The sequence below is a fragment of the Dendropsophus ebraccatus genome, chromosome 5 (genome assembly GCF_027789765.1).
Source record: "Dendropsophus ebraccatus isolate aDenEbr1 chromosome 5, aDenEbr1.pat, whole genome shotgun sequence".
NCBI classification, from domain to species: domain Eukaryota; kingdom Metazoa; phylum Chordata; class Amphibia; order Anura; family Hylidae; genus Dendropsophus; species Dendropsophus ebraccatus.
In genome coordinates, this window is record NC_091458.1 from 148,896,018 (window position 1) to 148,956,965 (window position 60,948).

At 43.8% G+C, this 60,948-nt stretch overlaps 2 protein-coding genes across 2 annotated transcripts; both read left to right on the plus strand.

Moving 5' to 3' along the window:
• Positions 1-19,685: 19,685 nt before the first annotated feature.
• SMPDL3B (sphingomyelin phosphodiesterase acid like 3B) lies at positions 19,686-47,934 on the plus strand. Its single transcript, XM_069971583.1, has 8 exons — positions 19,686-19,830; positions 21,915-22,128; positions 31,557-31,654; positions 33,104-33,247; positions 33,336-33,508; positions 36,392-36,572; positions 43,498-43,631; positions 46,171-47,934. The coding sequence occupies exons 1-8, from the start codon at positions 19,770-19,772 to the stop codon at positions 46,522-46,524; spliced, it is 1,359 nt and encodes a 452-aa protein (XP_069827684.1). The 5' UTR covers positions 19,686-19,769; the 3' UTR covers positions 46,525-47,934.
• A 1,993-nt stretch (positions 47,935-49,927) lies between these two features.
• XKR8 (XK related 8) lies at positions 49,928-60,602 on the plus strand. Its single transcript, XM_069971585.1, has 3 exons — positions 49,928-50,773; positions 54,195-54,388; positions 58,529-60,602. Exons 1-3 carry the CDS (start codon positions 50,139-50,141, stop codon positions 59,206-59,208), a joined length of 1,509 nt encoding a protein of 502 aa, XP_069827686.1. The 5' UTR covers positions 49,928-50,138; the 3' UTR covers positions 59,209-60,602.
• The last annotated feature ends 346 nt before the right edge of the window (positions 60,603-60,948 follow it).

Below are 60,948 nucleotides of genomic sequence, written 5' to 3' on the forward strand. Positions count from 1 at the left end.
TAATAAAGTTCATACTTGCTCATGCTTTCCAGTTGACCTGTAGCCTCTCTTCTATGATCTCTGCTCCCCACAGCCGTCGCTGGCTCTTCTGGCCCGCTCAGCCATGTACTGACCAAGTCCGGGGCCCGGTGATTGGCTGAGCGCCCTGTCACTGAACAGACCAGGCCAAAAGTGGCTGCAGTGAGCCAAGAACGTGATGAAAAGGCTACAGGACACCAAAGCTAAAATTTTGAACCTGGGCCCACGAGCCTTTTAGCTATGCCCTTGGTGATATTATATCCTGAAATTAGAACATGCATGTAATGGTGACTTCCTCATATTAAATTGTCGCAAAATCCAACACCAGTGGTGGGTATACCCCAACTACAAAATGTCCACATCTCAACTTGTCATGTGTCCTTGAGCATCACAACTTGTTCACAAGTCACCTTTTGTCTGCTGGGGCAAAGCGTCCCACTCTTCTTAACACCTTCATCACCGAGCCCATTGATGCATGGATGTCCGCGTCAAATTAATGCAATCTTCCTCTCTGCCTTCTAAGAGCCATAGCCCTTTTATTTTTCCACCTACAGGGCTGGTTGAGGTGTTATTTTTTTGAGCCATGATCTCTAGTTTTTATGAATATATTGGTGTAAGAGAAGTCTTGATCGCTTTTTATAGGTTTTTTTTTATATAATTTTAAAACAGCAATTTTGGTTGGTGTTTTTTTTTTTTTTGTTTGTTTTTATTTTCCCCGTGTTTATGATGTTCACTGTGCGGGAATAATGTAATGTTTTAATAGATCGGACAACTCTGTACGCTACAATATATGCTACAATATATGCTATCTATTTTTTAATTTATCTTTATAATGTGCAAGGAGGTATATTAAACTTTTATGGGTGTTATAGTTTTTATAGTTATAATTAAGGTTTTTTTTAATACTTTTAAAAAAACTTTTTATTACACTTTTTTTTTTTTTAACAGTATAATGTGCAATCATTAGATTGCATGTACTGATCTATGCTATGCCATAGCATCGCGTAGATCGGTGTTATCTGCGATCATTGCCTAGAGCCTGCCTGAGAGCAGACTCTTATGCATAGATCGCCCATCCGACACAACGGTGGTAAGTGGTAACACCGCCCGTCGGTATAACCGATCAGGTCCCGCTATAGATTGAGGCGGTTAAGGGGTTAATGACAGGCAGCTGCGGTATTGCAGCTGCCTGTCATTATGCCGGGCTGCCGGGACACTCTGCAGGACTGCTCTCACTGCAGCGGTCCTGCACACATCAAACCCCTCAGTCAGGAACATATATGAACATTCCTACTGCACGGGGTATTACAGTAGGAACGTATATATACGTATTGTGAAGGTATATAACGTATTGTTAAAGGTTCTGGGGTACTGAGTTACTGGCCTCTACACAGCAATTCAGCTAATCCCATAGATTTTATTATGGGATTCAGGTCTGGAGACAGTTAGGCAACGGCTGCACTAAGAGACCTCGATGATCTTGCAGCATTGTCCTCCAATGCCTCCATGAAGAGGAAACTAGACTGGTGTTGTTCATGTAGAGGCACAATTATTGTGCAGTATGAGCTTGTCACTGTACTATTCACTGTACACCACCCCTACTCAATGTACCTGCCCTGTACACTGTAACGCCACCACCAAAGGCTACAGTGGCTGAAGCAAAAATTAAGTTAATTTGTTTTCCCTGAGACCCATTGGCATCACAACAGATGGGGTTAACTCGCCCCTGCGAGCCCATGGGACGAAGGAATATTTAATGAACATAATTAGCCTAAGCTTTTAATCCCCTCCTACGGAAGTATAAGTAGGCCCCGCCTCCCCAGAATCATCAGTCTAATGACAAGAACACCAAAAAACAAAGGGAGGGAGCCTTGTGATGCCAATGGGTCTCAGGGAAAACAAATTAACTTAATAATTTTTGCTTCCCTATCGTCCCATTGGCATCACAACAGATGGGGAACTAGCAAGATATCCCCAGGGTGGGTTACTCCAGAGCAGCGGCACTGAGCACAGATCTGGCGAAGGCTGTTCTGGCTTCAAATTTTGTATTCAACCTATAATGCTTGACAAATGTTGATAGAGCCGACCAGGAGGCGGCCTGGCAGATGCTTTCCAAGGGTACGGATGATCTCTCAGCCCAGCTGGAAGCAACCGCTCTTGTGGAATGCGCTCTTGTGAACTCTGGAGGAGTTTGGTCTGCCGACAAATAGCATAATCCAATTGCATCGCAAATCCAGCGAGATATGGAGGGCTTTGAGGCTTTCTTCCCCTTGTTTCTACCAGCAAATTTTCATCCTTACGGAAATCTGCAACTCTAGACAGATAAATTCTAATTGCTCTAGAGACATCCAATAGAGATAGATCCACCTCATCTTGAGAATGACTTGTGGGAGAAAAAACTGGAAGGACCACTGGTTCATTCAGGTTCACAAATGATGGTACCTTAGGTAGAAATCCTGGTAAAAATCTGAGGGTTACCTTGTCTTCTGCGAAAGTAATGTAAGGAGGGACTGAGCCAAGGGCTTGAAGCTCCCCTACTCGTTTGGCTGAAGTTACGGCCAACAGCAGAGTAACATTGAAAGAGAGAAATTTCAAGTCTACCTCCTCCAATGGTTCAAATGGCGGAAGACAAAGGCGCCTCAACACAAATGAGAGGTCCCATGAATCCACTTGTCTGGTTATTCTTGGCCTTAATCTTGTAATTGCTTTCACGAAGTTCTTTACTTCCGGAAACTGAAATAGTCTAGAATTTAAGTGAGCTGATAAAGATGCGATTTGGACTTTGATGGAGCTCGGCGTCAAGCCTCTGTCAAATCCTTGCTGAGAAACCCCACAGGTGTGCAGTAGAAGGCTTCAGAGTATCAATCTGCCTTGCAGAACCCCATGATTGGAAAATGTTCCATATACGATCATAGGATTTGTTAGTAGCAGTACTTCTAGCGTGAGATAGTGTACGTAATACACTAGCAGAAAATTGTTCTGATCCTAATAAGGTCCCCTCAGCCTCCATGCTGTGAGACTGAGACTGGCTAGGTCCTGGCAAAGGTGATGTCCCTGCGAAATTAGGTCTGGATTCAAAGGAAGTTTCCAGAATTCCCCCCTGCTCATATTCATGAGGAGGGTGAACCAGGCTCTCTTCGGCCAGAAAGGTGTGATGATGATCACCGATGCCTGGTCCAACCTGATCTTCATGAGAACCCTCGGAATCATGGAGATTGGGGGAAAGATGTATGCTAGTCTGAAATTCCATTGAATTGACATTGCATCCACGATTGACGGTCTGTCTGCTGTGTACAGGGAACAAAAATTCCTCAGTTTGGCATTCTCTGCTGATGCCATAAGATCTATCTGAGGAAGTCCCCATCTCCGGGTTAACTGAATGAATACTGTTCTCGACAGAGACCATTCTCCCGGAACCGTCAATCCTCGACTCAGCCGATCTGCCAGAGTGTTGTGAATGCCCCTGATGTGCATGGCAGTTAATTTGGACACTCTGGGTTCTGCCCATCTGAAGATACATTCCACTTTTCTGAGAAGTAGAGATGATCTGGTACCTCCCTGCTTGTTGATGTAAGCTACACAAGCAGTGTTGTCCGTCCTGACTCTTACCGCTTTCTGGGATAGTATTGGTGAAAAATGTAGAAGAGCTAGATAGATAGCTCTGAGCTCCCGAACGTTCGACGGGAGCGTCGACTCCTGCACGTTCCATGTTCCCGAGATCGTCCTCTCCTCCAAATGAGCACCCCAACCTGTGCCTGAGGCGTCGGTTGTGATCGTAATCCATTGAGGATCGATTATAGAGACTCCATGTCTGACCTGTCTCCACCAGGTTAGAGACTGCCTTGTTTCCGTGGACAGTACATGAAGGGCATCCAGATCTTCCAAACTGCGATTCCACGTCTTTAGAACCTCTTGCTGCAGGTATCTCATATGCCATAGGGCCCATGGTACCGCATCTGCAGCTGAGGAGAGAAGGCCCAGAAATCTCATGAGTGTCCGAAGAGACACCTGGCGAGGTGGAATGAGAAATTGGGCCCCTCTCTGTATGCGAATCACCCTTGGCGTTGACAAGAATATCTTCATCTGGATGGAGTCTATGACGAATCCCAGGAAAGTTTTCGTTGTGGACGGAACGAGATCTGATTTTTCCTGGTTCATTAGCCATCCCAATTGATGAAGAATGTCCAGGACATAATTCAATTGAGACATCAGAAGAGTCTGAGTCTGGGCCATAATCAACCAGTCGTCTAGGTAGGGAACAATCTTTATTCCCTGTAACCTGAAGAGTACCATGACGGCTGAGATTATTTTTGTAAATACAAAGGGGGCTGAAGTTATTCCAAAGGGAAGGACCTTGAATTGAAGGTGCCTTACCACCCCCTGTAACTGAGTAGCTATGCGTAGATACCTTCTGTGAGCTGGCAGGATAGGGACATGAAGATACGCATCTTGAAGATCTATAGTTACCATAAAGTCCCCCTCCCGAAGGAGGGTTTTTACAGACTTTATGTTCTCCATGCGAAATTTTTTCTTTGTCATAAACTGGTTTAGATATCTTAGATCTAATATAAGCCTCCACTTTCCGGATGGCTTCGGAACTAGAAAAATTGGAGAATAGACTCCTAGCCTGATCTCCGACCGAGGTACTTCTTCCAGAGCTTCTATGGTCATTAGATGCAGGATTTCTTCTTCCAGTACAGGATGTTTTACCTGACCTAGGTACCGAGATATCAGAAACCTGGGGGGAGGAAGAGGAGATAAAGGAAGCACGTAACCCGAGCGGATAATGCTTACAATCCAGGCGTCTTTTATTAACTTTTCCCAATTTTGGAGAAAGTAAAACAGGCGACCCCCCACAGGTATACCTCTGGCGTCAAAAATCAGGCTTTTTGGCTGAATCCTTGTTCTGCTTTCCTCCTCCTCTCTTGTTGTAGTATCTTCCCTTGTTTCTGACCTGGTATCTGCCTTTTCCTCTCTGAGGGGATCTTCCCCTACGAAAGGAATTCTGGGGTCTATACGATCCACTACTGGAGGTCAATGGAAGGGATTTTCCCTTCTTATCTGACATTTCTTCCATTAACTTGTCAAGTTCTGAACCGAAGAGCCTACCAGGTTGATACTCCAAATTACATAGTTGAAATTTGGAGTTGGAGTCACCCACCCAAGGTTTCAACCAAAGGGCTCGGCGACCCGCTGTAGATAAAGCCATAGTCTTTGAGGCAAGCCTAGTCCCTTGTGATGCAGCATCACAGAGAAAATCAATTGCCATATTCACCTTTTTAAAAGAACGTAGGACCTTGTCCCTGTTCACACCGGATTCTAGGTCCTCCTGGACCTTGGCCAGCCATCTCCTAAGGCTTCTGGACACCTCGAAGGAGGAAATAGCAACTGCCCCTTGGGCTGCTGCAGCAGTGTATGACCTTTTAAAAGCCACCTCCACCCTTCTGTCCATAGGATCTTTAAGATTAGATCCATCCTCAGCAGGTAAAACTGTATTCTTAGACAGTTTAGCTATGGCTGTATCAACCTTAGGAGGTTCGTACCAATCCTTAGTTTGATCCTCCTTGAGGACGTATAAAGTTTTAAATTTTTTGCTTAGAACCGGAGCTTTTTCCGGTTTCTTCCATTCAGCTTTTATCATGGACATAGATGTTTCCCCTACAGAGAAAGCCCTAGGCTTTTTTGCAGGAGAAGCACCCTCTGATTCTTCAGGGTGAATTTCTGCCTGGACGGCCCTACGCAATTTGTAGATGCTGTCCATGGGGAAATAGCTTATAAACGAATCTTTCTCGTCTTCAGATGGAGAAGATGATTCCGAAGAGGAGGAGGACTTGACCTCATCAATAACCGTAAATGCTGACCCCTAAGGCAGAAAAAAATGCTTAGCTCAAAGAGCAATTATAACCCAGCCCAATATTACTCATAATACTCACAGGCTGGGAAACAGAAGGAGAAATACTACGCTTGGATTTCTTTTTCTGACAAGAATGTTGAGAATCTCTATTAGCGAAGGCTTTTTCAACATAATCCTTTACCCAGACTACTACGTCCTGAACATCAGGCTCCTCAGTATTAGGTTTTGGGCGACATGAAGCACAACGAACTGCAACATATGAAATCTATATAAGCACATTATATAGAAAAAAAGAACCTTATCTTGCTAGTAGGTTCCGGCGTACGGTATTCATAGCCATCGGGTAAAGGTGTTTCGCATTCAGCGCAAGTGAAATGCTTGCGTTTAGTTAGTCTTTTCCCAGACGGACTGGTCTCCATAGCTGACATCTATATAAATATATGTGTATAAGTCTCACTTATAATCATATAAGCACAATGTAGGCATAATCACAAGCAGCAACAGGCCTAGCCTGTAATCATAAAGTGTAATACACCAAAAATCCACTAGATGGCAGCAGAGTACAGTATAGTGACACACTTACAATGTAGTTGAAGAGCCTGGCAAACTGTACACGAGCGTTGGCAAACTGTGAGCCTCAGAGCAGCAGCGAACAGTAGACAATCCTTAACTCCAAAGGAGATCCACATACCTGATCCGGACGCCAGAAATACCCGAACGCGGTCCGAGTCGCCGGCAGGTGACGTCATCACGCGGCGCCGATAGCGCAATGACGCTAGAGCGTGATGACGCGAATCCCGAAGTCGTCCGGCCCGGCGACACGCAAGGCCCAAGCCCCGCACGTCGCCAAACAGAGACTCCGGCGCCGGAATCCACCCGGCGCCGCTATAATAATGCACAGACAGGAGCGAGATGCTCCTATAACCTAAATAAGAAAGAATAAGAAGATAAGGTAGGAGGGGGCAAGGTCCCCTAGGGCTTATAGAGCGAAGTAAAAAAAGACTGATGATTCTGGGGAGGCGGGGCCTACTTATACTTCCGTAGGAGGGGATTAAAAGCTTAGGCTAATTATGTTCATTAAATATTCCTTCGTCCCATGGGCTCGCAGGGGCGAGTTAACCCCATCTGTTGTGATGCCAATGGGACGATAGGGAAGCATAGAGTTCTCCTACACTGGACTAATGTTGTTCACTGATAAGTTAATTCACACTGGGCAAAAATGATGGCCACCAATGATGTTGGAGACTTTTTTTATGGTGGGTTCATACTGAGGAATTTGTGCGGATAATGTCTGCAGAATTCCACTGTCTGTCCACGCACATGGCCGCGCGCCTTTCCGCCGGCTCCATAGACACCATTCTACGGGCCGGCGTATTCCGCTATCCGCCGAAAGAAGTGACATGTCACTACTTTCGGCGGATATCGCAATACGCCGGCCCATAGAATGGTGTCTATGGAGCAGGCAGAAAGGCGCGAGGCCAGCCGACAGAATTCCGCAGAGTTTATCCGCGAGAATTCGGTAGTGTGAACCCACCCTTAATGTGCAAAGGCAGTAAAAAATAAAGTGCCAAGGTTATAGAAAAAAAAAAGGGCAGGGCACAACATACGAAGCAATGAAATGCATACTTGTTCACCATCTGATGCACATTAAAGTAGAAGACACCTGTGATTGTGGGGTCAAAATGTTCACTACATCCCCAAATAAGTTCCTTGAGAGGTGTAGTTTCCAAAATGGGGTCACTTGGAGGTCAATGGTTGTGCATATGTGACATGGTGTCCTAAATCCAGCATAATATGCTTATTCCCTGCTGGATGCCCTAAAGCCAGTTTATGGTTACATATGAGGTACAGCTGTGCTCAGGAGAAATTACACAACAAATCCTAAATTATATAGATTTATAAATCTGTATAATTTACTGGTGCATATACCCTTCTGAGTAATGAGTCATTTTGAGCTAAATATTCATATTGGAGAAAATGTAAATTTTCATTTGTACAGTATAATGGTGAAAGCTTCCCTCGCACATCTGTGAGCTCTAAATACTCATGGATGACTTTTCTTTTAGAAGTGGGGTCACTTCTAGGGGCTTCTATTTTATTTATACCATGAGTGCATTGCAAATGGTGCCCTTAAACCATTTGTGCAAAATCCACATTAAGGCTGGGTTCACACTACGTATATTTCAGTCAGTATTGTGGTCCTCATATTGCAACCAAAACCAGGAGTGGATGGAAAACACAGCCTCTGTCCACACAATGTTGAAATTGAGTGGATGGCCGTCATATAACGGTAAATAACGTCCATTATTTTAATATAACAGCCGTTGTTTTAAAGTATTTGCCATTAAATGGCGGCCATCCACTCCATTTCATCATTGTGTGAACAGAGCCTTTCTGTGTTTTCAATCCCCTCCTGGTTTTGGTTGCAATATGAGGACCACAATACTGACTGAAGTATATACGTAGTGTGAACCCAGCCTAAAGGGAATCTTTTGCTAGGTTTATGCCGCTTTAAATGAGGGCAGCAGAAACTAGTGACAGAAATGCTGAACAGATCGTTGTATTAGAGTGCGTTTACACAGACAGATTTTGGAAGCCAAAGCCAGGAATGGTTTTGAAAAGAGGAGAAATCCCAGATTTTTGCCAGACCCCTCCCCTCTAGCTTCTGACCCCTATTCCGCCACAATTATTTTTATGATCATTTTGCTAGACATAATTTTTTTAGATATGATGCTACTGATTTGAGTTGGATTGGCTATGCCCGATTGTATTTAATATTCCATTTACCCAATTAAGCAACTATTTATTTTCATATATATTTATTCTTACCTAATTTATTTATTTTTATTAATCCTTACTATGATATTGTATAATTATTTAAGTCCATATGCATTGGGCATAATGTACTAATCTCTATGTAACTAATGTAACTATCTCATGCATTTTTTTTCATATCATCTGCATTAGTACACTATCATGCGTTCAGTATCATGTTCAAGTACAGGAATATGCGTTTACCATTCATGCATCCCTTTCAACCTACCTTTCATATCACTGCCTATCTAGAGTCACATATTAATGTGCATCCCCTCCCCTTACTATACTATATACTATTTATGCTTAATTTTATATTTATTCAACTAATCTGCTTACTACATATTACAGTTCATGAATTACCTCCTAATTTAATTGAATGGTATCAATAAATTCATCAGTTTATCTTTCACACCCTGAGCTGCACAATAGCGATTACCTCCTGTTCCTCTGTATACGCTGTATTTTCCATGCTTCATTTTCTTACGTTGTTTCTTTTGACAACTCGTCCTGCTACACACATTGGGGGAGATTTATCAAAAATGGTGTAAGATAGAATTGGCTCAGTTGCCCCTAGCAACCAATCAGATTCCACCTTTCATTTTCCAAAGAGTCTGTTTGATAAATCTCCCCCATTGTCTCCAGATTAGTTCAGAGACACTGGGAGCAGATTAGAGATGAGCAAACCTTGAGCATGCTGGAGTCAATCCGAACCCGAACTTTTGGCATTTGATTAGCGGTGGCTGCTGAAGTTGGATAAAGCCCTAAGGCTATGTGGAAATCATGGATATAGTCATTGGCTGTATCCATGTTTTCCAGACAACCTGAGAGCTTTATCCAAGTTCAGCAGCCACTGCTAATCAAATACCGAACGTTCGGGTTCGGATTGACTCGAACCCGAACCCGGTTCGCTCATCTCTAGAGCAGATACATCTGCCGCCAGGCTTCTATCACTACAAACACGGAAACCACTACAAAACACGGAAACCAAGAAACAGAAGACACCAAGCACAATATCAATCAACAAATCAAGGATGGACGTCAAATCAAGCACCCCAATATCACAGACCACAAGATGCAACACTAGCACAAATAGGAAACGCTGCACCAATGCCATTATCTGGTGCACCTTCCTTATCATCCTCACATGTCAGCACCATGACCAACAATGCACCAATACCCACACCTGGGCACATACAACAACAACATCCAAGTTTTACCCCACCCACTATGCAAGTCCTAATCACAAATCATTTTTTAGGGCCAGCTCAACTCAGGGACCGCAGTCAATGGGCGTACAAGAACCCCCGGTACTAATCAATGACAAACCACAAATCATGAACTTATCTTCAACCACATTATCAGACGTGGAGATTAAAGTATTAGAAAAAGGTCTATCATTCACACCCCCCCCCCACCCCCATTTGACAAATTCACGTGGATTAAAGATATTCACATTTTCGCCCAGAAGTTAGCGCTCCATAAGTTTTACAAAAATAGACAAGCCAATCCATCGAATCTATCTGCCAGAGAGAGAGAGGCGATAGAAACGCTATTTGATCTTCAAGTAGAGAACGAAACAGGCATACGCGAATTCTCGGCACCAGCCACCATCTCTGTTTTATATCTTGGTTTAAAATGATATCCAAAAAATGGAAACAAAAATATCCAAAAGCAATATGAACCTCACGTGTCAAGAAAATCTAGCATTAAAGAACTTAACCAAAAACCAAACAATTGAAATAAAACCCTCAGATAAAGGAGGGAACCTAGTGATCATGGAAAAAGATGAATATAAACAAATGTGCCTCCGGTTGCTACAAGATAACGAAACGTATGAAGTACTACGATCGGATCCTTCAAAACAATTTTTAATCGAACTTAAAAATTTACTCACGGAAGCAAAAACGCGAAAACTGATCTCAGACTTCGAATATAATGCCATGTACAATCCTGTTCCAACGCTAGCCACCTTCTACGCCCTTCCAAAAATCCACAAACAGAGGGTGCCTATACCTGGACGCCCGATAGTATCCGGCAATAACTGCTTGACTGAAGGAATAAGTAAATATGCGGATGAAGTTCTGGCACCATTTGTGGAAACACTGCCATCATACTTGAAAGATACAACAGCTACTGTGAAGAAATTACAGGAAACATCTGTCACCCCAGAGGTTATGTTGGCGAGCTTAGACGTGGAAGCTTTGTACACAAGTATCAAGCATGAACATGGCGTCAATGCCGTCGGCTACTTCCTCTCAAGTAGAGGCAATACCTTCAAACCTCACAATGAAATTATACTAAAACTGCGTCACTTTTTGTTATCACACAATTATTTCATCTTCGATAAAAAGTTTTATCTCCAGACAACCGGTACTGCAATGGGTACAAGCTGCGCCCCCACCTACGCCAACTTATATCTAGGCTGGTGGGAGGTGACCCTCGTCTTCAATGATAATCAACAACGATATACGGATCACATACTTTTTTGTGGGCGTTACATCGATGATGTCCTACTTTTGTGGGACGGAGATGTAGCGCTCTTCAACGAATTTGTCCAGACTCTAAATTCTAATACAATTGGCCTCACTCTGAGTGAAATTCACCCTGACAAAATAAATTTTCTCGACCTTACTATTTCAATTGAAACTAATGGAGACCTCTCAACTAGCATTTACCGAAAATCCACTGCCACAAACAGTTTCCTGCAATGGCAAAGCTTCCATCCCACTCCTCTCAAAAAAGGTATTCCAGTCGGGCAGTATCTTAGGGCGTGGAGAAACTGTTCCACGGAAGAAGCGTTCCTCAAAGAATGCAATACACTGTATCATAGATTTATCAACAAGGGCTATCCCAAAAAATTATTCGATGTATTGGAACCTTTGACTGTACGCATCATAAAATCAAACAGATCATACAACAGTACTGGCCAGTGCTACAAGCAGACCCTGATCTAAAGGAAGTACTCTCAAATACTCCGAGTATTACATATAGAAGAGGGAGAAACCTAAAAGGTCATTTAGTTCACAGCCATTTCTCCAATACGCCCGATGTAAACCCAACTACAACATGGTTCAGATCAGACGTGAAAGGATCATACCCCTGCGGTGCCTGCAGTTATTGTAAATATCTACAAAAAATGAAAACGTTTACCAACCCGACTGACCAAAAGACCTATACAATCAGACAATTCATAAACTGTCAGACCAAAGGCATAGTTTATGCAGCCAAATGTCCTTGCGGGTTAATATACGTAGGGAAAACAATCCAACAATTCAGGAACAGAATTGGGTCACATCTCAGTAATATTAGAACAAAGACGGAAACGAGCGTAGCCCGCCACATGAATGAATGCCACAATGGGGACCCTAAGGGTCTGACATTCTGGGGCATCAAAGCAATACGACTTGGACCACAAAAAGGAGATTTAGATATTAAACTTCTTCAAGCTGAAGCAAAATGGATATACCGGTTGCAGACACTATCCACGCAAGGGTTAAACGAAGGTTTCACCTTTACTCCCTTTTTATAATAACTAAAGTGCACGAACGTTTATATACATGGTTATTTTAGATCCAAGATCCTGAATTTTTATCATTTTCTAACATTAGACCTATCATAGGTCTAATAGATTGTAGGACCCATAGACTTAGAATAAACCCCTTATGCCCACTAATCCAGATAACAACAATCTATATATATAAAAAAATACATCTGGCACATAAAAACTACAACGTAGATATAATCATAAGGATGATATAATAGGAATACTAAGATATAAACAAAATGCGCTAAATTATAACTAGTAGAAAAATTTATCAAGTCCTCATACAAGTATACCAATAGCATACCTATGAGTATGATATGAATCTTAACCAGAGCGCATAAAAACAAGTTCTGCCAGAATCCAGGTCTGAGTACCAAAAAGGTTGAAATAGTTCTAAGTCCTAGCGCAAGCGTATACAGCAACAACAAGATCCGTGAGAATCTAAGTCTGAACGCAGGCGCATTAACTCGACAACCAATAAAAAGGCTAAGAGTTTCTAAGTCCCAGCGCACGTGCGATGTAAATAACAAGCTCTACTAGAATCTAAGTCCTAACGCATGCGCAGTGTGTAAACGGCCAATGAGGCAGGGATTGACAATTTACCCGCGAAATTTGAATCTGAAGCCATCCCCTCAATCTAATTTGACTGACAAGGGAGGAATAGTCAACCTCCCAAACTTCTCTGATTGGACAGGATCTTTTGATCACTGGTGACGAGTGCTTGGCATCTATAAAACACCTGCCGAAGCCCCGCCCACCAACGCCAAAAACTTTGAGAAAGTCGGAGAATGGCGACGAAACTAGTTAGGAAGATGGCAATGGCAATTTTTAACTAGACATATGCTGGAAAGATATCGAGTTTGTAGCCAAGTGTAATCTGATCGATACATTAGGCAGTAGTGTGAGCACCATACAGGGATGTGATATATGAGACAAAACGCAATAGACTAATGCAAAATAGTCCGCTGTTGTGAGCGGTGATTGTACGCAGTCAGCTCAGTCTCTCATTCCGTCAGCCGGTGCAACCCTAGAGTGCATACTGTATCGATACTGTACAGCAACCTGGAATCACTGTCAGTTGTAATTGACTCAGACAGTGACTGCTGCAAGCAACATTCACAGGCTAATACGGCAGTCGATGCAGCCCTTAGCCTTTGCAAGCATACGTATCGTACAGTTATTCACCATTAATCGTGTGTTGTTACCCACTGAGAAGACGATACTATGTCACACCAGGCTTGAGATTTAATGGGTGTTTCAGCTCTCCGGCCACCTCTCCTGTAGCTCCTCCTATTTTGTACATCGCAATGGCGGCATGGGGATCTCACAGTTTGACATCCTCTGACAGCGGCCATCGCTCAGAGGTTTGAGCTCCCCCTCTGCTTTTAACCCCTTCCCGCAAATGGACGTGCTGGCACGTCCAAATCTGCAGGCCGTTTTGGCAGATGGACGCGCTGGCACGTCACAGGGTTGACACGGGCGCAGGAGCTGCACCCGTGTCATCCGTGGGGGGGCCCGGCTGTCAGTGATAGCCGGGCGATCGCAGCACCTACAGTGCTGCAAGAAGGGAGAATTCTCCCTTCGTCCCCCGTCGGGGCTGTGTGGTGAGATCGCACAGCACAGATGGAGCTGTGACATCAGGGGGCTTCCCCAGCTATGGAAGCTGATCAGGCTGAGCCTAAGGCCTTATTCACACGTTCCGTAATTTACGGATCCGTATTTCCTTATCCGAGTTAGTGCACATTGAAGTCTATTGGGCTATTCACACGATCAGTAGCAGAAATGGATGAAAATCAATCCGTAAAAAAAAAAGGACATGTCCTAGTGCGGACCGGGTGCGGACCCAGATTTTTTCACGGATGCTCTCATTGACATCAATTGTCTACGGATTGTTTGCGGATTGCAACATGTTTGGCATCCGTATTTCCGTAGAAAAATATGGATAACTCATGCTCCTATTGTGCACAGCAGTATATAGAAGTGCTGGGATCTATAGTTCTCCGGATCTCCGGGCGGACAGCTGACGGAATTCCGCGGACATTTTCCGCGAGAATTCCTCAGTCTGAACCTGCGGCTGCATCAGACCCCCTCCTGCGGCGGCATCAGACCCCCTCTGCGGCATCATCAGACCTCCTCTGCGGCGGCATCAGACCCCCTCCTGCGGCATCATCAGACCTCCTCTGCGGCGGCATCTGACCCCCTCCTGCATCATCAGACCCCCTCTGCGGCATCAGACCCCCTCCTGCGGCTGCATCAGACCCCCTCCTGCGGCTGCATCAAACCCCCTCCTGCGGCTGCATCAGACCCCCTCCTGCGGCTGCATCAGACCCCCTCCTGCGGCTGCATCAGACCCCCTCCTGCGGCGGCATCAGACCCCCTCTGCGGCATCATCAGCCCCCTCCTGCGGTAAGGATGCGATCTCCTATGCGATCCTCCTGTGCCGTTCTGCCTTCAGTGCTCTTAATTGATTCATTGATACTTTCCTAACCACATAGTAAACACCAATTTATTGAGCTAATTGGTAATGATGATTGGCAGCTGGGCTACAAAGGTACAAGTACCAATTACCTCAATAAATTGGGGTGTTGATTGTAAACACCCCAATTTATTGAGGTAATTGGTACTTGTACCTTTGTAGCCTAGCTGCCAATCATCATTACCAATTAGCTCAATAAATTGGTGTTTACTATGTGGTTAGGAAAGTATCAATGAATCAATTAAGAGCACTGAAGGCAGAACGGCACAGGAGGATCGCATAGGAGATCGCATCCTTACCGCAGGAGGGGGCTGATGATGCCGCAGAGGGGGTCTGATGCCGCCGCAGGAGGGGGTCTGATGCCGCCGCAGGAGGGAGTCTGATGCAGCCGCAGGAGGGGGTCTGATGCAGCCGCAGAGGGGGTCTGCAGAGGGGGTCTGCCATTCATTCACTGCTCAGTTGAAGTCTGGTCCAGCAACGGATGGAATACGGATGGAATACGGATGTCCAATCCGCAATTTCTCACGGGTTGTTTCAGGACCAGAAAAAAATACTGAACGTGTGCATAAGGCCTAAGGCTGAATCTGATCAGCTTTGCCTATTACAGGCATATTGTATTGCAATGCAGATCAGCACTGCAATGAAATATCTATGTAATCAGGCAATTGTACAGTAAAGTCCCCATGGTGGGAAAATGAAATAAAAAAAAAAAAACCATAAAAAATAAATAGATTAAAAATCACATATAATCCCCATAGCCCCCAATACAATAATAAATGTTGAAAAAATAAAAAAATAAAAGATATACACACATTTAGTATCGCCGCCTGCGTAATGACACTGGCAATAAATTTATTACATAATTAGACCTGTACGGTGACTGCAGAAAATTTAAAATGATAAAAATGCTAGTTTTGTCATTTTTTCATGAAAAAAATTGCATTTTTCACAAAAAAAAATTTGCGTATCGGCCAAAATTTACCACTAACCGAAAGTACAATATGTCACAAAAAAAAAAAATCTCAGAATCAGAAAGAAAAGTTATAGCGTCATGTAGCTATAACCGCATAAAGTGAGACAGGTCCTGAAAGCCAAAATCTGTCCAGTCCTGAAGGGGTTATATTTACCTACATAGGGTGGGTTCATACTGAGGAATTCTTGCGGATAATATCCACGGAATTCCACTGTCTGTCCACGCGCACGGTCACGCGCCTTTCCGCCGGCTCTATAGACACCATTCTATGGCCCGTTGTATTAAGTGACATGTCACTTCTTTCGGCGGATGGCGGAAAGGTGCGCAACCGTGCGCGCAGACAGCGGAATGCCGCAGATATTATCCGCGAGAATTCCTCAGTATGAACCCACCCATACATTGATTCTTTTACTGCACAGAAGTACAATCTTGCTTCTCTTATATCGCATAATACTCAATGCTTTTAATAAATACAGTATGTTTATTGTATATACTGATTACACAAATTATGTTTACCTTTGCGGTTCCATGGCCGTATTAACAGCTGCTGCTGCCCTAGGCACTAAACCTGAAGGCGCCCCATCTTCACTCCCCATCACATTGATATCTGATCAGTCTTAGGCTGCGTTCACACATTTACTATACGTCACCACATGCAGCAGATACCAGACACTCATGCGGTAACCAATAGGTGTATGGTCAACAATCCCAGTAACGGCACATGACAGAAATGGGAGAGTGGTTTCCGCCACATGCATACAAGAACTGTCCAGAGCAGGAGAGATTTTCTATGAGCATTTGCTACTGCTCTGTACACCACTTTCTGCAGGATGTTCAGCAGATGAGAAGTACTGGAATATGAGTTATTTACAAATCTGTATAACTTTCTCACACTAGTTGATCCTAAATAACCTTTTTTTTAGGGAGTACCCCTTTAAATCTGCTTTGGGGCTGTATTCCCTAAGCCCAGTCTACATCAGTGCTTCTCAAACTTTTTCTATTGGAGCCTCACCCAACAGACCAAGGCAACGCCTGGGCCTTACCAGACTGACCAAGAGGGTGCCTGGGCCTCACCCGGCTGACCAAGAGGGGGATGCCTGGGCCTCACCCGGCTGACCAAAAGGGGGATGCCTGGGCCTCACTATCTGTGGTGAAAGTCCATTTAAAGGGGTTATCCAGTACTACAAAAACATGGCTTCCCTTACGTCCCATTGGCATCACAACATATGGGGTAAATTCGCCCCTGCGAGCCCCTGGGACGAAGGAATATTTAATGAAAAAAATAACAATTAAATTTTAATCCCTTCCTCCATGAGGTATAAATAGGCTCCACCTCCCCCTAGACCTTAGTCTTTTTTTACTTCGTTGCTGTTAGCCCTAGGGGACTTTATCCCTCCTCCGTTTTTATGCTTGTTAACCTGTTGCATTCAGGTTTTCTCTCCAGGTAATGATTGCTGGGATGCCGCTGGAGCCGGTGTCCAGGTAGTATCATGATATTTGCTTCTGCAGGTCTTAGCTTTTAAGTTTTTCTTACCTAGTGCGTCTTGGAACGCACTCTGCGTGTCACCCGAGCCGCTGGCTTTTCTTCCAGTCACGTTCAACTGTGGAACGCATCGGCGCTGCGTGCGTCTCAGCACTGCGGCGTCGGCGTGATGTCACTTCCGAGGGCCGGCAGCGGCGAGCGCGCTCTCTGCACGCCGGATTAGCTGTGTGTCCAAGGCAGAAGGTAAGCTGTTGCTACCTCTAGGTCTGGCTGTCTTCCTCTGGAAGGATTTTCTGTGGCTCATTTGGGTCTAATAGAAATCATTTGTGCAAAGTGCTGTGATCTCTCTTCTATATACTTAAAAGTAAGTGTTGCTGCCACCTAGTGTCTCTTTCCGATATCACTCTAGCCAGGCCAGTGGTTTATATGTATTGTAATCCATTGGTTATTTGCAGATGTCTGAAATGGAGACCAGTCCTGCTGCTGGCAAAAGACCTTCTAAGGAAGCACTTCATGTGCCGAGTGTGAGACTCCTCTACCTGACGGCTATGGATACCGTAGGAGGATCATTTTTTCCAGATAAGATTCATCCTTTCTTTCATAAAAATATTTATGAGTGCCTATGTGTTTCAGTACGCTGTCCTTCATGCAGACCTAAACCTATGAGGAGCCTGATGTTCAGGATGTAGTTGTATGGGTCAAGGACTATGCAGGAGTATTGATGGACGTAAACCTTCTACTCCACAGTCATTGGAGTTTTTACAGGAAGGCTTCTATAAAGGATTAAAACCTACTTCCATCAAGGTGCAGATAGCAGCCCTCTCTGCACACCTAAACTCACCTTTTTTTCAGATCTTGGAGGTAAAGAATTTTGTTAAGGCTAGACTAGGCCTAACCTGGTAAAGCAGGTAGACCCATGAGACTTATCCTTTGTGTTGAGACGCCTGTGTCTTCCTCCCTTTAAGCCTTGGGAGGAAGTAGACTTCAAGTTAACATTGAAAGTTTCTCTTTTACTAGCCATTACCTCTGCTAAGAGAGTTGGAGATCTTCAAGCCCTTGGCTCCGCACCTCCATACGTGATTTTTTTCCAAGACAAGGTTATCCTTAGGTTCCTTCCAGGATTCCTGCCTATGGTGGCTTCATTTGCCAACATCAACCAGCCTATAGTATTGCCTGTATTTTCTCCTACTGGATCATCTGAAGAAGACTTGGATCTTTCTTTATTGGACGTATCCAGAGCTATCAAGATCTATCTACATAGAGTAGGTGAACAAGGGGAGGAAGGCTTCAAAACCTTCAATATCCAGATAAATCTGTGACTCCCATTGCCTTATGTTACTCCTCTGCAGATCTGGATCCACCAGAATTTACCAGGGCTCACTCTACTAGAGCTGTGGCCTCCACTTGGGCAGAGCGTGCCGCTGTGCCACTTGAGGACATATGCCAGGCAGCTACCTTGTCGCCTTTGACTACCTTTGTGAGATATTTCAGGCTGGATACTTCTTTCTTATCAAGAACAACCTTTGCAAGATCTGTTCTTAATGCGGACGTAGTAAATAACCCGCCCATTGGGGATAATGCTTGCTAATTCCCCATATGTTGTGATGCCAATGGGACGTAAGGGAAGCTAAAATTATTATGTTAATTTGTTTTCCCTGAGACCCATTGGCATCACAAGACTCCCTCCCTGTGTTTTATGTTTCTTTATAATTAGACTGAGGTCTAGGGGGAGGTGGAGCCTATTTATACCTCAAGGAGGAGGGGATTAAAATTTAATTGTTATTTTTTCATTAAATATTCCTTCGTCCCAGGGGATCGCAGGGGCGAATTTACCCCATATGTTGTGATGCCAATTGGTCTCAGGGAAAACAAATTAACATAATAATTTTAGCTTTTTTTCAGAGACAACACGACTCCTGTCTCCAGTTCAGGTGTGGTTTGCAATTAAGGTCCATTCACTTCAATGGAACTGAGCAGCAAAACCCTGCCCAAGCTGGAGACAAGAGTGGGGCTGTCTCTGGAAGAAAGTGGCCATGTTTTTGTAGTGCTGGATAACCCCTTTAAAAGCTGAAAATAATGCTAGGGCTACCTTTCACCCATTTACCAAGCCCTAGATACTAATAAAGCAAGTACAAAACAAATGAATATTGTTGCTAAAATGGAGATTTCTGCAAACAGCAAAAGGACTGTGCAGACCATAGTTACTTTGTAAAAACTGGCTCCTGAGCTGGGCCTCACCAACAACTGGGGGGCCCCTCACTTGTGAGGCCCGCCTCACAGTTTGGGAATCACTGGTCTACATTGTGCTCCGCTTCAGCCCTCTCACTAGTCTGTTTTTCCAAATTCACTTAACTCGCAATGTAAAAAGAAGAAGTTGATCCACACTGGAGCTGCTATCTGGTACACGGTTTACAGACAATTAAGCTGTAAATCTATAACATAGCTTGGCATGCTTACAACCCTGTGGTACAAACCGTTTAGGTTGTAAATAATAGAATATTTCTTAGGAAATGTTGAACACTTCCTGAAAAGGACAGTAAGGTCAGAGAGAGCAGTCAGCGGAGGTTCAGAATCAAGTCTTCACAAACACCGTCCTCTTCTGCCATGAGATCTGTCATCTTTCAGCTTCTTGCAGCCTATGCTGTTTACTCCTCATCAGAAAGAGGTAAGCAGTATTATTGGTATACGGTAACAATATAAAGGAATAAACTAGGTGTATTTCATCCTTTGTCCAGGATTTCTTTTTAAAAAAGCTACTTTCTTCAGTTTGTGATTGGAAATTCAGCTAAGGTTGCCTTTACACAGAGAGGTTTATCTGACAGATTTCTTAAGCCAAAGCCAGGAACAGACTATAAACAGAGAACTGGTCAAAAAGGAAAGACTGAGATTTCTCCTCTTTTCAAACCTATTCCTGGCTTTGGCTTTAAAAATCTGTCAGATAAATCTCTGTTAAAAGGCACCCTCACATATCTGACAGGTTTTTGTTTATATCTCTGTCAGATATCTGTGAGTGTAAAAGGACCCTTAGTCCTATTGAAGTGAATGGAGTTCAGTTGTTATACCACCTACAAGATGAGGACAAGTGTGATGCTGTTTTTGGAAGAAAGCAGATGATGTTGGCAGAATAAGACCCCCTGGTCCATCTATGCAGCCCTTTTTGTATTTAACTTAGGATAGATATATGTTTATGCCAGGCAGGTTTACATTCTGTTATTGTAGATTTACACTCACCGGCCACTTTATTAAGTACACCATGCTAGTAACGGGTGGTCTTCTGCTGCTGTAGCCCATCTGCCTCAAAGTTGGAGGTACTGTGCATTCAGAGATGCTCTTCTGCCTACCTTGGTTGTAACGGTTGGCTATTTGAGTCACTGTTGCCTTTCTATCAGCTCGAACCAGTCTGCCCATTCTCCTCTGACCTCTGGCATCAACAAGGCATTTCCGCCCACAGAACTGCCGCTCACTGGATGTTTTTTCTATTTCGGACCATTCTCTGTAAACCCTAGAGATGGTTGTGCGTGAAAATCCCAGTAGATCAGCAGTTTCTGAAATACTCAGACCAGCCCTTCTGGCACCAACAACCATGCCACGTTCAAAGGCACTCAAATCACCTTTCTTCCCCATACTGATGCTCGGTGTGAACTGCAGGAGATTGTCTTGACCATGTCTACATGCCTAAATTCACTGAGTTGCCGCCATGGGATTGGCTGATTAGAAATTAATTGGTGCAGTTGGACAGGTGTACCTAATAAAGTGGCCGGTGAGTGTACATACTGCATCTGCTGGAAGTTTGTTCCAAGCATCTACTACTCATTCAGTAAAGTAATATTTTCTTGTGTTGTTTTTGACCTTTTCCCCAGCTAACCTCTCGCTGTGTTCCCTTATTCTTTTTTTATTAAAAACAATTCCCTCTTGAACCCTATTAAAGGCCCTATTACACAAAACGATTATCGTCTGTATTCGGCCGATAATCGTCTTGTGTAATAGAAGACAGCGATCAGCCGACATGAATGATGTCGACTGATCGTTGTCTGTCGTCTTTCACCATGTTGAAAGACAAACGACTAAAATAGCAACGATCTGGCGCTCCGCATAATAGGAGCAGCAGCAGCAGACCGCTGCTATCTTCTATGGGCTGCCCGGAGGATCTAGGGATCACCTGGGCGGCCCCTCCGGCTCTTGACCGATCGCTGCCGACGCGTATAATAGCGCCAGCAGCGAGGGGGGGTACGAGGAGAAAGCTGGCGATGACAATGCTCGTTTGCTTCTCTGCATCACCCCTTGTAATAGGGGCTTTAGTCCTATAACATATATAAAGGTTCCCATCATTTCTCCCTTTTTCATCTTTCCTCCAGGTCTTTCCTTTATGCCTGACACCCTCCACCATTTATGTAGCCCGTCTTTGGACCCGTTCTATTTTATCAATATCTTTATGTAGGTGAGGTCTCCAGAACTGGACACAGTATTCCAGATGTGATGTCACTAGAGCTCTATACAGCGGGATCACAATCTCCCTCATCCTACTGGTTATACCTCTAGCTATACAGCCCAGCATACGATTATATATACACCCCAGCATACCATTATATATATACAGCCCAGCATACGATTAGCTTTTCCTACCATCTGGCTGTACTGGTCACTCATTTTAAGGCTGTCAGAAATCACTACCCCTAAATCCTTTTCTTCTGAAGTCTTTGCTTCTATTCTGAAGAACATGAATTCAAAATTGATTCATCTTTTTCTTAGGTTATTTCTGGCACTTGACAGACTTGCACCTTGACCCAAACTACACAGTGACCAGTGACCCTGGTAAAGTATGTCCATCTGCAGGTGATCGGCCAGTTACAGATGCAGGAGAATGGGGGAATTATCTGTGTGATTCTCCAAGTTCCCTCATTAACTCATCTATATATGCAATGAAAACAATTTTGCCTGATCCGGACTTCATACTGTGGACTGGGTGAGTACAAAGTGCATGCATTCTGAGATACGAGACTTCCCCTAATCAATGATCTCATTCTGATATTACTCACTTATGTGTTGACATCTGCTGTTTTTGAGATACCGGTTTACCAGGTTTCTGTTAAATAATAGCCACTTAACGCTGTATTAGGCTTGGTTCACACTACATTTTTTCTTATCCTTTTTTTTTTCATATGCTATTGCAAAAAAATGGCTGAAAAACGGATGCTTTTGTGTGCATCCGTTTTGATCCATCTTTCCATTAAGTTTCATTATAAAAAAAAAACAAGCTGCTCAGCCAATTACTAGCCAAGACGGGACAGCGCTTCGACCCAAGATTGGCTAAACAGCCTGTCCTGCAGCCTTCTACCAGTGTTCTCTCTGCACCGCTGACACTTCTTGCCCTATCTCTTCAATGACAGGTAGCTTAGCCAATCACTGGCCGTGCTGTCTCCTCTCGGGCGATGATTGGCCAAGCAGCCTCTCATTAAAGAGACGGGACCAGAAGTGTCAGCGGTGCAGAGAGAACACTGGCAGAAGGCTGCAGGACACCGGGGGAGCATAGGTAAGTATAAATGTTATTATTTTTAAGGGCTGCACGGATATTGTTAATAATATATATATATAAATATATATATATATATATATACATATATATATTCCTTAATGCACGATTATCATGCCGAGTAGAGGCTTGGCGCTCGCTTACTTTGAAAAGTCCCCCTTACACAGAGCAATGAACAAAGTGGTGAGCGGTCGATGACTTTTAATTCTGCTGAAGGACAACAATCAGCCGGTGATCAGGTCCTTGGCTGATCATTGCCTTTATTACACAGAGCGATATCTGCCCAAATCGGCCGGATTAAGCAGATAATTTTCCCTAACAAAATAGCATTTGGAAACATTGAACTGCAGATGAACAGTTCATAAGTAATGGCAAGTAATAGTGCCTCCTGTAGCCAGATACAATGCCGCTTGTATCCAGATATTCCCAATGTAGCCAAATATGCCTTCTTTAGTCACATATGCCCCCTGCAGCCAGGTATGCCCCATGTCTGATACAGTGCCCCCTGTAGCCAGGTATACCCCCTTGTAGCCAAATATGCTCTATGCAGCCAAGTATGCCCCCTGTAGCCAGATACAATGCCTCCCTCTGCAGCCATGTATGTCCCCTATTGTTAGCTATTCTTTATGTAGTCAGGTATACCCCTTGTTGATAGATATGCCCCTAGTTATAGGATATAATACCACCTGTATCAAAATAAGACATCTGTAGGCATATATGTTTTTTCCGGTCAGATACAATGTCCCCCTGTAGCCTGTAATGTCCCCCCTGTAGCCAGGTATGTGCCCTGTCTCCCAGCTGTCGGATACAATGACGCCTCATAGCAAGATAAGCCCTCTGTAGGCAAGAATGCAACCTGCAACCAGATACAATGCCCCCTGTAGCCAGGAATGCCCCTTGCAGCCAGATACAGTGTCCCTTGCAGCCAGGTATGCTTCATGTAATCAGGTTGTTCCCTGCTGCCCGTCATGCCCTCTTTAGTCAGACATGCCCCTCCTAGCCAGGTATGTACCTGTAGCCATACCCAGTGCAGCCATATATTCCCACTGTAGCCAAATATGCCCCTTGTAGTTAAGTATAATGGCCCCTGTCACCAGGTATGCCCCTCGTAGTCAGTCATTTCCTAACATTGGTTGTAGAAACTGTATAGTTCAGATAACATTGTGCAGAAGAGGAGCCAGCCGTCATATTGGAGTCCAGTATCATCCAGCCCCATATCCTTCATATACTTGTTTCCAGCAAACCCAACATCTTCATGATTGCTGAAGGTCTGACCCTGAAGAAGGGGATTCTTTATCAGTACTGGTCAAGGCAGGGGTGGCAATCAGAAGAGGAATTTAGTTCAAAACGCAAGGGCATAATGCAAAGGTAGATGGGCGGATGGGCTTAGCAGGAATACAGACAGAGCTTAATGGTGGATGGGAATCTTGGGGGGTCCTGTCATTTCCCGCTTGCCTATTCCAAGGTTCATCAATCAACAACAAAAGCAGATGGGAATAGCAACGTGTGTAGTGTGTCCTGCTGACTGTTACGTGTAGCGCGTGTGCTAGCTGTGTTGTGGATAGTATATGTCCATTGTGTTTTTAAAAAATTTAAAATGTCTAGGATACCAGCCCTTTCTTCTGGGTGCCTTACTTAGTCTGGCCTCTCCCCACTGACCTGTCTGGCACGGATGACTCCGCCAGGAGTATTACTCCCACCAGCTTAGCTTATTGGATCACCAAGCTCCCTCACCACATCAAGGTGAAGGAACCATGAGGGAGCCCCTCCACCCTAACCTGATTACCTATCCCAACCATTAATTTACCTGTCCTTTGCTATAATGTAGGCCCCCAACGGCACCCTTTCAAGCACAGGCCCGCCCCAGCCCCCTAGCGTGGGCACTCCCAGTTTTCTTCCCAGCCCAGTCCCCTAACGTGGACCCTCCCAGCACCCCTTAGGCCCCGTTCCCACAGAGCAAAGGTAGTGGAATTCTGCGAGCGGGAGGCTAACGGCATTCCGCGGCGGACAATTCCGTCACGGAATGCCGTTAGCCTCCCACTCATAATGGGAGTCTATGGCAGGCGCGCGCTCTTGCTCTGTACGCGCTGAAGAATGAACATGTTCATTTTTCAGCGCGTACAGAGCGGGAGCGCACGCCTCCCATAGACTCCCATTATGAGCAAGAAGCTAACGGCATTCCGCGGCGGACAATTCCGTAGCGGAATTCCGCTAGCTTTGCTCAGTGGGAACGGGGCCTTATAGCCCATGCCCACTCCAGCCCCCTAAAGCAGACCCTCTCGGCGCCCTTCCCAGCCACTTACCCTCCCGGGGCCCTTTCCAGACCCCTAAAATGGAGGGCCACAGACTATAGTGGACTGGCAAAACTCGCTAAATGTGAATGCACCCTAAAGGGGTTTTCCGATTTAAACTTACTTGTCCTCTATCCACTGGATAGGGGACAAGTATAAGATTGCGGGGGGTCTGACCTCCGTGCCCTCTAGGGATCTCTAGATTGGTGTCCCGGCTCCTTTATGATTGGGGCTGCAGGTCGGCTCGCAGCTCCATTCATTCTCCAAGATGCCGCTGGCGAGAACCAAGCACAGCACTCAACTCTTTCCAGCGGCTCCATAGAGAATGAATACAGCTGCAGGTCATGCACCAACCCCCGGCTCTATGCATAACAAAGGAGCTGGGGCACTAATCTACAGATTCATAACAAAGGAGCTGGGGCACCATCTAGAGATCCCGTAGATAGGGGAGCAGTTTTATTTTTTAATCAAAATTGTTTTTATTGAAGGTATTTTTTTTTAACAACAAACAAAAACTCCCCAGAGGGCATACCCTCCGACCCATACCCTCCCTAACCCTCCCCCCCACCCCCCAGTCCTTCCAGTTCCACAGTCCTTGTGAACATATAAAGAGCAACAGTCCACAAATCTTGACATCATTCCACCGCATGAGTGTTTCCGGATATAAACTGAATTGAGAAAACCATTAAAGGCAAAATACAAAAGAGAGGCCTGACTAGGCCAAGCCCTGTACACCTTCGCCGACAAGCAGGAATAAGATACTGACAATGATGATATAGACCGTCCCTCCTACCCGTACATCATATGTCCCAACTTATGTGCGAGAACCTGGAGACACTAGTTCAGGGATAGCCATCCATCTTCCCCAGAGTTTTTTAAACTCTTTGTTAGCTTTTCTCATATTGCGTACCTCTCCATGTCAATCAACCAATTAACCTTTCCCACAAATTCCGATACCGAAGGAGGGGTCTCGTCTAGCCAATGCTGTGCAATGAGCTTACGCGCCATGAACAAAATACGGGCTACTGCAGTTTGTACTACAACATGTAGTGCTAAGTCTTCTACATATCCTAATATATAAACCAGTGGAGATTGTTGCAATTCCACTGAGTATGCTTTTTGTATGGTCGACGCCACCCCTCTCCAATAGCGGAACAGCTTGGGACACCGCCAAAACATGTGCAATAAACCCCCTTCATGTACATGACATCGCGGGCACATAGGTGTGTCCCGGACATTTATGCGGAAGAGAAACTGTGGTGTGCGATACACACGGTGTAACAGGCGGTGTTGTTCCCCTAAGGACAGTTTAGGTGTCATTTCCATTATCTCCTTCCATTGGCCTTCTTCTAAATGGCCAATATCTGCCTCCCATTTTTCCCGCAACATAAGTGGAAATCTATCTAGGTGCTTAGATATAATGTGTCTGTATAGGCAGGAGATAAGTCCCTTAGTGGACTCTGACTCCCCTACAATATTCATTGGTGGCAGATATTGTACTCCCGATACAAGTAGTTCCCCTTCCGCTTCACATGCATGACGTAATTGTAAATACTTGTAAAATTCAGTGTGGGGTAGCACAAATTGACTTTGCAGTTGGTCAAACCGTTTCAGCTGTCTACCATCATACAATTGCATTACTTTCCTAGTTCCCGTGTCTCTCCAGGCGGAAAACCCCTCCAGGAAGTATAATTCTCCCAACCATGGAGTATCCCATATGGATGTATACGGTGTATATCCCGTAATGCCATGTAGGTCTCTAATTTTCCATATTTTGTGTATAAGCAGTAAGGTTGGTATCGGAGGATTGAGCAGTAACATCCTTTTGGCCTCTAGAGTTTCGAACAGAGAGTCTGACTGTAGGTGGTGTCCAATCAATGCTTTGTTCTGGTCACCCCCGTCACCCACATCCCATCCCTTAAGGTGCTGTAATTGGGCCGCAAGGAAGTACATGGCTGCATTAGGAATAGCGAGACCCCCATCCTCCTTAGCTCTTTGTAATGTTTTTAATTTAATACGTGGATGCTGGGAACCCCATATCAATGCGCGGAGGAGAGAGTGAATCTTATGGAAAAGGCGAGAGGGAAGCCATACAGGAGAGTTATGTAAAATATATAATAGTTGTGGCATCCATATCATCTTCACCAGATTTGCTCTACCCACCACCGACAACGGTAATTTACGCCAGACCGCCAGTTTCTGCTGAAATTTACACATCAGGGGTGTCATGTTCAATTTTTCATATGCTCTAACCTCTCTAGAGATAAAAACTCCCAGATACTTGAATGTGCTAACACACCTCAACGGGATGGCCGGATCTAACTGCAGAGTATCATTTGAATCTATGGGCATAATGACTGATTTATCCCAATTTATAGTAAGGCCCAAATATGCCCCGAATTCATTTATGGTGGTCATAGCGATAGAAAGGGAGGCGGAGGAGTCATTAAGGTAGAGTAATAAATCGTCGGCATATAACGCCAATTTATCCTCCCTCGCGCCCCTCCTAAAGCCAATCACCCCAGTATGCGAGCGCAGCAAGGAAGCTAGGGGCTCTTTAGCCAGCGCAAACAGCAGCGGGGAGATCGGGCATCCCTGCCGCGTCCCCCGATGAAGTGGAAAGGTTGGGGATAGCCCACCATTTATCCGCAGATGAGCCACTGGGGCCGAGTATAGTAGTTGTATAGATGACAGAAATACTGGTCCAAACCCCATCTTCTCCAAGACCGCCCACAAGTATGGCCATTCGACGCTGTCAAATGCCTTGACAGCGCCCAATGAGCAAACCACACGAGCCCCCGGATTATCCACTGGTATCTGTAAATTGAGGTGTAATCTACGTATGTTCAGAGCCGTAGATCTAGCAGGGATAAATCCCGTCTGATCGGGGTGTATCAAAGATAAAAAAAAAAAAACCAGAGAGACGAGTGGCCAGAGCTTTAGCTATGATTTTAATATCAACTGGAAGTAAGGAAATGGGCCTATAGGAGTCAGGAATCAAAGGATCTCTCCCAGGTTTTGGGAAGACCACTATTATTGCCTCCTGCATAGACACTGGCAGGGTGCCTGATTGCAATGAGGCTTTCCATAGTTCTAGAAATTTGGGGAGTAGGGGTTTCCCAACTAATTTATACAGTTCGGCCGGGAGCCCGTCTGATCCTGGTGCCTTGTAGTTATGTAGGGAAGTCACCGCCGCCTCTAGTTCTTCTAAGGATAATGGTGTGTCTAAAAAGTCTTGTTGTTCTAAAGTGAGAGTCGGTAATGATATGCCACCCAAAAACTGCATCAGGATGAGAGGAGTATAACGTTAGATAATAGCGTCTAAACACCTCCAATATGTCCGTCAGTGTCGTCACTACATCCCCCTCCTGACTTTGAATGCTCGTGATATACAAAGGATTCCGTTGGGCATTGGCAACCACTGCCAGGATGTGTCCCGCCTTCTCCCCCTCAACAAAAAAGGAATGTTTAGCAAATGTGCGTTTTTGCGCTGTGGATTCCATGTCAAATATGTTAAGAGCCTTATGGGCCGCTTGAAGCCTCCGGGCGGTACCCTCTGTTGGTTGCAGAACATGCTGCTCCTCCCCCTCTCTTAAGCCCTTCAGCAAATCCCTCCGCAACTGTCCCCTTCTTCTCTTCACCCCCGTAATACGCTGGATAAAATTACCACGTAAGTATGCCTTCATGGCATCCCATTCCACCTGAAGAGACACGGAACCCCCATTTTAAAACAAAGTACTCATCCACCACTGGCATCACTGTAGCTGGGTCCAAAACGGTCAACCAATGCGGGTTCAGTCTCCACAGGCTCCTCCCGACCACCCCAGAACCAGGATGTGCGATTTGGATTCTCAAGGGTGAGTGATCTGAGAGGGTTCTAGGGAGATAGTCAACACAGGTTATATGGTTCAGCATATGGTTAGAACATATAGCTAAATCTATTCTGGATAGTGAGTGGTGTGTGGATGAGTAACAGGAATAACACCGCTCCCCCGGATGCCTCAGTCGCCAGACATCTGTTAACTCTATTAGCATTTTCCCCAAGGAAGTGGCACCAGCGGCTAGGTTCATCGAGCCCATACTATGTTTATCCATTGAGGGATCAATCACCATATTGAAATCCCCTACTATCAATAGAGAAACATCCGGGTGATCAGAGCCAAACTCCATCACTCTGTTCAAAACTGTACAGCTATACGGAGGCGGGACATACACCGTACTAAGAATGCATCTAACACCATAGATAATGCAATATAAACATATGAATCTACCATTTTGATCAGTTTTACTGTCCATGCATGTAAAGGGAATGTCTTTATGCACCAGTATGCTCACCCCTCTGGAGTATTGTGTATGTACAGAGTGCTAACTCCACTCCACCCAAGCACGCCTCAAGTATTGGGTAGTGTCCGCGGTCAAATGTGTTTCCTGTACGCACAGTACCACTGACTGGATGATACTGTCGTAGGAAATCAAACAGTGCGTATCGCTTGTCTGCATCTCCCAAGCCCTGCACATTCCATGAGATCACTGTAAGCTTACTAGCCATATTTATCACTTAACTCATAATTAAAAAATTGTAATGCTGCACAGTAGACATATCGTTGGACATATAAAACTTAGTTAATCTTAGAAGGTGAAAATCACATTTCCATACTAAGGACGGCCACTGGGTGGCAGAGGTGTACAGGTCTCGGAACATATCATGCAGAATAAGAAGTTTAAGGCACCATGTGGAACCAGACAGGTGGGGGAAAAAAAGAAAAAAACCCTAACTTTAAACATAACAGCACATTCCCCAGAAACAAAGTGATCTGCATCCAAAAAATCTGCAGACTAGGGCACCAGTTCTCCATAACCGTAACACAGCGAACAGACAGTCAGGTACAATGCTGTGAGTATGAAGCAGGGCAGGTCCCACTTAAAACAGGAGAAATGTAGTCCTGCGGGCAAGCAGAAGAATAAAAAGGAAAAAAAAAAGGGGTTCAATACGTAGAAATCAACTTGGCTCATATAGCGTTAATACTTTCCAGACACCCGGACATCCTCTGGGGGCACCAAAGCTTTAACTTGTGTAGTCAACTCCTGATCTCAGGCTGGAGCGTCTCGATTGCGCGGGCTGTGTCTTCCACGAAGATGTTGTTCTTCCTGATCCAGCCAGTGCGTCGCATCTCTTGGGGAAGTGAAGAAATGGGTGTCCCCTGCCGCCACAACCCGTAACTTGGCAGGGTACAGCATGGCATATGGCAACTGGAGACTACGCAGCCTCCTCTTCACCTCTAGGAACTGTGCACGCTGTTTCTGGACTTCTGCGGAGTGATCGGGGAAGAAGGATATTTTGCTTTCATTAATAGTAGCTTCTGGCAAATTCCGTGCAGCTTGCAATATGATGTCACAATCACGATAATGGAGTAACTTTAATAGTACTGCACGAGGTGGAGATCCAGGTGGGAGGGGTCGGGTGGGTACTCTGTGAGCCCTTTCAACAGCGTACATAGGGGATAGATTATCCTTCCCAAAAACTTCAGAAAGACAGTTCTCAAAATATTCTGTGGGGTTTGCACCCTCTATTCTCTCCAGCACTCCCACCAGTCTCACATTATTCCTTCTCAGACGATTCTCTAAGTCGTCCGTTTTCAGTAGTAGTTGACAGAGGAGTTGGTCATGCTTGCGGGAGGTTGTGGCAATTGGCACAACCTTGTCTTCCAGGTCTCCCACTCTGTGTTCCACCTCCGTGGTTCTGTCACTCACTTTACGTAAATCTTGGCGGAGGAACCCCACTTCTCCCTGCAAGCTGCCCACTTGTTGTGTAAGAGAAGAAATAGCAACATTACATTTGGTGATAGAGGAGTTACATTGTGAGACTGCCAGCAAAATGTCTCTCAGTGTGGGTTCCTGTGCATATACTGCCTCTGAGACAGGTGGTGGGGCACTGCTCTGCTTCCCCTGCCTCAGCATCTGTGCATTCCTCCTCTCCCTCCTTATCACTGCAGCCCTCCGTTATGTCTGCCTCTGAAGGTGCAGTCTCTATGGGGCTCTCCTCTATTTCCTCCCCCTCCACTGTATCATACCGGACACATCCATTGCCCATCCGTGGGGTCGGCGGTTTCTGGAACTCCGCCAGCCTGGCAGCAGTCCCTGCAGTAAGCTGCCTTGTACTGCGTGGTGTGTGAGGCGGCGGGTCGGCGCCATCTTGGATTTCTCGTCCGCCCGCTCCCGCCGTTGATTTTGTCCTTTTAGTGGTCCCTCCAGCCATCTGCCCGGTACCGGAATGCTCCACGGGGTTCCCACGCACCCCCGGGAGTGTTTTCTGTGAGAATAGTGGCCCGCAGGAGTAGTAGATTGCCGGTATTCAGTGAGACCTGCGGGAGCTCTCAAGACTCGCGCCCGCTCACATGTCCGGCTAGGCTCCGCCCCCCCCCCCCCTTTTAAATACCTTTAACATAAACCAGGCAGCAAGTGGCCTCTATGCTTTTCATTGCCAGGGCTAAATTTTATTCCCAGTCTGGCCCTGGTCACAAATATGATCAAAAATACGATTTCACCTTTCTTTGTCCATTTTGATTTCAGGGATGATACCCCACATGTACCTAATGAAAAACTTGGCGAGAAGGCTGTGTTAGATATAGTGGAATGGCTGACAACACGAATCGTAGAAGTATTTCCAAGTAAGTTGCCAAGAATGATTGACTGCAAATCCTTGTCATTGTTTTCTATCTACCGTAAAGAGTAGGAATAATGCTAATAATAATGTACACAGATATGTGCGGGGTTTAACATGGAAATTGACAAACTCCGAAGATCTCCAGGCAGTTCAATTTAAAGGGGGGCTTGGGCACAAGGAGTCTTGTTGGGTATGTTCAAATGGGGAAGATATGCGGTGTGGGTGAAAGAAGACATATGCCCATCAAGTTAAACCATGGAAGGGGATATATGAAGGGAAGGGGGTGGGGAAGGGAAGGCTTTATTGTGGATTTTACTCATTAAGGGTACGTTCACACTTACTGGATCCGCAGCAGATTTCATTTAATGTAACTGAACACAGCAACAAATCTGCACCATCAAATCTGCTGCGGATCTGCTGCAGATCCTGTAGGTGTGAACGCACCCTAAAGGGTTTTTCTTATAGTACTGGCCTCAGCATGCTTCACCCCTGATAAACAGAAAATAAAAGAGCAACAAAATATGTGTTGCCTCCAGTTCTTCGACTCCTCCAGTGTGTAGCTTCTCCAGCCCAAATGCAAAGTTTAAAGTATCAGTTGCCCTGGTCAACTGACTAGCTGACCCAATAAAGGCATGGTAGAGAAGGCACCGAACCAAACCAAGTAAGAGCCGTCCCGGATCGTCTGTTACTCACAGACATACTACTGTTAAACAGTAGTTGACCCCCGTATGGCTCTAATGGCTCTTTCTTCACCAATGCCCATTATCTTGGTCAAATGTATCAGCAATTCTCCAGGTATATGTGAAAAACCTGGCTGGTGGGAGGGACTGTGATGGAGAGCTGAGGGAGAGCGATGCATTCTGGGAATTTGTAGTACTGAGTAACTGCTCAACCAGGAAGTACAGAACTAATGGGTTTTTGGTAGTCTCAGAACTGGGGCAGACAGGTAAGGAATGCTACATGCTTCTGCAGCGTGTTTAATTCTTTAACCTGATGTTGCCACAACTCCTCCCCCTGTTGTCGCGTAAACCCACGTCTGCCCAACATGCAGCGCACGCCATGGTGAAGGTGAGAATCTGCGCTTTCTACGTGGCGTACGTCACTGATGCAAGCTTCTTAAATGTCCCCATTAGTGTTCTAAAGTTCTTTTGATAGGTTGCATGTGTGTATGTGTGTGTATGTGTGTAAAAATATATATCCTCAATTCAAAAAAAGGTGAAATGTTAAAAGAAAATAAATAAAAACACAATGCAAGGATTTGCAAATCACAGAGACCCTATGAACTTTGCAAACCATTGCATCCAAACCTTTTTTTTTTAGAATTGGAGGTGTGTGTATATGTATGTATATATATATATATATATATATATATATATATATTTCTTTATTAACCATTAATACAGCCAGACAGTTATGTCCTTAACTAAAATATTTCTATTTTTTTCTCATTCAGCAACCAAAGTTTATGCCGCTTTAGGAAATCATGATTTTCACCCTAAAAACCAATTGCCCACACAAAATAATTCTATTTATTATCGGGTGTCAGAACTTTGGCAGTCATGGCTCAAGCAAGAATCCATACTCACTTTTCAAAAAGGTAAAATATTTTGCTTATTTATTAAAAAGACAAAGAAAATCTGTTACATTAAAAACATGTAATTTCCTCTCCTTCCTTCTCTCTCTAGGAGCATTTTACAGTGAAGAAGCGGTGAAAATAGGAAATGTGGGACGTATTGTTGTCCTAAATACAAATTTATACTATGATTCCAACGACATCACGGCCAACATGGAGGATCCTAGTGACCAGTTTGCATGGTTAGAAAGCCAATTGTCAAATGCATATGAAAAGGGAGAAAAGGTAACTTTATACTTAATGCGGTAAAAGGCAAGTTAAAAAACTAACAAATGTAGACATGCCTTAAAGGGAATGTGTCATCAGAATATAAGTTTTTGTTTAAATAATGTTTTTATATTAAACATATTTTTTAAGAAGTTTTGGGTCACATTTCTTTCTAATTTTCCATCTATATTATGAAATAATACTGGTATCAAGAGGACAGACTCTGTCTATTGTCATCTATGTCCATGTGTCTTGCTGTAAAGCATGTCTCTAAATGCTGTTAAGAACAGTCCAGGCAATATAGCAATCCCCATAACAAAAACATTTCTGACTGTAAAAAATTAGAGTCAGAAAATAGAAACAGGCTTGAATTGAGGAACAATTTTTAGTATCTGATGCTAATCAGTAAAAGAAAATGTAGGTGACACATTCCATTCCTTTTAAAGCAGGTGACTTTTCAGGATAAGCTGTGGTGTGTGTACATAAAGATATCTGTCCATTATATATGTTATATGTGACATTTTCCTGAAGATTTTTACTCTGCAAGCTAAAACTGTAGTTTTCAGTTGTAACAGAACTGATGGGCTAATGTCTATGGGGGGCTTTAGGGGTAGTATGCTTGTTAATAGGAGAAGGAATTATTTTTGTCTGATAAGATATATTACAAACCTTGTTATGGTGCGTTTACACAGACAGATTTATCTGACAGATCTTTGAAGCCAAAATCAGGAACAGACTATAAACAGGGATCAGGTTATAAAGGAAAGACTGGGATCTATCCTCTTTTCAAATCCATTCCTGGCTTTGGCTTCCAAAATCTGTCAGATAAATCTTTCTGTGTAAACGCACCCTTAGATTCACTTGTTAACCTATTAGGTGTTTCACAGGAATTAGTGCAAAGTTAAGATACTTTCTTTTTATTATTGTGGTTTGATGTTTGATGTTGATAAGAAGTCAATAAGCAAATATTAAATTATATACTAAGGCTATGTTCCCACGCAGTATTTTGGTCAGTATTTTGCAACCAAAACTAGGAGTGGATTAAAAACACTGAGAGGCTATGTTCTCACACTGTTGAAATTAATGGCAAATAATTGCTGTTATTTTAAAACAGCTGTTTAAAAAAAAAAAAAAAAAAAAACAATATTTGCCATTAAATGATGGCCATCCACTCAATTTTAACAGTGTGAGAACATAGCCTTTTTGTGTTTTTAATCCACTCCTGGTTTTGGTTTCAAAATACTGGGCAAAAATACTGTGTGGAAACATAGCCTTAGGCCAGTTTCACACATAATGGAATCGCTGTGGAATTCACACTGCACAATCCGCTTCGATTCCCAAAACTCCTGGTTTCAGTAGATTTGTATACTCTATGCTGAATTTTCATCACGCTGCGAGTATGTAAACGCCATCCCCCTTAACCCACTCCGGCCTGCTTCCGTGGCTCCCGGCATCCTGACGTCCCGCTCAGCCTATTAGTGTGCTGTCCTTCCTCAGCCACTGATTGGCTGAGCGGGACGTCAGGGAGCCAGGAGCTTTAGCAGAAAGACCGGTAAAGTATGCACCAGGTCATGGCGGGTTGAGGGGGCGGCATTTACATACTCAGGGCGGGTTCAGACTACGGAATTCTCACAGATAAATTCCGCGGAATTCCGTCGCCTGTACATGCTCACGGCCGCGCCCCTTCCGCCGGCTCCATAGAAACCATTCTATGGGCCGGCTGATTCCGCATTACAATGAAAGAATTGACGTGACAATGGTGTCTGGAGAATGGTGTCTATTGAGCCGGCGGAAAGGCGCGCGTCCATGAGCGCGTACAGGCGACGGAATTCCGCTGAATTTATCCGCGAGAATCCCATAGTCTGAACCCGCCCTTATAGTGGAATGAAAATTCCGCTGCGAGTATGTAAACCTACTGAAACTGACAGTGTCGGAATTGGAGAGGATTTCGCTGCAAACTCACAGCGAGAAATCTTCTGCGATTCCATTATGTGTAAAGCTGGCCTTATGATGTTTTATTTTTTCTTTGTGGCATGTTTCCTCACGGTAGATGCATTTTGTGGAGTAATGTCAGTTTTTCCAAAATGCACCATAGCCCGTTATAATTTTTTTCAGCGAAAATAGAAAAAAAACATGTTACCAAATATGCATTTTTTTTTTAATTCCTTATGAGAAATCCTGGAATCACATGAGCAATGAATCAAATTACTTGTGATCACATTACAGGAAAACAGAAAAAAAAACATTTAGCACAAGAAAAGCATTATTTGTGATTCTCTTTCAAGCCAACCCCCTCCCCTCCAACAAAAAAACAGCATAACAGCCTTATGTTTCTAATTACAATTTAAGCACTCCAGAGTATCCCTTGAGGTTGTGTTCACACATTCAGGTTTTTTCATGCAATTATTTAATATAAAGCCAGGAAGATATCTGAAAAGGGGAGAAGTTTCAGATCTGTAATCAGTTTACCAATACCCTAGTAATCCAAGGTCACCAATGCAGCCTCAACTTCCGAGACAGACTCGTCTGCTGGTGACAGCCTGCTGAGCCAATCACTGACAGAGTCGTGATCGGCTGAGTGGGCTGTCACCCCCAGGCGAGCCGTCTCAGAAGTGGAAGTGGGGTGGCTTAGCCGGGGACCGGAAAATGACATAGGGGGACACAGAGGGAGCACGAAAAGGTAAGAATAGGCTGTTTGTTATATTCTGCACCAGGGAAGCATCATATTACTTTGAGCAGAAAACCTCTAGAAATAGTAAAAATCCATGGAAAAATCTATGACATCTGATGTGCAATTACACAATTAACTCTGAAGGTCGTATTCGTCTGCATATGGATAAGACCTGATAAAATGGGTTTAAGAAACATATATATTTACTCTTAATAATAAATACTTTGCAGGTTTACATTGTGGGTCATGTGCCTCCAGGATATTTTGAAAAGAAACGTGGCAAGCCTTGGTTCAGGGAGAAGTTCAACAAACGTTATGTAGAGATAATCCAGAAACATCACCAAGTGATACAGGGACAGTTTTTTGGACATCACCATACAGATTCTTTCAAAATGTTCTACAGTAACTCAGGTAATTATAGTATTTTTATCTAAGTATTATATTATTTTACATATTTACATATATTATTACAATTTTACTCAATTGATGGACATTTATTTTAATCCAGAGACAATATAGGCCAGATTCTGATGTAATGGATTACATGGTTGACCACAGGTGTAGCTAAAGGCTCATAGCCTTTGGGGAAGTGTTCAGCTCTGGCCTCCACTGGGAAACCTTTAGCTGCATTACTGGCAATGTTCTGTCTAGGCCATTGGCATCAAACTCAAGGACCTCAAGCTGCCTTAGATAAGTCATTGCAGAAGAACCTGCCAACTCAGCCAGTTACAAGCCTTTACAGTGTCCTGCCAGTACTGCCTACAGGATTAGGGGAGGATAGCTACATAGTGGATATGCAAATCAAGAGTCCGTGTAGTCTCAAAACACGGGATAGCCAGATATCTCTAGCCTGTTGCCACGGGGTGCCAACTAGCCAGAATCCTACTGCACACTGACGAGGGGCAGATACCCCGAAACGGCTGTCTGTGGATGGAAGCCTGCCTTGGCAAGCCCTTGTCATGATCGCAATACTCGTACCTTGAGTTAGACATTGACAAAGGGGGGCTACCCTGGTGTTTCCCTGTTTGTGTTCCAATACTCACAACCGAGTGGGACTTAGGGGGCTATTTATCAGGGTGGTGTGGTGCTCTCCCCATCATGGAGGCACCCCGTGGCAACAGGCTAGAGGTATCTGGCTATCCCGTGTTTTGAGACTTGCAACCGAGACTCCACGGACTCTTGTTTTGCATATTAAAATTTTGGGGGGCATCAGTGGAGACTCTTGATTACTTCATTGGAGTTTTTTTCACTGTTCTCTTTGAGTTCAGTTATTACTGTGTTTTGTTGGTCGATTTGTTATTGCCCCAACTAGCCAGAATCCTACTGCACACTGACGAGGGGCAAATACCCCGAAACGGCTGTCTGTGGGTGGAAGCCTGCCTTGGCAAGCCCTTGTAATGATCGCAATACTCGTACCTTGAGTTAGACATTGACAAAGGGGCCACCCTGGTGTTTCCCTGTTTGTGTTCCAATACTCGCAACCGAGTGGGACTTAAGGGGCTATTTATCAGGGTGGTGTGGTGCTCTCCCCATCATGGAGGCACCCCGTGGCAACAGGCTAGAGATATCTTGCTATCCCGTGTTTTGAGACTCACAACCGAGACTCCACGGACTCTTGTTTTGCATATTAAAATTTTTGGGGGCATCAGTGAAGACTCTTGATTGAGTATTTCAATAGAGTTTTTTTTCACTGTTCTCTTTGAGTTCAGTGATTACTGTGTTTTGTTGGTCTACATAGGGGATACCCTCTACTGGGGCCTACCTGCACTGAATGGCCTAACTACTATATGGGGGCTCAGATGAGACCCAACCACTATATAGAGACACAGAAGGTTATAACTATTATAAGGATGCGTGCACGGAGAGGCATATCCACTATATAGGATCACAGAGGGAAGCTAATTACTATATGGATAAACAGAGGAGGCCTAACTATTAGTTATTTATATTGTCCCCATACAATAGTTAGGCCGCCTTAGGGCATCCATATATTAGTTAGGTCTCCTCTGTGCTCCCATGTAGTAGATAGGCCTCTGTGTGCATGCATCCATATAGCAGTTAGGCCTCCTCTGTGCATTCATATAGTACTAAAGCCTCTCTGTGCCCCAATATAATAGTTAGGCCTATCTTTTCCCCATATATTATATGGGGGCATAGAGAGGTCTTGGTAATATATGGGGGCAAATAGAAAGGCATAACTATTATGTGGGAGCACAGAGGGGACCTAACTACTATATATATATATATATATATATATATATATATATATATATATATTGATAGTGGAAGCCTAACTACTATGTTGTGGCACAGAAAGGCCTAACTACTATATGGAGACACAGAAGAACCTAACTTCTGTTTTGATGGAAGGAGGGGCCTAACTTCTATTTAATGGCCCAAACTGGGCCTAAATACTGGGTGCACATAGTGGGCAATGTTACTGTGTGAAGCAACATAGATGGGGAGTTTATAAAGAGATGGTGCTGGGGTGCCTAAGATGATCAGAAAATTCTGTGGATGAATCATTGCCAGCAGATCATGCAGAAAAAGAGGAAAAGTGAGTGCCCCTTGTGATATACTTATAGAAAGCCCTTGTAAATCAACAGATGTACCTGCACTGTCATCACTAATATGGTGTGTGAAGCCTGTGTAAAATTGTTATCCATATGGGTCAGTTAATGGGTTATTTAATAACACAGCAGTGTGCAACGTTTCAGCTGTATAGAGCCTTTTTCAAGCAGTGATTCCCTTCAGCTGCCCACAGTAATCGAGCACCAATCTCATAGATCAATGCAGTATATATGTACACCACTAATCTCTGAGAGGTCAGTGCATTTATAATAGAAGTTAATAAAAAAAAAAAAATATATATATATATATATATATATATATATATATACATAAATATACATATATATATATATATATATATTTTTTTTTTTTTTTTCATTAATAAAAAAAATCTCATCCCATTAAATTCATATTAACGTGTGTAGAATTGCCCAAACTATTAAATTATTGCATTATGGCGTAAGTTTTAAAACCCGCCCAAGTACTGATTTTTGGTTACATCTCATCCATAAAAATTGTAATAAAAAGTGATCAAAAAGTTACATATCAGTACAGATCATGGCGCAAAAAATTACACACAGCCCCTTGGACCAAAAAATAAAAGCATTTATAAGGTTTAGAATAGAGCAATTTTAAGAACATTTGGTCTTTTTAAAAAGGTTTAAAATTTTTATAGCTGTCAAAGACAATAAAAGTTATATAAGTTGCCTAAGTTTTTTTTTTTACATCTACTTGTGTCAGAAAATTATACAGATTTGTAAATTACTTCTATTTAAAGCAAGCCTTCCAGTACTTAGCTGCTGCATATCCTCCAGAAGTAGTGTATTCCTTCCAGTCTGACACAGTGCTCTCTGCTGCCACCTCTGTCCATGTCAGGAATTGTCCAGCAAAACACACGAAAAAAAATGGTACTAAATACAGCGCTGTCCCAAAAGGAATCCAAAGATGCACCTTGAGAAACTTTAAATATATCTAATTTATTAGGAGTCCCCATTTGTACTACATGACGGCACTATGGGGATCCTGCCAGAGCTCCGTACTGAGAGCTGTAACTCCTCTTTTGTGCAGCGAGACGGCCCTATGGGGATTCGATTCCTGACAGCCGTACTGAACTCTCACTGAACACTTAACAGCCGGTGTCAGCAGCTGAGCTGCGCTGTATCTGTTCCAACATCGATCTGCTTAGCTTGCTGCAGCGATCTACAGGTTCAATCTGATATTTAATACTCTACAGTTTTCTGTATTATATATTTTAATTTCTCTTTGTGATTCAATGTTTGAACTGTTATATTGATTGCATATGGCTTTCCCTTTTGCTCCCCTTCCCCCTCCCCCTCCTCTCGGGAAAGGGTGTGTTTGGCGGGCTTTTCTTGTCTTCTTAAACTGGACACTCACCTGATTGTACATGATATTGTGCTGTTCTGATGAAGGGAGCCGCGATTGGCCGACCACAGTTATGCTCAGCCAATCGCGGCTGAGCAGCTGATGACGCGGCCGGCACTCGGGAAGATCGAAGGTGTTCGGGCCGGCCGGCCGAAGATGACGTTTGGCACAAGATGGCGGACGCGTGTCGGCACGGATCAGGTATGTATAATGCACTACACTTCCGGGTACACGGGTGGGGGTGGTGGGACACGGGGAAGGGGGCCATTCACAGACATAACATACATTACAAAGTTGTATAACTTTGTAATGTGTGTTATTCTGTGAATAATTTTTTACCGCCGCACTACCCCTTTAAGTCCTGATACCTAAAACCAAGGAACTCGTGAGTTTGTGAGTCCTGCTGTTAGATTGGTAATTGTTAAAACTGTAAAATAACACCCTGTTCACACCTACATAATTCTTTCCGTTGGTCTGCTCCGCCATAGGAGAAAAATACCAAACATAACAATGCTTCTTTGTCTGCAATGTTTGATGGAATCTGTAACGGAGGTTTAATCATGGAAAATTAGAATCTGATAGTTGCTGAATACTTTCACATTCACTTTCTTATCTTGTCATATAAACAATCTCCCTACTTATATTTGTGCTACTTTGTGTTTCAAACTTCATATTTAGTTCCTTCTCCAAAACTACCAAAACATCTAAAATCAATACATATAAACATGTTATGCTCACCGTTATCGTTGTGACAATGTGGGCATATTGGATTGCATCTGGTTATGACGCCGGCGGATAAATTTCCCAACATGTCATGACAACTGTTTGACTTCAAATTTAATGAGCTGTCAAGCAGCAGCTGCTCAATGTTTATAGATACAGTAAGACTCTGTTCACACAAGTTGCTGTTTATAAGAGTGAAAACCCACAATCTTGTATGGGTTTCAGTTGACCATATGCAGTAAATGCTTCTGCTATTAACCTGCATTTTTTTTTAATACTTGCCCGTATTAGAAACGTCTATATAGCAAAGACTGGCAAGTATTAAATTGAATCTGTCAGTTGCAATTCACATTCCAGATTTCTGATACTATTTAGTTTGGCTTCTGTAGCAGCCATAGTGCTGCTGCTAAATAGGTTTGCCTGAGGCAGACTTTAAAGGAGAAGTTTGGCAAAATTTTTTATTAAAGTATTGTATTGCCCCCCCAAAGTTATACAAATCCCCAATATACACTTATTACGGGAAGTGCTTATAAAGTGCTTTTTCCCTGCACTTACTACTGCATCAAGACTTCACTTCCTGGATAACATGGTGATGTCACGACCCAACTCCCAGAGCTGTGCGGGCTGTGGCTGCTGGAGAGGAAGATGGCAGAGGGACACTGAGGGACACAGGGCACTAGAGGGACACTGAGCATCCCTCTGCCATCATCCTCTCCTGCAGCTACAGCCCGCACAGCTCTGGGAGTCGTGACATCACTGTGTTATCCAGGAAGTGACATCACCATGTTATCCAGGAAGTGAAGCCTTGATGTAGCAGTAAGTGCAGGGAAAAAAAGCACTTTATAAGCATTTCCCGTAATAAGTGTATATTGGTAATTTGTATAACTTTTGGGAGGCAATACAATACTAAAATAAAAATTTTCGCCAGACTTCTCCTTTAACAGTAGAGCGCCCATCTAACTGATCAATGCTATGCAATAGCATGGCAGATAAAATGGAATAAAAAGTCATTAAAAAGTCACATTCGCAAATGTAATAACAACAAAAGCTACAGATCGTGATACAATAAATAAGCACTCATACAGCCTCAAAAACAAAATAAAAGAAGTAAAATAAAGCAAAAGCTATATGAATTGTATATAGTTGTAATGGTACAGACCCACAGAATACTGATTACATTTTATTTTACCATAAAAAAAAAAGTGCCACCAACCACTTGGAGGCACACGGGGGCAGTGGCAGACAAAGAGTAGACGCAGAAGGAGCAGCAGCTGCAGGAGATGTCATCAACCAACGATCCCTATGCCATCAATATTCGTTATGCTACCAGTGCTGGAAGTTGGATGTATGCTGGCACAGGGGTCTCAAAGAAGGTATGGTGGCACAAAGGGGGCACACAGATACCAACTCTGCTTGCCAATCACAGCTATGATTAGTTGCTGTGGGCAGTGTATATTTTACATTCTTTGATAAATCTCCCCCAATGTGTCCATCACATGACTGCCTCCAGATAACCGGGGCTTCCTGTGTTTGTTTTTTCAACCAACACAAGACTCAAAAGCTGCCTTCAGGAGACTGGACCTGGATACAGTAAGTATAGCTGTTATATAGCTGCCTTCAGGAGACTGCACCTGGATATAAGTAAGTATAGCTGTTATATAGCTGCCTTAAGGAGACTGGATCTGGATACAGTAAGTATATCTGTTATATAGCTGCCTTCAGGAGACTGGACCTGGATATAAGTAAGTATAGCTGTTATATAGCTGCCTTCAAAAAACTGGACCTGGATACAGTAAGTATAGCTGTTATATAGCTGCCTTCAGGAGACTGGACCTGGATATAAGTAAGTATAGCTGTTATATAGCACCCTTCAGGAGACTTGACCTGGATACAAGTAAGTATAGCTGTTATATAGCTGCCTTCAGGAGACTGGACCTGGATATAAGTAAGTATAGCTTTCTTATAAAGCATGATAACTAAAAAGAAATAATTAATGAAAATTGTAAACATGCCTAACATCGCATCCCCTGCTGATTTAGCTTTTGAAAGTTATAACGGCAGGGACACTTGTTGGTTATTTTATGCATTTTCTCTACAGTTCTCAAACGCAAATGTGGAAACTAATGCTGCGTTTACATAGAACGATTATCGTGCAAATTCGCATGATAACGGTCGAATTCGAACGATAATCGTACGTGTAAACGTAGCGAACGATCAACGATTGATCTTTCAACAGGTTCTTAAATCGTTGTTGATCGTTCGCAAAAAATTCGCAGATCGTTCCATGTGAAAAAAATCTCAAAACAATCGCAAAACGAATTTCCGTACGATATATCGTACCGTCTAAACGCTGATTGTTATGGGAAAAAAAAACGCTACTCCGACATCGTTAATCGTACAATCGGCCGAATTATCGTTTCGTGTAAACGTAGCATAAGCCGTAGGCATTTTGTCTAAATTGACTGTCTGGGCCTTGCTAGTCCCAATCTGACCATGTATGACAAGAAAAACACAGTACCTCATAAAGGTATTACTGTACACTGTTTATGCGGATAAACACGCCAGTGCTGACAAAATTCTGACCTACCCCTAAAAGGTACTTTCATTTTCATTTCTGGCTGGAAGTTAAGCTTTAATGCTCATAATGTTTTTATTCTAGGTGATCCTATTGGCAGCGTGTTTATTGCACCTTGTGTATCTCCTTGGAAAACATCTTTACCAGGGGTAATTAATGGAGCTAACAATCCTGGAATCAGAGTATTTGAGTATGACCGGAAAAGCCTTAAGGTTCTTGTAAGTAGTCTATAAAGAAGCACAAGAGTAATATTAATAACTACAATGTATACAGAGTTACTATATAGCATTCATGGTGGAAAATCTATGCAATTAAAGGGGTAGTGCGGCGCTCAGCAATTATTCACAGAATAACACACATTACAAAGTTACACAACTTTGTAATGTATGTTATGTCTGTGAATCGCCCCCTTCCCGTGTCCCCCACCCCTGCACGTGTACCCGGAAGTGTGGTGCGATATACATACCTGACGCATGTCGACCCCCGTCTTCTGTCGATGCAATATTCGGGAGGCAGGCCGACTCGCTGCAACCGTCCCGCATGCCGGCCCCCCTCTGCAGCGTCATCAGCTGCTCAGCCGCGATTGGCTGAGCATAACTGTGCTCAGCCAAATCGCGGCTGAGCACAGTTATGACGCGGCAGAGGGGGGGACGGCAGGAGCGGGTCGGCTGGCCTCCCGAAGATGACGTCTTTGAAGAAGATGGCGGACGGGGTCGGTTGACACGGATCAGGTATGTATAGCGCATTACACTTCCGGGTACACGGGCGGGGGTGGGGGGATACGGGAAGGGGGCGATTCACAGACATAACATACATTACAAAGTTGTATAACTTTGTAATGTGTGCCAAACCTTTTACATTACTATAGCGACTTTGCATGGACTTGATATAATATATAATAAGATAAAATGAACGACCGGGTGACAGGTGTGTGCAGCATAGCTGGGGGATTATATGTCGCCTGGAGCTGCTAAACAAGGAGGCCCAGCTCCTGATCAGGGGCCCACCGGGGGATTCCCCTGCTCCCCTGTGGGCCAGTCCGAGCCTGCACAGGGGGACATATAAAGTGTAAATAAAAAAGGGGCACATTTACTAAAGATGTGCCCCTGGTGTATGCCACAGAGAAGTCACAGATTGTGACCTTCTACCTGGTATACACTTGCCATATGTTTTTGACAATTTTATAAACACCCTTCCACAATAAAAGTTTAAAGGAGAAGTCTGGCCATGACAAACTTTCGACAGCTGGCAGAGGCAGTGGAGAAAATAGCAATCAAGATTTGCTTACCTCTCCCTGTGCCCGTGATACACCGCCTGACCCACTCCGGGACCCCCACCGGAAGGTATTTTCACTCAAATTGTGATGGGGGAAAATGCCTGTCGTGTCTGATAGACAGCCTGCTCAGCCAATCAGTGACAACAGCTGCATCCCGCCCATCATTGACTGGCTGAGCGGCCAGTCCAACAACGCGACATCGGTTCTGTGAATTGAAAAAGATATCATGTGGCCGGACTTCTCCTTTAAACCACCCACTTTCCCATTATACAAATAAAAATATGTAAAAAAAATTAAACATATTTGATATCATAGTGTGCAGAATTATCTGATCTATTGAAATATAACAATTGTGTTTCTGTACAGGATTGCTGAGATTTTTTTTAAATTACATATTAGAAAAAAAAAAATCATAAAAAGGAATCGAGATTTTTTTTTTTACACCAATATGATACCAATAAAAACTATACATCATGGCCCAAAGAATGAGCACCAACCAGCCCCGTAGGTGCACAAATAAAAGCATTATGGCTCTTAGAAGGCGAGGAGAAACACTGCTTCAGTGTGAGCTAGACATCCGTGCATCAATGACCTTTGGTCATGAAGGGGTAAACGTCATGTTATTCGTGTATCTTGGGGGATTAACATGCTGTTCATGCAGTTCCCAAGTATGTTATTGCATTAGGAATTTATTAGTGTACAACACTTTGAATAAGGGGAACATCACAAGACTTTAACACACGACAAGATCATAGAGAAAGCTGGGAAAGGAAATACTTTCTCTTAGGGTATGTTTACATCTTGTTTTTGGCCACACAAATCAGTGAAAAAAGGATGCTAACGTGCAGCCCGGCGTGCGGCGGACGGCCACATTGACTTAAAGTGACTGTACCACCAGGCCCAGGCTGAAGCACTGGAGGCGGGCCGACCCCCCCTTAGTGGGAAGAAACTCCAGCCCCTCCATGACATGACTCCATTAGAATCAATGGAACCCTATCATAGAGAGGCTAGGGTTTCCTCCCACTAAGGGTGGGTCGGCCCGCCTCCAGTGCTTCAGCCTGGGCCTGGTGGTACAGTCACTTTAAATGAGCAGGACGGAGTCATTATGTGACTACCTTCTGCTCATTTGCCGGACGCACACTGCTTTTGTGCAGTGGTCGACCACGCTTTTGAGTCCTGCAAAAAAGCATTGTACGTCCGGCAAATAAGCAGAACACAGTCACATAATGACTCCGTCCTGCTCATTTAAGTCAATGTGGCCTTCGGCAGCACGCCGGGCTGCACGTCAGCATAATTTTTTCACCAATTTCTGACGTGTAGCCCAACGTGCAGCCAAAAACGAGATGTATACATACCCTTATTCATTTTTTTCAGGTACTTGGTCCTAAATAAAGGCAATGATTTTTTGTTAGTAATAACAAGCCTATTATATCTAAAGAGGTTGAAACTGCATTGATGTATCCTTTTAATTATGTTTGCAGGATATGGTCACTTACTACCTGAATCTGACATTTGCAAACTTAGAGTCTCCTAGATGGGAGAAGGAGTATCGTCTAACAGAAGCATTTCTGGTGCCAGATGGATCTCCCCAGTCTATGCATCAAGTACTGGAGAAAATATCTACCAACCACTGCTTTCTACAAAAGTACTATGAATATAATTCAGTCAGCTATGACCTGGAAACATGTGGGGAGTCTTGTAAAATTGATCATGTGTGTGCTATTCGTGAAGTAGACTTCACAAAATATGAGGAATGTGTAAAGAATGCAAGCTCATCTTCAAAGCCTTATATCACTCTGGTGATGCTAATACTTACCTGTCTATTTCTGAATTAAACCCACAATATATATGGCAAACTGGTTAGATTCCCCTGGTCTTGCTCCATACATTCACACATCTGCAAAATACGGTCCATGCACAGACAGTATTCTGCGGACCAGACCTCAGAGCTCTTAGCATCATGATTCATTATAATGCTGGAAACTGTTTAAAGCGACTCTGTACTCATAATCTGCCCCCCCCCCCCCCAACCACTTGTACCGTCAGATAGCTGCTTTTAATCTAAGATCTGTCTGGACTTGGGGTCCGTTCGGCAGGTGATGCAGTTATTGTTCTAAAGAAGAACTTTTAAATTGGCAGCCCTGTGCCACACTGGCGTGACCTAGTGTCTGTGCCCTAAGCCTGCAACGCCTCTCTGTCCCTCCTCCCTGCCCTCTTTATCATTAGGAATGCCCTTGGGCAGGGTTTCTCCAAATCACCAGTCTGAACACTGCACATGGGCCTTAAAGATCCAGCACATGTACAGTGTTCAGACAAGTGGTGATTGGGAGAGATCCTACCCAGGGATGGAGTGGCATCGCAGGCCTAGGGCACAGACACTCTAGGCCATGCTAATTTGATACAGGACTACAAGTTTAAAAGTTGCTTTTTTAGGACAATAACTGCATCACCTGCCGAACGGACCCCAAGACATTTTGGATTAGCAAAAGGTGGCTACTTTGAAAAACCTAAAATACTGTACTGTAAGTTTATACAGTAATTCCACATGTGTTAATTCATAGTTTGATGCCTTCGGTGTGAATCTGCACCTGTACCTGTATCAATGTTATATCTGTCTGATGTTATTTATACATGGGGTAGGTGGTACCTGGGTACATACCGTACCCTGCACTAATGTACTTTTCTTCTCTAAAAGCAGATAGCAACAATTTGGGGTGGTGGGTTTACTAGGAAGGAGGGGTTATTTTGTTTGTATCACCTAATGAAAAAGGTTAATAAAAATGTATTACCACAATCTGTTAAAAAGAACACAAATTGGGGATAAATTTATTATTTAGATTTATTTGAAGAGTTTAGTCATATATAAAAATTGCCGTTAATTTGAAATGTTTGAAAAATTTTATAGAAAATGTCAGAAGTGGCAGAATCCTCAGAAACAGGCAGAAGCTCTGTCCCAAGTCTGACTTTTTCCTTACTTACTGTACTTCAATATTCTTCAACAGTCGTCCCACAGTTACAAACAACATGACACAATCCGATTTCTCAATATGCTTATGTTGAAAGACAACAGTCTATTTTTTTTTTCCCAAAAAAAAGTCAGCATTTTATGGTTGTTGCTTATCTATCCATTGTAACTTATTTAAAAGTGTGTGAATATGGCAAAGTTTGTTCGATGAAACGTTGCTCTTGGTTTATGTACTGCACTTTGACTTTTGATGGAATAAATTTCACCTTTTGCATGTGAATATTCTGGATTGCTGTGGATTATCTACTGGATACATATATAGTGGAAGAAGGGGACACAACCAACCGATATTTAAAGTAAATCTGTCACTCCCTGACTGCCCACCAAGATGGTGGCACTGCTGGATAGACATCAATAAAAACATTCACACCTCTCCTCTGTTGCCTGTCTCTGTGTTTTTATTTGCATAAAACAACACCTTAATTTGGGCTGTGAAGTGTCAAAGAGGCGGAGCCTATCATTCCCTGAGCCCTACCATCTTGTGCTGTATGCCTGCTTCGTGTACACTGTGCATGAAGGACAATCAGGGGTAGTGGTGCTAGGGTCCAGGGAAAGATCGGATCCACTATTTACAGCCCAAATAAAGGTATTATTTTATGAAAATACAGAAATAGGCAACAAAAGAATATACCACTAGTTTCATCGCTTTGTGTTTCTTTTTACATTAACAGAGCAGCACCGGGGTGTTGGTGCCACGGTCCTCCTAAACTGCCGCCCAGTTCCCATGCACAGCTCCGGTCTATTCCTGAGCACCGACTCGGCATGAAGCACTGGGGGCAGGCCCACTGGCCCCCAGTGTGATGACCTGCCCTCCCTTCTGTAACGCAGCTCCATTAGAATCAATAGGGGGGCCAGCCTCCAGTGCTTCATGCCCGGCCAGTGCCTGGGAATAAACCTCTACGGGCACTACGGGGTTAAAACGAACTCCCATCTCAATCTCTATGACATTACCACTGATGGTAATGTACTGTGCCCATGTACTGATGTAAATCGAGGCACAAAAAGCAGTGAAACCCTCAACATCATTACAATGCGGGAACATAAGGGTTACATAATGGACAGTCTTTGCAGGGTAGATTACCCCCTGAGGGTATATGCACACTGAGTAATTTTGACGGAAACTCCGTTGCGGAATTCTCAGCTTGCGCCTACTCGCGGACACACGGGCGCGCATATCTCTGCCCATGTCATAGACTCCATTCTATGCACGGGCGTATTCCGCCCGCCGTCCAAAGAATGAACCTGATTATTCTTTGGACGGATGAAAGAATCCACCTTTGCATAGAATGGAGTCTATGACATGGGCAGAGACGTGCACGCCCGCTGCAGTCCGCGAGCTGAGAATTCTGCGGCTGAGTTTCCGTCAAAAGTACTCTGTGTGCACATACCCTGGGGCAGCGCTCTCCATGAGGGTGAAGTTGGTTTCTTATTCAGCAGTTACTTATTCAGAGGATGTTTCTTTTTCCTGTTTTAGCTCTTATTCTTACAGAGAATTTATAATATTCATAACCTACCTGTAAGTGAGGGGCCCTGAGGGGATCGGTGATAAAAATGGCCAAACGACCTCATGGTCGGCATAAAAATGGGCTTCAAAGTAAAAACACAAAATAAAATTGACTTTGGGCCACTGATCTCGCACAGCGTACACACAGAGAGGGATGCCCCGCATCACATCCAAGATGGCCCAAAGTGGTTCTGGGTATAAAAACTGGCATCAAAGTGGGCAAATGGGCATGATTTAAATAAGAGGTGTTTTCAAAGGGTTAAATGAGTTTGGGCCATCCTTCTCTGTGTATTATCGGTGTAAGATCAGTGACTCAAACTCATTTAACCCTTTGAAAACACCTGTTACTTGCCCGTCTGCCCACTTTGATGCCAGTTTTTATACCCAGAACCACTTTGGGCCGGGCTGGACCCTCTTAAATGTGATGTGGGGCATCCGTCTCTGTGTGTGATCAGTGGCCTATTTTTTAATCATAATTTAGATTTTTTACTTTGATGCCCATTTTTATGCCGACCGTGCGATCCTTTTGGCCATTTTTATCAGCAATCCCCTCAGGGCTCCTCACTCACAGGCAGGTTAGGAATATTATACATGTTCTGAAAGAGAAACTAAAGTCAGCTCTCCAATCTGCAGCTCTCTCCTGTCATGGCATGCTGGGGATTGTAGTTGGCAGCAGCTGGGTGAGCCCCCTACCTCACAGGCCAGGCTGCCCTCACTTACACCGTATCCTAGACACGTGACCAGCCGTGTGGTGGCGCGGCACCGAGCAGTAAACATCCCCCTGACAGGAGTGTATGGCGGACGGCAGGCTATTTCTGTACACACTCCCGGACACGTCCTGTCACGGTTAAGCAATGCTCTGACCTCCTTTCCCGCCCACTCCCCGCCGCCGCACCCCCTCATGCAGCCAGCCGCCCGGGATGCAGAGGTGCCTGCCGGCCCGCTACCGCCTCCTGGACCTGGGGTTCGCGTTATTCGGGACCGTCGCCTTCCTAGTGGACCTGGGCTCCGATGTGTGGAGCTCGGTGCGGTACTACAAGGCCGGGCACACGGCCTGGGCCGCCCTCTATCTCGGCCTCTATGTGCTCTCCTCTCCTGTGCTGCAGCTGCTGAGCTGGGGCTGGTTCTGGGTGGACTGGCAGGACCTGAGTCTGCAGCAGCCGTACACTGACACTACAGATGCCGTAAAGCAAGGGGCACCAGGAGATGCTGCACATACTATACAGGTATCCAGCAATGGTGATACCAGGCACAGCAATGAGAATGGAGCCAAATACCCAAGAGATGCCAGTGTGGTGGATGCAGTGCCTACAGAGGAGAATGCCCTGGACCCCTGTCACCTGCCAGTTATACATGCAGAGGAGCATGGACCCCCTGAGAAAGCTAAAACTCATGGCGAAACTCCCCCACAAGAGGATCACATAGAGACCGTCCCCATGGAGCTCCCTAGTGCTGAGGATGAGCTGTTTGTTAGGAGCTTCTGTACCTCTAAGATCATATTGTGGCCTTCATGCTTTACCCTGCTGCATGTTCTCCAGCTTGGGTACCTGCTCAGGTAAGTCTGCCCTGAGGTGACTGATAGGGGTATGAAGAGGCAGAGTGTGCGCTTAGCCCTTTTTTCCAGCGATCGGCGGGCTGTCAGCACCCGAATCGCCACCAATACAAACTTCTGACGTTTGGTTATAACAAGTTGGTGCTAATGACAGGTACGCTTTAAAAATAACTTCTGACATGTCGTAATTATTGATCACATCGGGTTTCACCCAACACTATAAGTCTATGAGGCTACATAGCTGGAATTAGCGGCCGACTGATTAGCCACCTCCGGTTATTTTTTTGTGGAAAAAAAAAACGACCAACGCTGCACTGACCCTTTAAGGTGTTCCTCCACTAGTGGGGGTCCTTTTTGTAAAAAATGAATCGTGCAGTGGTAATTTTTCTAATGCAGGGATGGGGAATCTTCGTCCCTCCAGCTGTTGCAAAACTACAATTCTCATCATGCCTGGACAGCCAAAGCTTCGCTTTGGCTTCCCAGGCATGATGGGAATTGTAGTTTTGCAACAGCTGGAGGGACAAAGATTCCCCATCCCTGCTCTAATACATATCATTATTCGATGCCCGACTAGCCTTCTATCCCTGTCTTGTGTGAACGGACATTGTTTAGCATTACCTACGGACGGAATTGATGATCCGGGAAGTTTGGCTGGAAGTTTGTGGGTTGTGTTAACATTACATATAGGCTTTTACGGGCACTATATTAAAGTGTTTCTGTCGTTATAACTTTCAAAATCTAAAACAACAGTAGATGTGATATAAAGCAAGTTTGCAATATACAATGATTATTTTTTTTGTTGTTATCATGCTGTAAATCAAAGCTGTACTTACCAGAAATCCAGGTGCAGTCTCCTGAAAGGCAGATTTTCTAAATTGTGCTGGTTGAAAAAAAAACAAAAAACAGGAATTCCGGCCAGTGCAGAGAGTCAGTTTTCTGACTCTTTGAGAAAAAAAAAAAGTGTCAGAAAACAAGAAGTGCCGTGTTCTCCATGATAACTAATAATGAATGTAAATTGCAAACTCGTTTTATATCACATCTACTTCTCGTTTAGATTTTGAAAGTTATAACGACAGTGACACTTTAAAGTGAATGTACCATGAGGTACATTCGCTTTAACAAGACCCTCAGATAGATCGGCGCCGGGGGCCATTTTTTTGAATCGTGGCCCGGTTCCCATGTACAGCGCCTTTCTATCCACGGGTACCCAGCCGGGGCTGAATCACTAGAGGTGGGACGGGCCGCGCCCCAGTGGGAGGAATCCCCTACCCCTCTAGGATGCGGCTCCGTTAGAATCAATGAAGCCACGTCATAGTGGGGCGGGGGGGATTCCTCCCACTGGGGGGGGTGGCCCGGCCTGCCTATAGTGTTTCAGCCCCAGCCGGGTACACGTGGATAGAACGGTGCTGTACACGGGAACCGGGCCACGATTCAAAAAATGGATTGCGGGTCTATCTGTGGGTCATCTTAAAGTGAATGTACCTGATGGTACATTCACTTTAAGGATTCATACCACACTGATCTGTGATACAAACATGTACAGGAGGCCTGAGGGTATGTTTACACTAAAGGTGCGGTGTGCCTTTAAAGGGACGAGGGAAGCTGTTTCGACCCCCTAAGGGCTAGGAAAACAATCAGTAAACAAAGAAATCCTAAGTGATTTTCAATGTGTCATAGTAATGTGATGAGATGACATTGGTGAAGCTTGTGATCTGACTCATTACAATGAATGGGCTCCATAGCTCTCCTATAAGCAGTCAGTGAGAGGGTTTGTTCTGAGCAGAGCCATGTGACCATCAGTCTGACCACTGTAAAATTACATGGCTTTATGTATCACAGGGATTGGCCTGTCCTGGGTCAGCCAACAAATCCTGTAGTTCACAGATACGTTATCACCCTGCAGATCCCACCTAGCAGCTCAAAACCCTCCCCTCATCACCTTACTCTATTTGCTACCTAGTCCGTTAAAGTGTCACTGTCGTGAAATTTTTTTTTGCAGAAATCAATAGTCCAGGCGATTTTAAGAAACTTTGTAATTGGGTTTATTATCCGAAAAATGCATTTTTATCATGAAAAAGCAGTTTGAAGCTCTCCCCCCTGTCTTCATTGTTCTCCTATGGAGAGAGCTAAAGAAAAGACCAAAACAGGACAACAAAGTTAATCTACAAATCCCTCACGGGATATCTCCTGTGACAGTCACCAGTGACCTGTCTGAGCTCAGATTACAGCTGTCACCCAGCTCCGTGCCTGTAATCCTCTGTTATCTGCTTTCTGCTGCCGGCTAATTCCCTCCTTCCTCCTCCCCCCTCCCCTCTCCCTAGAGCAGACAGGGGACGTCTCCTGCAACAAGTCACAATTTTCAGATTTTTCAGAGTGGATGAAAAAGAGGAAGGAGGGGGGGACCTGGGAAAAGGCTTTTTACATGCAGATAATGGCAGATTTGGCTAATAAACCCAATTACAAAGTTTCTTAAAATCGCCTGGACTATTGATTTCTGCCAAAAAAAAAAAAAATACGACAGTGACTCTTTAAGATATAACTGTATTCCTCAGGTTTGTACGATTACAATGACACCCAATTTGTATAACTTCAGTCATGTTTTAGTACGTAAAATAATTAAATTACCATATTCTTACCCCAAAACGATATATATTTTCTAATTTCTACTAAAGCTTTTTTTGGTATTGTGTGTGTAAATCATACTTTTGGTTCACTTTTTTTTTTTTTCATTTTTCATGGTATATGATTCTGGCATTTAGCGTTTTTTTTTTGCTTGCCATTTACTGTGCACTTTTAATGTTCTATTTAAATAGTTCTAACATTGCTGCACACAGCAATAACAAATAGGTTTATTTATTTTTTTCACTTTTGACTTGCAAATGTAGATTTTAAAAAACATAGGGGACTTCTATGAGCAATACCTTAATTGCTTGTAGAGATTAATGCAGTACTCATTGATGTATTAAACTGGCAATCGTTTGCCTGCTGGAGGCAGGTTGAGTCAATTACCGAGTCAGGCAGCCCAATAGTGGCACCAACAATGGTTCGGCTTCCCACAATTTTACAGCCCACTCTATAGCCCCTTAAATGGTTGTGATTCCCGATTGTAGATATTGAATAGCCATAAAATGGCTTTTAGTTTCTACACAATAATATACTTGAGTTTTACCACCGTGCCTCCTTTTAGCAATCCAGGATTAGAAAAATCTCAGCTACTTTCTTGCACAAACAGCATCACCCCTGTCCCCAGGTTGGTTGTGGTATTAAAATTCCCCTCTAATCTCTTCATTGAGCTGAAAAACCACAAACTGGAGGACAAGAGTGGTGCTGTTTGTGGAAGAAAGCAACCATGTTTTTATAACCCGTTTAATACACAGACCAACCAAGCAGTTTTATTTATTAACCATATTCCATATTCCTACAGGTGTATACATTCATTGGAAGTGGGCTTCACTGCATACAGAAAGCCGGAGGAGGATTGGTACAACGAGTATGCTTACTTCCTCACCCACGACATCAGTTTTATGCGGCTTGTGGAGACGTTTCTAGAAAATACACCTCAGCTCATCCTTGTGCTCTATATAATCATACAGACAGAAGTTATACAAGCTTTTCAGTGTGAGTACATGCAGTAAACAGCCTGTATACAAGGGCAGGAAAGAGAGGCACATTATAAGGGGTCCAGATAATTGTAGTTGGAGATGCATGCCTACTTGGGAAGTTGACCAGTTTGTTCCGAAACTGTAAAATTATTCACAGGGCGTCAGTACAGTAGCATGAATATTTAAACAGTTTCGGAGCTCCCGGCATCATAATGAATACTGATGACGGGAGTTCTGAGGTCCAGTGTTTAGAATACTGTCCATGCACAGACTTTATTTTGCGTACGTGTGAATGGCCCCTACCAGAAAAAGCAAGTGATATTCTGTTCACCTAATAAGGCTATGTTCATACATAGTAAGAGGCCAGAACGCCGGTTTGTGAAAAGATCATCCACACCGGTACTGCAGTACCGGCCGGATGATCTTTAGGGCCGCAGGGTTCTGATGCGGGCGCATCCGTGCACGCCCACATCAGAACTCCCCACAGCACACCAATAGCCGCTCGCTCAATAGTGTGCACTGACAGGGTTTTCTGCAGCTGCTATTCAATGAATAGCAGCCGCAGAAAACTGACATGTCAGTTGTTTGCGGCGCCGCTAGGGATCCCGGCCGGAGCGTATACTATGTGTATACGCTTTGGCCGGGATACCATAGGCAGCAATGGCACGTATATTTTCGTAAAAGTCACGGCCGTTGTTGCAATCAGCAACAACAGCCGTAGTTATGCGAAAATATACGTAGTGTGAACATAGCCTAATGCTGCATTTCTACTCTCTCAGCCATGGCAAAGGGTACAGGGTAAATGCAGCCTGCTTTTTTTTTTTTTTTTTTTTTTTTACTATACTGTGTTATATTTAGGTATGTGAGAGAGAATTATTTGTATATTTCAATACCCCTTTAAAATATGTATTAGCATATGTGTATATGTCCATAATACAGATCTTAAAGGGGAACTATCAGCAGGTTAAACAAATCTAATCTGCTGATAGCTCCCTAACGCGTCTTACCTTCCTCCTCGCGCCGTTCCTGTGCAGTGAGTAGTTGGATCCTCTGTCTGGAGCAATATTAGGAGCACTTCCCCGTCCCGTCCTGTGAGCCGTCTAATCATAATCAAAGTATCTGTAGTTTAATAGAGGTAGATGATTTCCATAAACGGAAGAAAGTTAGGGTGCCCATACACATAATACTTATGAACCTGTGGCTCAGGGTGGGTTTGTATAAGGTGTATAGGGCTGTCTCAAGACTCCACTGACAGATGATGTTGGTGGAGATAGGTGTCAGACATGGTGGAAATTCTTGCCCAACCTCTCTGTTCTTGGAGAGATAAGTCGCTGCTGCAGCTTACCCCTCCCTTCCACAGATAACACAGCAATGTGTGCCAAACGTTCATGTGTATGGCCACCTTTACATGTAGGGAGGGGTGAGCATGGACAAAGTGGTGCTGCCAGTGGAGGAGGTATAGAAATAGGGGGCAGTACTGCTGCACTGCAACATTTGTTTGGCACTGCTTGAGGGGGGTCTTGTGGTACACTGGTATTAGGTGTTGCAGGAAAGCAATCTTGTGCTGCAATCTAGTATTTTGGTGCTGCAGGGGGAGTATTTTCTGCTGCACTGTAGTATTTGTTGCAGTTAGGGGGTATTATTTGTGCTGCATTGTGTTATTTGGTTGGTGCTGTTGGGAATAATATGGGCAAAAAATCCTATATGGGCAAAGACTATATAAAAGTTTACTGGCCTGCAGAATAAAGTTTACTATTTTCCCCTTTGGGTAGGGGTGGTGCAATATAGCAGTACATTATATGGTGAAATAAAAGGTTGCTCTTAAAAGGGGTAGTTCACCAAAAACTGCTGTATGTCCTGCAGGAAGTGCCATTCTTTCCAGTCCTGAGAGCAGGAGAGGTTTTCTATGGGGACTTGCTGCTGCTCTGGACAAACCCTGACCCGGACAGAGGTGGCAGCAGAGAGCACTGTGTCAGACTTAAGAGAATACACCACTTTCTGCAGAGCATTCCGCAGATGATAAGTACTAGAATACTTGAGATGTTTTTAATAGAAGTAATTTACAAATCTCTGGCAGTAGTTGATTTGAAATAATTTTTTTGTGAACTAAGTACAGTCTGTCCTGCAAAAAGTAAGACCTCATATGCTTGGGTTAATGGAAAAATAGTAACATTACATCTCTCAGCGGGGGATAAAAAGGGATATATTAGAACTGTTGTCAAGGAAAAAGAGCTGCATTCTTTGGGGTTAAGAAGTCAAATATGTGTGTATGCATAGAGGTGGAGCCAAACAAGCCTGTGCCTCTATCAGACCTGTGCATCACACCTACATTCCACTGTGCAGTTTTCAGTATGTGTGCTGTGTCTAGGCTGGTGTCACATTTTACAAATAACTTTTTTTTTAAATGGTAACTTTATTAACCCCCCCTAAACACCTGTACGTTCTGGGTTGGGTAGGAGAGTTCAGAGGGGGGTCTAGTGGATCACGGAGGAGCAATCCTTGTTGCCGTGCTGGGGCTGATCTGGGCTCGGCAATCCATTGTTTTGGGCTGCAGCAGGCTGGAGCAATGGATCACTGATCTCATCGATCTATGCAGTACATATGTACTGCATAGATATGAATGAGAAATCAATGCATTTATAATAGAAGTCCCCCAAGGGGACTTCTAGTTGGTGTGTGTAAAAAAAAAAAAAGTTTGAATCACGACTCTTTTCCCATTTTATAAATAAACATATTTGTTATCGCCACGTGCGTTATCGCCCGAACTATTAAATTATTGCACTACCGATCGCGCACTGTAAACTGCGTAAGCACAATTAAAACAAAAAAATCACATCAAATCCAGAAAAATTAATAAAAAGGGATCAAAAAGTTGCATATATGCAAGCAAGATGCCGATAGAAAGTACAGATCATGGTGCAAATAATCACACCTCGCACAGTCCCATGGGGGAGCGAAGAGAGAAGCTTACACACAGTTTTTGTGTTTTCAGCAGAAAGCAGAACTGGGGGAAGGGGACTGAATAGATAATAAGTATGGAATAAATTGTTAAGTCTCACCATGGGCAGCAACATATCAAAAGTTAGGTCTGAGTGGTATACCCCTTTAACACATACTTAAAACAGCTAAACAGTATCTGGTCCTGAAGTAGTCAAACTAGTATAGGTCTGGTATTATTTCTGTCTTCTAGTTTCAGAGTATACACCCAACAATTTATCAAAGTGATAAAGTCCAAGGTGTGACTGTGGTACAGGTGTGTGATATATGATCAGACATTGTAAGTCTAATAACTATATTTATATTTCTGCTTAGGTAAGGGTTACACACACTTTACTGTCCTACTATTAAAAAACAGCTTAGACTTAATTGCACTTTAGAAACTTGTAAAAAAAAAAAAAAAAATCTTAATTGTTTTAGCTTGGCATTGCCACTTCCCGCTCTCACTTGTTTTGGCGGCTGCGGTGCGGTGGGTGGGGGGATCAAGGACACAGAAGCTGTATAAGTATACTTACCAGCCCTTGACCATCAAGGAAAGCAGCAGCCCATTTACAGTGCACAGAGCAGAGTGTGGTGGTCAGTATCCTAGGCAACAAGCGGTCAACAATAGGGTAAGGGGATAGGACCAAAATGCAAAAACGTAAGCACAGAATTTTAGGATCTGGGACACAGAAGCTGTAAAAATATACTTACCAGCTCCTGACAATCGAGGAAGTCAGCAGCCCCACACTGAGTGCAGTGGTGGGTAACCTAGGCAATGAGCTGTCAACGATCGGATAAGAGGATTGGACCAAAACGTAAAAATACAATTTTGCTAATAAAAAGCATATATGATGAAATTCTGACTCCCAATAGCAGCCACTAGAGGTTACTTACTGCTTACTGTTATATTACTGAGCTCCATGTATAACCAAATTGTAATAAGCTCCCTCTAGTGGTGGAAGCAGGTAGCAAGAAAATTCTTATTTCACTTGGCTTTGATTTCTGTAAAGATGGATTAAAAACTTAAACACAACAGTCTGGTAAACCCATCTGTACAGTATTTCAGCAGACTGCCCGTCTAGGCCTTAGAGAGGTACAGTGGGGAATTAGTATTTTCTGGGAAACATCTCGAAGTAACCCTATGCTGAAAAAATTAACACCCTTATTTGTTTTCTAGGTTTCAGCATTTCTGTGTCATTTATCTGTATCAGTTGGGCAATTTTAGACTACCATCAATCCCTGAGAATGTTCCTACGGGGAAAACGGAAGCTTAACACCATCTCCTCAGCCATCTACTACTTATGGAACTTTTGTCTTATTTCGGCACGCATCCTATGCATCACACTTTTTACAGTCACTTTCCATTGGAGGATTGCTCTGCACTTTCTTCTTCTCTGGTTGGCTCTCTTTCTATGGGTCTCCCTCCAGAAGACATCATTTATGAAGCACAAATACCTAGAAATTGGCTACAGGGCTACAGTGGCCACCATTCTTTACTTCTCCTGGTTTAATATTGCCGATGGAAAAACAGTCTACAGGTCTATTGTCTACCATGTATTTATCACCATAGACAGTGTCATCCTTGTTGTGTCTTGGGTATATTTTAAGTTCCCATCCATTTTGGATGAGTATGAAACATCTATTATTGTGACTAGCGTGGTATTTTTTGCTGTAGGTCTTTTTTTAAGGTCACTTTATTACAAATATCTCCACCCTAATGTCTCACATGAAGAAAAACAGTACTTTGATGTACCAGATGGCATACAAGGGGTAGAAACAAATAGGTTTCAGATTACAGAAGGTAAGTCTAAGCTACAATCTGACAGAATGGCATATTTAGCTGGGCACATGTACTAGGAACATTGACATTAATAGTTATAAATCAGCGCAGTACCCTCAGATTTCATCATCGTAAATCTATATATCAGTTCTGTCAAAACAAGCAAGAATGTCCCTGGTCAGTTCAGCAGCAAAGTAGCTTAGCTGTTTCGGAGCTCCCGACATGATCATAAACTATGATGCTGGGACTTCCGTAGGAGCTTAGGAGTTCAGTCCGTGATGTACAGTCATTTAATGGACCGTATATCATGGACATATGCATGCAGCCTTAGATTTGCTGAGTAAATTGAAAGTTTTCTGAGAAAACATTCAGTATATTGTGTAATTTATTCATTTAAAAATCTCATTCTGGGCTTACAGGTCCAGTGGATATAATCTAGTTTTTTTTTTATTTTTTACAAACACTAAATATCAGTTTGCAAAGTAAGGCTAGGTTCACACTGCATTCTCGCTCTGCGTTTAACCGTTTCATTTATAAAATGTTTAATTTTAAAGTGATACTTTCTGTATGAGGACTTCTCTACACAGCTGTAAAGCCTAAATTTTGCAGTTACTTTATTATAGATTTCTTGGCACTTGGTCCAGTGACAAATGCTTATCGTTGGTGGTTTGTGCCACCTGGGCGGGACTTGACAGCTGCAGCAACACTTAGCCACGTCGGTGCAGAAGTCCCCGCCTCTCCATGATGTCATCACCTCTAGACCCCGTCCCCTCGGCAGCCATTGGAAAGGGCAAGCCTAGAGGCTGGGACTCCACCCCCTAGATCGTCCCATTCTAATAGCTGCTGAGGGGGCAAGGCCTAAATGCCGATGTGGGCAGGGTTAAGTGGCACTGTGAATGTGAAGCCCCACCTAGGTGGCCCACCGCCAAAAAGCATTTTTTACTGGACTAAGAAATCTTTAATAAAGTGAAGTATGACTGCAGAATTTATGCTTTGCAGCTAAGTAGAGAAGTCCTCGTACAGAAAGGGGACGGAGTCACTTGAACATACAGGAAAACAAAGTCAACCACACATATTGTGTATACTAAAAATGGAAAGGAAAAAAAAAATAATTTCGGAAGTCAATGGAAACCAGAACCTGACAGATACGTTAAGACAGCAAAAACGCAGTGTGAACCTCGTCTTATTTGTCAAACCGCTCACCTTGCTCAAATATATGTAGCAGCTGCCAAAGGTAGACTACATGCACAAAATGCCACAACAGTATTAATAATAATATACTTTGTCTTACACAAAGGATGTTTCCATCTTCCAGTGTTATAATAGATCCCCAGGATGACCTCTGGGACCCCTGCTGATCATTTTCCTGCACGTCACCACTCCTGTCCACTGGTGTGAAGGAAATTACAACATAGCAACATTCAGGTCAATTTAGTTCCCTGCTATTTAGCCACTGCAGAAACTCTGCAAGAAGAATATAGTCGTATCATACTAGTGACTGGTAGGGGTCATGATGGACAGTCAGGCTGTGATGGCATATCCATCTTATTTAGTACAGCTGGGAACTGGGGAGGTCTCTGTCCCACATGATAGATTTCTCCCTTTACCCAAACAGGGAGAGGTCTAGCAACGGTGGAGAGGCGGGAAGAAGCCGCCAGGGACCAACCCAATGACTGCATTTCCTGCCTGTTATGTAAATACCATTTCTCAGAAACACGGCAGCATTTCAGAGTGAATCAGACTCCATTGTAATAAGGGATCCGCTCCCAGTTTTATGCTGCCTGTGTTTCAGGCACCATGGGAGGGATGACAAGTGC

What these genes read in the sequence shown, in the direction of transcription:
- XKR8 (XM_069971585.1), top strand. Translation starts at nt 50,139, where the DNA reads ATGCAGAGGTGCCTGCCGGCCCGCTACCGCCTCCTGGACCTGGGGTTC. An exon ending in CAGCTTGGGTACCTGCTCAG is followed by an intron (nt 50,774 to 54,194) that starts GTAAGTCTGCCC and finishes ATATTCCTACAG; the next exon opens with GTGTATACATTCATTGGAAG. An exon ending in AGTTATACAAGCTTTTCAGT is followed by an intron (nt 54,389 to 58,528) that starts GTGAGTACATGC and finishes TTTGTTTTCTAG; the next exon opens with GTTTCAGCATTTCTGTGTCA.
- SMPDL3B (XM_069971583.1), top strand. Translation starts at nt 19,770, where the DNA reads ATGAGATCTGTCATCTTTCAGCTTCTTGCAGCCTATGCTGTTTACTCC. An exon ending in GACTTCATACTGTGGACTGG is followed by an intron (nt 22,129 to 31,556) that starts GTGAGTACAAAG and finishes TTTTGATTTCAG; the next exon opens with GGATGATACCCCACATGTAC. An exon ending in GGAAAAGCCTTAAGGTTCTT is followed by an intron (nt 43,632 to 46,170) that starts GTAAGTAGTCTA and finishes TTATGTTTGCAG; the next exon opens with GATATGGTCACTTACTACCT.